Here is a 72,089-nt window from a genome sequence, read left to right as displayed (position 1 = left end):
AAGATGGGAGACTAGAAAATAAAGATACTCATATCTCCCATGATCAAATGGTGGCACAAGCTCAAGATGTTGATGCTCCACAACCTCCCCCTTATGTGGTTGATAGAAGAAATTCACCCATGCTATAAGCACATCCATAAGATCTCATCATAGGGAGTCCTTCAAAGGGCGTAATGACTCGCTCTAAAAAACTTGCTTCATTTATTGAACATCACTCGTTTGTTTCTTGCATTGAGCCTAAAAATGTAGAAGAAGCTCTTCAAGATCTAGATTGGATAAATGCCATGCATGAAGAGTTGAACAATTTTACCCGAAATGAAGTTTGGACACTTGAAGAGCGACCACAAGATGCAAGAGTCATTGGAACAAAGTGGGTGTTCCACAACAAACAAGATGATCAAGGCATCATTGTGAGGAACAAGGCAAGGCTAGTTGCAAAGGGGTTTTCCCAAGTTGAAGAGTTGGATTTTGGAGAGACCTTTGCACCGGTTGCAAGACTTGAAGCCATTCGTATCCTTCTTGCATATGCATCCCATCATGAAATGAAATTATATCAAATGGATATTAAAAGTGCATTTTTAAATGGTTTCATAAATGAACTACTCTATGTTGATCAACCTCCCGGGTTTGAAGACCCTAAATATCCTAATCATGTCTATAGGTTGTCAAAGGCACTATGTGGGATTAAGCAAGCCCCAAGAGCTTGGTATGAGCGCCTTTGGGATTTCCTCATTGAGAAGGGCTTCACCATTGGGAAGGTCGATACCACACTATGCACCAAGAAACTTGATGGAGAGATCTTCATTTGTCAAGTATATGTTGATGATATCATATTTGGCTCATCAAATGAAGAATATTGCAAAGAGTTTGGTGAACTGATGTCAAAGAAGTTTGAGATGTCTATGATTGTTGAGCTTACATTCTTTCTTGGTTTTCAAGTCAAGAAAATGAGAGAGGGGATTTTCATCTCTTAAGAAAAATATACCAAGGACCTTCTCAAGAGGTTCAAAATGGATGAATGTAAGCCAATCAAGACACCAATGCCATCTAATGGACATCTCAACCTAGATGAGGGAGGTAAATCGGTTGATCAAACTCTCTACCGTTCTATGATTGATAGTTTATTATATTTGACCGCATCTAGGCCCAACATCATGTTTAGTGTGTGTATGTGTGCTAGATTTCAAGCTAATCCTAAGGAGTCTCACATGGTTGCCATTAAAAGAATCCTTAGGTACCTTAAGCACACACCAAGCATTGGTCTTTGGTATCTCAAAGGAGCTAGATTCCAACTAGTTGGCTATTCCGATTCGAATTATGCCGGTTGCAAAATTGATAGAAAAAACATATCCGAAGGGTGCCATTTGCTTGGTAGATCACTAGTGTCTTGGACCTCCAAGAAGCAAAATAGTGTGACATTGTCCACCGCCGAGGCAGAGTACATTGCCGCGGGTGCTTGTTGTGCACAAATTCTTTACATGAAGCAAACTCTTCTAGACTATGGTGTAGTTCTAGAAAAGGTACCTCTCTTGTGTGACAATAAGAGCACGGTAAAGCTTGCTAATAACCCTGTTCAACACTCTCACACCAAGCACATAGATATCCATCACCACTTTCTTAGAGATCATGTTGCTAAAAATGATATATCACTAGAAGGTGTAAGGACTGAGGATCAATTGGCGGATATCTTCACTAAACCGCTAGATGAGGCTACATTTTGTCAGTTGAGGAATGAGCTCAATGTGCTTGACTTTAGTAACTTTACTAAAAATTGAGCTTGTGTTGTCCCTTGCATTGCATTGTAATATAAAACATGTTTAATTTTTAGTAATGCATTTAGGGCTTGTTTAACATCGTTAAGATAACCGCCAAAAAGCGTGTGAAGAAGCTTAACCTTAGATCAAACTTGACAAGCAACTAGACTTACTTTCAAGTATTGCATTGCATGTGCATGTGTGTTGCTTTGTCGTTTCTTTTTTGTTATCTTTTGAGCACCCGCTGTGTTTATCTGTAAATAGGGAGAGCATTTGAAGCTCCTATTGGTCATAAAACCCTCTTGTGTGGTCACATGGTGCTCCTCACCCCTTTTGTTGCCTATTTTCTTAAAAAGAATTATAGCCAAAGGCAAATTATTTAGAAAAACTTGAGGGTTTGAGAGAGGTCTCTCATATCAGTCCTAATTGGTGTTTATTTGGGTCTTATTGAAGTTTGGGACTTGATTGGGAGAAAGCGTCACAAAGAAAGGAGGAGTAACTACACTTGAAGAGGGACCGGACGTTGGGACCGGACTCACCCTTTGCAGTGTCCGATCAGTACATCAGGAGGGGATACTATTGCTGAAGAAAGACCAAAAGATGAACAATATTTCAAGCGCGTCAGGCGTGAAGTTGGATCCGTGTTCGGTCAACACAAGGAAGTAAACAAAAAAGAATGAAACTCAGAGCTGCGTTCGGTCATAGTGCCTCGGACGTGGCCGATCGCGCTTTGAGGCGTTTTGGACCTCTCTGTTATCGACCGGACTCTAGAGACGTGACGTCAGGCCTATTTCAAAGGCGCGTCCGCTCAGAACAATGTTCGCGCGACTTGTTTCAAATCTGTCTGACACGTGGGGCCCACTTCGTATCTCGGCAACCCCATCTGCTCACTCTCCTCTGATAGCTGGGTCCACATTTTCTTCCCTTCCTTGTTTGGAATCCAATCGCGTCCTATGCCCGTACGCCTTCGCGTCACGCCTGCACCTCCACCGCCGCGCCTACGTCTGTGTCTCCGCCATCGCGCCTACGTCTACGCCTCCACTGTCACGCCCATGCCTATGCCTCCACTCTTCGTGTTACGACACTGCTCGTCGTGCCCATGCTTGGCTCACTATTGCCACTAGATTTCTTCTCCATACTAGCTTGCCGTCATCACCACTCTCTCTCCAATGCTCCCGCCCCGGCCTTGCTCATCCTCGAGAGTAGCCGCTCTAGCAAATTCTTTGGCCAGCCGTGCCTTTCCCTGGTATGGCTCTTCTCTGCACGCCAAGTGCTCGACATAATGCCTAACTAGCACTGTAGTTTCGCTTGACCCGGTTTGCAAATATTCCTTGCTGTAGTATCCTTGCCGTGACCTCATGGTGCCCCATTGTGCTTAGTGTACTCATCTTTTCACAGGAGTTTTTCTAGGTAGCAAGACGTTCTTCTATCTCTTACCCAATTGCTTGCTCCAATAGGATTACTCGCTTATCTCTTGTCGGGTTCATAAACCCGGGGTCCCTCGGGGACCGGCTTCCACGCCAAGGCTCGGCCTAGAAGAATGGCCTTTTCTTCTTCTGGACTGGCCCAAGAATCTGAACTCAATAGACTGGAGCACTCGCTTCAGGCCTGGCCGCCTTCAGCCCATCTCTCCGACCAGAGCACTAGCTCAGGCTCAGGCCAGCTCCGAACGGCCTCTCCGGTCGGAACGCTAGCATCAAGCCCCGGCCGTCTCCACACGGCCTCCACTCGGAAAGCCTGATCCGAGGACCGCCTTCGACTCCAACCCCGTGTCTCCGACCAGGATTCATAGAAAACCCTGCTCATCACTATTCTCCGCTGGCGCGCCAGAACTGACTGGGGGCCATCTGACCGGGGACGCCCGCTCGGAAAGAACCAGAAGGCATGCGGAGAAAGGCAAGGCATGGCTCACAAGTCAATACCACTGTACCAGGGACCATACCCTGCACGAAGCAGTGCTCTATAGCCACCCTAACACAAAGTATTGTAGGGGCCGCTAGGAACTCCCATATGGTAAGCCCCCTCCGCGTGTCTCTGGACACCGATTGCGGTATGGGCTCCAGGATTTGCCATACCGGGTGAACATAGCACAACTCCTCACATGCCACTAGGCATCCAGAAGTATTTTGCAGGTACCGGCGTCATCCTTCCTGAAGAAGATAGCTCGACCTTCCATACACATCTGACATCCTACAGCGACATCGACAGTATTGGGAGGCTTCAACCATTATCCAGTTTTCATCACCGTAGGCAGCAAGACTTAGAAATATCTGTACTCCCCCCTCTCACCTATAAAGCCATCCCCTTCATCTATAAAAAAGGGGATGCGCTCCCTCCAACCAAAGGAGATTGACTTCTTCAAGCTCAGACTCACTAGATCGACATCAACACTCTCAACAGCAGGACCACCTAGTTCCGACCGCGACCCTTTCGGTTGGAGCCAACCGAACCTCTTGTACACCCCCTCCTTTCTCCTTCTCGTTTGTACCGCCACTATAGACTTTGAGCACCTAGGCTCAGGAATAAAGTCGCCGACCGACCCCGACTAGACGTAGGGCACGTTGCCTGAACCAGTATAAATCCTGTGTCATTGAGTGCTAGGCCACCTCCGATCACAACATACAGCAAAACTACAAATATTTACTAGTTGGTCACTTTCTGCACCGACAATTGGCGCCGTCCGTGGGGAAGACGTTGTACGTTCAACACTCTTTTGGTCATCGGATGGCCCATTTTTCTGCCACCCCCACCGTGGCAGGCTCGGGTGATACGATTCATTTTGGCTCACTGGAGTTCCCCGCGCTCTCGCCCACCAGGATGCGGTTTCCACCCGCCTTCGAGCCATTCCAGGCCTTCCGCTTTGGGAGCCTGGACTTCGTCGCCGATCGGCTCGGTGTACTCCACCTCCGCGAGGAGGCTCACGACCCAGCACCCATCGGAGGAACGTCCTCCATCGACTCTGGGATGCGCGACTTCAACGATGCGGCATCTGTGCTTCATTCCGAGTAAACTCTCTGCTTAAACCCCACTGTAAGTAATATGCATGCTACTCACTCTTTATTTGCTATCTCTCACTAGTCACCTAGAGGAAATGTACCGCTCACACCACAAACGCCATACGATTGGTTCCCCTATGGTCTTGCGTCCTCCGCAGACGCCTACGCTCAGGGGCTCCGAAGGATGCTGGCACCGTCCCCCCTCATGTCCGAGTTCGTGGGAGTAGTGGGCTTTGTTCCTGCCATTCCTCACAAACTTCCGGATGATGATGGCGAGAGCGACGGTTCAAGCATCGGTGACATGGCACCCCGCCACTATATGTCCCAGGAGTGCGCTATGGCAGACGCTCCATGACAACCGCCAGTGGTTGCGGAGTCTATGCAGACTCACACCCCTCTGGACCTGTGTGTGGGAGCCCTCGCGTCTGCGCAAGCACACGCTGAGGAATTACGACAACGACGGCAGAATCAGCCGCTGTCTACACCAGCGCCGTTGGTACAGCACGTTGCGCCCCATGCGCCTGGCCTGGCAGGTGGTGCCCAGGGTCGCGCTCGTCAGGTTTAGCACGACATCGTGAGCGAAGGGAATGATGTCCCACAATTCGCCCGGGCCGGCCAGAATATCGCTGCTACAGCAATGCTTCTCTATGGTGTTCCTGAGCCCGTCGACCCTCAGGAGCGGGCAGTCTACCAGAACCTCCAGGTTCTAGTAGAGGCCGCCGCCGTCAAATAGGCAGAAAGCTCCGCATCATGACTCCGACCCTCGCCCTCTCTCCCCACTAGGGGGACAGGGACGCGCCAGCCAGATCGATCCGTTCGCTCACCGCCGCAGCCGGCAGGCTCAGCTCGGGGAGTGGCAGCTGCGCCACGATCCAACCAGGCGCCTGCTCCACACTAACCACACCAGGACGCTCATAGCGTCACTAGCAACCGTTGTCGAGCCCGACACGGTACGACATCCGCCATATGGCAGCAGGCGACACGGACCCTAGCCGAATCATCGAGGGAAGCGAAGAAATGCGCCCCAGGCGCGATCACCGGCCAGATGACCGGAGCCCCAGCCCTGAGGGCCCAGGGCCATGGGCCTTCAACCAGTGCATCCGGAGAGCATCGTTTCTGCAGCGTTTCCGGCCTCCCACCAACATCACCAAATACACCGGGGAGACAAACCCAGGCATTTGGCTTGAAGACTTCTGGCTCGCCTACCGAGCCAAAGGAGTGGATGAGGACTTTTCATCATCCAATATCTTCCCATTTGCGTAGGGGAGCATGTTCGGGCATGGCTCGAATTCCTTCCACATGATAGTATCCGCGACTGGACTGACCTCAAGAGGGTCTTCGTTGGGAATTTCCAGGGGACGTACGTCCACCCGGGAAACTCCTAGGACCTCAAGAGCTGCCAGCAGGAGCACAGCGAATCCCTGCGGGATTACATCTGTAGGTTTTCCCAATGTTGTAACTCCCTCCCTAATGTCATCGACGCAGACGTCATCAGCACCTTCCTCTTCGGGACAAACTACGAGTCCCTGATCCACAAGCTTGGCTACCTAAAACCCCGCACCACCCGTGATCTACTCGGCATCACCACCAACCATGCCTCTGGTGAGGAGGCAGTCGGAACAGTCTTCAGCAGAGGCCGGGACAAAGGCAAGCCCAAGCGCGCAGATCCAGACGAAGGCCCCTCCACTCAGAGGGGCAAAAAGAACAAGAAGGATCGGTGCTAGATGGACGATACCGCGTTGATCGCCGTAGCTGATCGCGCACCTAGGCAGCCCCAACAAGGACTGTCTCACCACTTCAACAAACTCATGGATGGGCCATGCCCCAATCACGCCTATCCCGTTAAACACCTCTACAAGGAGTGCGAGCTCCTCAAACGTTTCCTCCGACAGGCCGGCGTGCCAAAGGAGGGGGCCGACAAGGAGCCAGCAAATAGGAGGGGCGGCACGGCAGGCAAGGACGGGGATGGTTTCCCTGAACCCAAGGAGTGCATCATGATCTTTGGCGGATCCGATGCCATCTGGTCCAAACGCCAACACAAGGTACGCTACAGGGAGGCATGCGCCACTGAAACGGCCGTCCCCTCTTTTCTTAGCTGGTCGGAATCCCTAATCACCTTTGATTAGAGGGACCATCCCTCCTACGTAGCGAGACAAGGATGCTACCAGCTCGTCGTTGACCCCATTGTCCGCAAGAAGCGCCTCACTAAGGTGCTAATGGACGGGGGGCAGCGGTCTCAACATCCTGTACGTCGACACCCTCGATGCCATGCGCATATCCTGATCAGAGCTCCGCTCGGTGGGCTCCCCCTTCCATGGGGTAATCCTGGGAGCCCAGGCATACCCGCTCGAACAGATCGATCTGCCCGTCAGGTTCGGCAGCCGAGCCAACTTCTGCTCGGAGGTCCTCACCTTTGAAGTGGTAGACTTTCTGAGGTCCTACCACGCCATTTTGGGGCAGCCATGCTATGCAAGATTCATGGCGATCCCCAACTACACCTACCTCAAGCTGAAGATGCCGGGACCAAACGGTATCATCACAGTGAGTAGCACCTTTTCACACGCCTTCGAGTGTGACCGCGAGCACTACGAGCTCGCCACCACGGTCATCAACTCATCCGAGCTCCTGCAGCTCGGGGAGTCGTCAACCCCTATAGCCTAGACTGCAACAAACCAACCTCCTTGACGGCCTTCCGCCCACTCAAGGAAACCAAGGCGGTGGGTGTCAATCCCACCAACCCAACCAAGACAGTTCGGGTCGGGACCCAGCTTTTGGCCAAATAGGAAAGTGAGCTCGTCGACTTCCTGCGCGGCAACCGCGATGTCTTCGCATGGCAGCCGTCTGATATGCCAGGGATACCTCGGGAGGTTGTCGAGCACACACTATGCCTTACCCTAGGCTCTAAACCCACCAAACAATGCCTATGTCACTTCGATGATGAAAGGCGCAGGGCCATAGGCGAGGAAATCGCCAAACTCCTGGCAGCCGGGTTCATTAGGGAGGTCTTCCATTCCGACTGGCTTGCCAATCCCATCCTGGTCAGAAAAAAGACCGGGAAGTGGAGAATGTGCGTCGATTATACTGGACTTAACAAAGCGCGCCCAAAGGATCATTTCCCATTACCGCACATAGACCAGATAATTGACTCCACCTCGGGTTGTGAAATTCTCTCCTTTCTGGATGCCTACTCAGGCTATCACCAGATCATGATGAAAGAGTCCAATCAGCTCGCAACCTCATTCATAACCCCGTATGGCTCGTACTGCTACGTAACCTTGCCTTTCGGCCTGAAGAACGCTGGCGCCACCTACCAAAGGTGCATGCAGCAATGCTTCGCCGACCAAATCGACCCGCTCAACCAGCCCGATTAGGTCGAGCGGCCAAAACCAACAATCGCCGTCTATGTTGATGACATAGTGGTCAAAACGACTCAAGCTTACGACCTAATCGCAAACTTGGCCGCGACGTTCACGAACCTCCGAAGGTTCAACATCAAGCTGAATCCCGAAAAGTGTGTTTTCGGGGTTCCAAAGGGGAAACTGCTGGGATACATTGTATCCGAGCGCGGCATCGAAGCCAACCCTGAAAAGATCATGGCCATCTCCAACATGGGCCCCATACGGAACATCAAGGGCGTGCAGAGACTCACCGGTTGCCTGGCTGCCTTAAGCCGCTTCATCTCCTGGCTCGATGAACGGGGGATGCCGCTCTACAAGCTCCTCAAAAAGACGGACGCCTTCATCTGGACTGAGGAAGCCTAGCAGGCTCTCGAAAGCCTCAAAACGTTCCTAACGTTGGCCCCAATCCTTGTCGCTCCCAAGCGGAGAGAACCCCTCCTCCTCTACGTCGCGGCAAGTAACCATGTGGTGAGCTCCGCCCTGGTCATAGAGAGGGAGGAACTAGGACACCAGCTCAAAGTGCAGCGACCTGTATACTTTGTCGGAGAAGTGCTTACCAACCCCAAGGTCCGGTACCCCTAGGTGCAGAAACTCCTGTATGAAGTCATAGTCGTCACTTCATACCCACTCAGAGACATCATCCACAATCGTGATGCCGCGGGATGAATCTCTAAGTGGGCCCTTGAACTCATGGGCCATGACATCAGGTATACCCCCCGCACCGCGATTAAGTCTCAGGCTCTCGTGGACTTTGTCGCTGAATGGACAGAGGTCCAGCTACCGGCCCAGGATGTCTCCCATGAGTACTAGACAATGTACTTCGACGGGTCCGTAATGGCGCCCGACTCGGGGGCTAGAGTGGTTCTGATCTCCCCAGATGGGAGTAGGCTCTGCTATGCCATCCGCCTCCACTTTTCGGCTTCAAACAACGCCGTAGAATACGAAGCCCTTATCAACGGACTATGCATCGCCATCGAGCTCAGCGCTACGCGACTCTATGTCTGCGACGACTCGGAACTAGTCATTGATCAGGTCATGAAGGAATCCTCCTGCAAAAGTCCCCTCATGACAGCATACTGCCAAGAGGTGCATAAGCTCGAGGACAAATTCTAGGGAATCGAACTGCATCACGTCCCTCGAAGGGACAACGACGCTGCTGATTTCCTCGCAAAACTGGTCGCCAGGCGAGATCCGCCTCCGAGCGGAGTCTTCATCAACGACGCCCATGAGCCGTCCACCTACATCCTAGAAGGTCTGACCCAGACACACCCCGATAGCCAGCTGGTGCTTGGGGGCTCTGACCCTAGTACCTCTATAACGATGTCACCCGCGGACGTCGCTGTATTGGCACTCGATCAAACCAATTGGCGAGCACCGCTACTCGCCTACCTCCTCGAGGAGGTTCTCCCACCTGAAAGAACCGAAGCCCGATGAATCGCTCGACGAGCCAAGACCTTCGTCGTGCTCGGTAACGAACTCTACAAACGAAGTCCGTCAGGAGTACTCATGAAGTGTGTCCTCGCCAGCCGGGGAAAACAGATCCTCCTCGAGGTCCATTTCAGGATCTGCAGGCATCATGCAGCCCCAAGGTCCCTGGTCAGAAAAACCTTTCACCAAGGTTTTTACTGGCCCACCGCACTACGAGATGTAGAGGAGGTCATCCGCATGTGCAAAGGATGCTTGTTCTACGCTCGGCAAACCCATTTGCCAGCACAAGTGCTCCAAACCATCCCAATCACCTGGCCATTCGCGGTCTGGGGCCTCAACATGGTAGGACCTCTCAAGAAAGGTCTAGGTGGTTTTACTCACCTACTCATAGCAGTCGACAAGTTTACCAAATGGATAGAGGCCAAGCCTATCACCAATCTCCTCTCGGAAGAGGCGGTCAAATTCTTCCTTGACATCATCTACCGATTCGGCGTTCCTAACTATATTATCACTGACCATGGGACTAACTTCATCGGGAAGAAGTTCCAAGACTTCAGCAATGGATACGGCATCAGAATCGATTGGGCTTTGGTCGGACATCCATGAACTAACGGTCAAGTCGAACGCGCCAACGGCATGGTCCTCCAAGGACTCAAAACGCGCATCTTCGACCGACTCAACAAACATGCCGAGCGATGGGTTGTAGAGGTCCCAGTGATCCTCTGGAGCCTAAGAATGACCCCAAACCGATCCATGGGATTCACACCTTTCTTCTTGGCCTATGGAGCAGAAGTTGTGTTGCCCTCCGACCTCGACCACGGCGCACCGAGAGTAAAAGCTTTCGACCGTGATCGAGCCTTGGTAGCTCAACAAGACGTAGTCGACCTGCTCGAAGAGTCCCGCGAGACAACCGTCATCCACTCCGCTCGCTATCAATAGACCCTCCGCAGGTACCATGAAAGGAAGATCAGAGGAAGGATTCATGAAGTTGGTGATCTCGTGCTACGAAGGACCCAATCAACAAAGGAAAAACACAAGCTCTCTCCACCCTAGGAAGGACCCTATACGGTAACCGAAGTAATCCGACCGGGCACCTACCGACTAGAGGACAACAACAGCAATGTTCTCAACAACACTTGGAACATTGAACAGCTACATCGTTTTTTCCCTTAGAAACCGGTCTAAACACCTTCAATTAAAGCACATGCTCCTGTAAGAGCGCCCCCACCCGAATGCTTTCAACCCGGGTCGCTCGGGGGCTCCATAAATATACAAATATTGAGTACTACCTCTCTGTTTTGTTTACTGCTGTGTGGAAAATTCCTTCCTACCCTAAAGAGGGGTAGTTCATTCCTTTGTTTTACCTTACATAACTTTGCTTTAGAACATTTCGACTGATTGCACCCCGCCTTTTCCTACGGCTACAACCGGCCGAGCCTCGCGGGCCACGCCCTGGGCTCACAAAGTTGTGACCTACGGAACAAACAGGCAAGTACAAAATAGAAAGAAATTTAAAACAAATTATGCTAAGGAGAAACTAAGGAACGGAAGCGAACAAGCTTCCCCGAACGGAATGACTCCATCACAGAAAACAAAATACCATTATAAACTGTTAAGCACACGAACATTTTATACGGGGGCTTCCCCCACAAATTTAAAACTATCCGCTTCCACTAAACTACTATTATTTTTACATGCTGCTGGGGCGGCCTGGCGACATCCGACGACGGTGCAACCGACGAAGGCTCGAGCTGCTCACTTCCCGATGATGCGGCATCCGGCTCGGCCAAGATTGGGGCAACATTCGCCTCTAATCCGACATCACGCTCCGGGTTTGCAAAAGGATCCATAAGTCCTCCCCCTCGCTCACACTTCCTCTCCTTAGGAATCGCCGCAGCGTACAGGCACTCTCGATGAGAAAGAAGAAGGAAGAGCAAGGAATCTTTGCTAGAAGAGACCACCAGACCTCCCTGAGTCGATCGAGTCACCTAGGAGAGATCAACCGGCCTCCTAAGTCGATCGATTCACTCAGGATAAGCACCTGAGATATAGGTAGGAAGCGAAGGGGCGCCCCATGCGGGCCATGCCGACTCCATCTCGAATGACGAGCATGGGTCTCGGTCAGACATTTTCGACTGAAGCTCTCTAAACCCCATCTCTCAGGTCATCAAGGTAAGCATGTGTTCATTAAATATAAAACTGTTCACACGAGAGCTAACCCACGATTGACAAGCACAAGTCTCGGACGGCCGTTTTCGACTAGAGCTCTTCGAACCCCGTCGCTCCAGTCTTCAAGGTAAAACACCATCAAAGCCCCTCTATTTCATTACAAATCATTCATACATCCATACGTGCATTCATCTCATATGCCTGAACCCCCCGGACGGTTAGGGCATGAACCGCCTGGGGGCTTGGGAACTAAGCATCGCACGTGCAGCGAAATGCACCAAAACGCTACATGTTGCGCCACGAAGCGGTGGCTTGCCTCATTCGACATGAGCAACCAAATAGAGTCAGGGGAGAAAACCATAGATGAGCACCGTGCGGCCTTTTCCCGGTCTGGCAAACTGGGTCATCTCAACCTTCTCGTTCAATCCTGAACCTCTCAAGCCCACAGAATCTCCATCGAGGGGAGGCCATCAGGCCACCCGGGTCGGTCTATGGAATGACCTAGGCATCTACCGAGCTGAAGGTAAAGGAGTAGTGGAATGCCACAAGAGGGCTATGCCGACCCTGTCATGAACGACGAACCCAGATTCCACTCAATCACACCCGTTAGTGAGCTCACTGAGCTAGTCTTCGAGCCCGAGCGATCAGGACAGGCGACGAAACTCAGCCCCTCCGGTTGTGAGGAACTAGATGGGGTAGCGCAAAAACGACTCACAGCCCCCACGAAGGCCCGACAAGGCTCGGGGGTTTAAACGCCATGGGACTGCGACTCTGAATTCGCGTCGACGGGATAGGCGACATCCGGCTATGGCTTGGGACCGTGACTCCTTAACTCACGTCGATGGGATAGGCGACATCCGTCTACGGCTTGGGACCGTGACTCCTTAACTTGTGTCAACGGGATAGGCGACATCCGGCTACGGCTTGGGACCATGACTCCTTAACTCACGTTGACGGGATCGGCGACATCCGGCTACGGCTCCTGGGACCGTGACTCCTTAACTCGCGTAACGGCTTCAGATGGCTTCACTAACTAAAACTAACTCTTTCGATCCATGGCAAGCACCGACGCCTGGGTCTACTCGCGACTCCATCTTACCCGATCCCACGGCGCGCACCGACGCCAAAGATCAAACTCTGTTGCATCCGAAACTAAGTTATTTCTATTCACGGTGCGCACCGACGCCAGGGCTTGTTTCAAAAACTAAAAACTTCCTCGTCCGATCCCCGACGCGCAACGACGCCGGGATCATTAAGTTCTATCTCAATCCAATCCCCGTGCTTAAAAACACCTCGGCTGCACAACGATGCCAGTTAAACAAAATTTCATCTCAAACTAAAAAACATGCATAAATGCCGGCTAAGACAACACCCCCAACCGGTTCAGCCTGAACCACCTGGGGCTCAGGGGCTACACCCGCCGGCAAGACAAAAATCCCCTAGACGATTCTGTCTGAATTGCTTGGGGGCTCGGGGGCTCCTGTCGGGTTCATAAACCCAGGGTCCCTCGGGGACCGGCTTCCATGCCAAGGCTCGGCCCAGAAGAACGGCCTTTTCTTCTTCTGGACCGGCCCAAGAATCTAAACTCAATAGACCAGAGCACTCGCTTCAGGCCCAGGCCGCCTTCGGCCCATCTCTCCGACCGGATGAAAGGTCCTAGTATGGCTAGAGGGGGGGTGAATAGTCTATTTAAAAATCTACAAATCAACTAGAGCAATTTGATTAGTATGACAAAAGGCGTAATGCAAACTTGCTCTAGCTCTACAAGGGTTGCAAGCCACCTATCCAACAATTCTAGTTGCAATGAATACTTTGGCACCCAAACTTGCTATGTAACTACTCACTAAGAGCTCTCAACCTTACTACTCTAAAGAGCTCAACTAGATGAATGTAAATAATAAAGCAAGCTCTCAATTCTAATTACACTAAAGAGCTTGTATCAACTAGTTTGCAAGAATGTAAATAAGTGAGTAGGGTGATTATACCGCCATGTAGGGGATAAACCAATCACAAGATGAATATATAGCCAATCACCGGGAGAATGCCAAAGACAAGAGACAATCGATTTTCTCCCGAGGTTCACGTGCTTGCCAACACGCTACGTCCCCGTTGTGTTGACCAACACTTGGTGATTCAGTGGCTAAGAGGAGTTTTACAAACCTCGTCCACACGATAGGACACCGCAAGAACCGACCCACAAGTGAGGTAACTCAATGACACGAGCAATTTACTAGAGTTACCTTTCGGTACTCCGACGGGGAAGGTACAACTCCCCTCACAATCATCGAAGGTGGCCATGAACAATCACCAACTCGTGTCGATCCTTCACCGCTGCTCCAACCGTCTAGGTGGTGGCAACCACCAAGAGAAACAAGCGAAATCCGCAGCGCAACACGAATACCAAGTGCCTCTAGATGCAATCACTCAAGCAATGCACTTGGATTCTCTCCCAATCTCCCAATGATGATGGATCAATGATGGAGATGAGTGGGAGGGCTTTGGCTAAGCTCACAAGGTTGCTATGTCAATGAAAATGTGCAAGAGTTATCCCTTGAGCCGGCAATGGGGCTATAAATAGAGCCCCCATCAAATAGAGCCGTTATACCCCTTCACTAGGCAAAATGCGCTCTGACCAGACGCTCCGGTCAGACTGACCGGACCCTGGACTTAGCGTCCGGTCCACTGACTTTTGCCATGTGTCACTTTGAGTTAAAACAGAACCATCAGATCACAATGGCTACGTGCTGATCGGACGCTCCGGCTAAACTGATCGGACGCTGGAGCCTCAGCGTCCGGTCGAGTACAGTAAGGGTCCAAATCCATTTTTCTTCGACCGGACGCGTCCGGTCCACCTCGACCGGACACGGCCCAGCGTCTGGTGGTATACCCTAGCTACTGTGCTGCTAGGTCAGCGCGACCGGACGCAGACAGTCAGCGTCCGGTGCATACAGATCCAGTGTCCGATCACTTGATCGACGCTGGCATCTCCTCTATCTTCTTCACCCTTGCTCAAATGTGCTAACCACCAAGTGTATCACCTTGTGCACATGTGTTAGCATATTTTCACAAATGTTTTCAAGGGTGTTAGTACTCCACTAGATCCTAAATGCATATGCAATGAATTAAAGCATCTAGTGGTACTTTGATAACCGCATTTTGATACGAGTTTCACTCCTCTTAATAGTACGGCTATCTATCCTAAATGTGATCACACTCACTAAGTGTCTTGATCACTAAAACAAAATGGCTCCTACATTTTATACCTTTGCCTTGAGCCTTTTGTTTTTCTCTTTCTTCTTTTTCAAGTTTGAGCATTTGATCATCACCATGCCATCACCATTGTCATGATCTTCGTCATTGCCTCATCACTTGGAGTAGTGCTACCTATCTCATAATCACTTTGATAAACTAGGTTAGCACTTAGGGTTTCATCAATTAACCAAAACCAAACTAGAGCTTTTAATCTCCCCCTTTTTGGTAATTGATGACAACCCTTTCACAAAGATATGAATTTAAGTTCATTTGAATCCATGTTGCTTGCCCAAGCATATTTACTATGTGTAAAGGATATGGACAAGTTTCATGAACTCCAAATGGTAGCAATTGCTCCCCCTACATATGTGCTAAGAGTTTGGATTGTAGCTTGCACATATGCTTAGATAGGAAATATAGGAGTCAATTTCTACCAAATGATACTAAGGTATAAGAGATGAACCTTTGAAGTGTGATACCAATCGGAGTGCACCAATATACCATCCTTAGCATCATTAGTAATTAGACATACACAAAAACTAGAATACCCCTTGAGATCAACAATACATGCAAGGGTCTAGTTTCCATAGAATGAACATAAGTTTAGTTACTTTAGCCTATGCATGCTAGTTTTTCATTTCATCATTCAAACCTATAACTAGCATACATCACACAAGCATGAATATTGTAATTAAGAACTTGTACCATGCAAGCAAATATATGAAATGTTCATTCAAATGCATCATACAAGTTTATGAGCTTGCTCCCCCTACTTGTGTGCTCAAAATTTTAATTGATCCATTTCCTTTATCATATCTCTCCCCTATCGCTCATATCTTTGTTTCTCTCCCCCTTTGGCAACAATTAGCACAAAAGGTGAGCTCAAATTATAGATAGGTTGGGGTGAAACCATGTGAAATGAGGATCATTTTCCTAATTTGGTTTAATCTAGATTACTTGCAAAAGATATTTAACTCGGATTGATCCAAGGACAAGCTTCTTCACACCTCCAAATAAGGGTTATCTTGTATCATGTTGAGTTAAACACTTATAGCTCATTTTCTAAATCAAACACTAGGTTTACAAGCCCACAAACATGTCATATGCTACCACTAGATCATTTCAAACATATAAGCAATAGTGGTACCATACAAGCATCAAATTCATTTGATTTTCATGAATGAGCCTAGGACATGATAGGAATGACTAGATGTACTAAACAAGTCCTTAGCAATGGATGGATGACATGCCAATCAACTTTACCTTGCTTTGCTCGAAGGAGAGGCATGTCATATAGTGGGGGTGCATCAACACATATTGGAGAAGTCAAGTATGTTCAATTCATTCCTTAGCTTGCAAAACCTTTTCTCATCAAGTGGCTTGGTGAATATGTTGGCAAGTTGATCTTCGGTGCCCACACTCTCTATGCAAATGTCCCCTTTTTGTTGGTGATCTCTTATGAAGTGATGATGGACATCTATATGCTTTGTTCTTGAGTGTTGAACCGGGTTGTTGGTGAGCTTCACGGCACTTTCATTGTCACATAGCAATGGCACTTGCTTGAACTTGATTCCAAAGTCACTCAAGGTAGCCTTCATCCAAAGTAATTGAGCACAACAACTACCAGCCGAAATGTACTCCGCTTCGGCGGTTGAAAGTGCTACACTATTTTGCTTCTTTGATGACCAAGACACAAGTGATCTTCCCAATAGTTGACATGTGCCCGATGTGCTCTTTCTCTCAACTTTGCATCCCGCATAATCGGAGTCCGAATATCTAATCAACTCAAATCATGCTCCTTTGGGATACCATAATCCAACATGTTGTGTATGCTTCAAGTACCTCAATATTCTCTTTGTTGCCTTCAAATGACTTTCTCTTGGTGAGGCTTGAAATCTAGCACACATGCATACACTAAACATCACATCCGGTCTTGATGCGGTCACATAGAGTAGGCTTCCAATCCTTGACCGATATATCTTTTGATCCACCATGTTGTCACTAGCATCACTATCCAAGCTTCCACTTGTCCCCATTGGTGTACTAATAGCTTTACTCTCATCCATTTCAAACTTCTTGAGCATGTCCTTGATATACTTGCCTTGACTCACAAATATGCCATTCTTCATTTGCTTGATTTGAAGACCAAGGAAGTAACTAAGTTCTCCAATCATAGACATCTCATACTCGCTTGCCATCATCTTGCCAAACTCCTCACAAAATTCTTGATTTATTGATCCAAAGATGATATCATCAACATAGATTTGCATTACAAACAAGTCATTTCCAAGTTTCTTGGTGAAGAGAGTGGTGTCAACCTTTCCCATCTTGAATCCCTTAGAGAGTAGGAAATCCCTCAATCTCTCATACCATGCTCTAGGTGCTTGTTTCAATCCATACAAAGCCTTTCTCAACTTGAACACATGGTTGGGTTTCTTCTCATCTTCAAAACCAGGAGGTTGCTCAACATACACAAGCTCATTGATGTACTAATTGAGAAATGCACTTTTCACATCCATTTGGTACAACTTGATGTTGTGGGCACAAGCATAAGCTAGCAAGATCCTAATTGCTTCCAACCTTGTAACCAGGGTATATGTTTCTCCAAAGTCAAGACCTTCAACTTGAGTGTAACCTTGAGCCACTAATCTTGCTTTGTTCCTTATTACTATCCCATCTTGATCTTACTTGTTCCGAAAGACCCACTTAGTTCCAATCACATTATGACCCTTAGGCCTTTCAACTAAATCCCATACATGGTTTCTTGTGAAGTTGTTTAGCTCTTCATGCATAGCATTGATCCAATCTACATCCCTCAAAGCTTCATCTATCTTCTTAGGTTCAATGGATGACACAAATAAGAAATGCTCACAAAATGAAGCCAATCTTGATCTTGTTTGCACACCTCTTGAAATATCACCAATGATAGTGTCCAATGGATGATCTCTTGCAACATTGGTTGGTTGAAGCACTTGCACTTGATTGCTAGCATTTGATTGATCACTTGGTTGAGATGATGAACTAGCCATTTGATGATCTTTCATATTGCCATCACTAGTGCTTGCTTGGATTTGATCATGAGAACCACTAGCTTGCACATTTGAGTTAGAGAGCACTTGATTCTTGTCATCTTCAATATCAATCACCTCTCTTAGTCTTAACTCATCAATGTCCATGTTCTTCATGGCATTGACTAATTGAGTGCCTCTTACATCATCTAGATTCTCATCTTCCTCTTAGGAACCATTTGTTTCATCAAACTCCACATCATGAACCTCCTCAAGAGTACCACTAGCCAAATTCCAAACTCTATAAGCCTTGCTAGTAGTGGAGTAACCAAGCAAGAAACCTTCATCACATTTCTTTTCAAACTTGCTCAATCTAGTGCCTTTCTTCAATATATAGCATTTACAACCAAAAACCCAGAAGTATGCTATGTTTGGCTTTCTTCCATTTAATAGCTCATAAGGTGTCTTCTCCATCATGGGGTGACAATAGAGTCGGTTGCTATAGTATGCACACCAAATATGCACTTGAAACCAAGATTACACAATTGAGCTACCGACAATAAATTGAAGTTCAAGCTCTCTACTAGTAGCACATTGGAAATGCTCAAATCATTGGATATTGCAATCTTACCAAGCCCTTTGACCTTGCCTTTGCCATTGTCACCAAATGTGATACTATCAATCCCATTGCTCTTGCTTTCATTGATTGAATTGAATATTCTTGAATCACCGATCATGTGTTGTGTGCACCCACTATTAAGCACCCAATGCCTTCCTCCGGCTTTATAATTTACCTACAAAAGAAGATCAAATCTTTTTAGGTACCCAAACTTGCTTGGGTCCTTGTAGGTTAGTCACCAAGGTCTTTGGTACCCAAATGGCCTTCTTCTTTGGGCCCACAATTGGTGTACCAATGAACTTAGCCTTCACACCATTGGCATTCTTATAAACTATGTAACAAGAATCAAATTTGATTGAGGATACATTAGGTAGCTTGTTCTTGTTAGTCTTGCAATTTTGCTCTATATGCCCAACTTGCTTGCATCTATTGCAAAATCGACCATTGCCCTTCACAAAGCTAGCTTTGGGAGTGACAAAGGCCGCCTTGCCTTTCTTGGGGGTATAGCCTAATCCCTTTTTGTTGAGAGAAAACCTTTGGCTACCCAAACACTTTAGCAAGCGGGCATCTTCACCATAGGCATTGCCTAAGGCACGAGTGAGCTCATTCACCTCCTTCTTGAGGGTTTCATTTTCCACCATTAGTGATGTATCATTCATAGGTGGAGTGGTAATGGTTGTGCTACAAGAAGTGTTAGTGGGAGCAACAATAATGGGTTCATGAAAAGATTCATCAATAAGATCACATGTTAGTCCCACATCACATGTTACTATCACTTGCTCCTTCTTGGCTTACTCAATGAGAGAGGAGTGAGCCTTTTCAAGTTTAGAGTGAGCTTTGCCAAGCTTCTCATGGGCATCCATTAGCCCCTCATGAGTGGCATTGAGCTCATCAAAGGATTGCTCAAGAAATTTTACTTTCTTGCGCAATTCTTTGCACTCCTTTCTCTTCATGATTTCAGTGAAGAGTAATGCAACTTAGAACTTTGATGTGAATTTGGACCATGTCATACCATGATTAGACCACTAATAGAGTTGTGGCCTGATAATATTTATTGGTTTGTATGTTTATTGCAAGGTTCCATGTTGTCATTCCTCCACTGCATATGATTTCGTCCGCTGGATCCTCAACCATCATCAACATAGCAGATCATTCTCCGGCAGTGGTATCTGTTATGCCTACAAGGTGATCGAGGACTAGCGCCAGCATTTACAGATTCGCCTTCGTCAAGCGTAAAACTACGGTCAGTTCCTTGTCATTGGTTATTTACTGATCTTGTAAATGGTTAGCGCAAAAAAAAATCAAACGATGACAAACAGCCCAGCCAGCCTCACATCAGTTCTTTAAAATGTTAATTTTTTTCTACAAGAGCAGTTTATTCCTATAATAATGCACGAGTATCATGGTTTCTCTGGTGTTTCCGGCTACTTTGGCCCCGTTCGGCTTGCTGAAACTTGGCTCAATTGGCTGACAAAACACTGTTCTGACTGAATTGTTGTGAGAGAAAAACATTGTTCCGGCTGAAAAAACAAGCTGAATAGTGCGGATTATAAGGTAAGCCGAACAGTGCCTTTTTAGGTCTGACAATAGTTAAACGTCTATTTGATCGAACGGTGCCTTTTTAGGTCTGACAATAGTTAAACGTCTATTTGATTGAGTTATCATAGCTCTAAACTGTTAATGAGATTGTGCTTACATTACTGAATTTTCCTTCTCCAGCTCTAGCTCCTTCTCCATGTACTCTTTCTTTAGCCTCATCTTATTCACCATGTACTCTTTCTTGAGCCTCCTGGCAATCAACAAACTTTTGTACATGTTCGTTTTATTCTCTTCTCTCTTTACTTCTTCTCCATCTCTTTTCCCACTACTACCGGAGGCGAGGGGTTTTCGCCCTTAAGGGAATACGCCCCTACGCACTATACCATTAGATCCACATTGAGATGCGAATCCAACAGCACAGTGCATAAGGGTATATTTGATTTTCCCACTAATATCGTTTTAATGCAACCGCGCGATTGCCAACCAGCTGCCGCGGTAGCACCTATGAGAATCGGCCGACACACCCCACTCATCCCGTCCGCAGTCGTGTGACTGGCCCACTCGTCCCATCGACGTGCCTCGCCCTGGCGCTCGACGGGCTGTGGACTCATTTGCGAGAGCTCTACCACTCTATCACGATTGCACGGAACAAAAACAATGAATGAATCGTGTGGCCAGTTTAGAATGCAGGCTAGATAGCTGCAAGCTCTAGAAATGAGAGATTTTTCTAAACAAAAAGTCTAATATACTCTTGGATGACGAGCCTAGATTTCATGGAGAAAATTCCTTATATGCCATCAAAACTACACTCATCCCGCAAAAAAGAAAAAAACTGCACTCTTTCCTTTATGACATTGAAAACATCGTTTTTAAATATGTCACTACCGGGAAAACATCTACTACCTCCGTATGTGAACAAATCAATTTCTAGAATTGCTGGAAGCCAAAAAAATTTTTACATTTGACCGAACTTATAGGAAAAAGAGTGATAATATTTAGCTTTTGGATGACAAGTGTATTTGGCAGACTATTTATAATGTGTTGCAAATATAAGATATTCTAAACTGTTGGTTCAGATTATTTGGTACGTGGATACGAGGATCCAATATCATTAGATACACCGTAAAAGGTATTTTGGTGTCATAAATAAACATTTATATATGAATTCGGTCTAAAAAATGTTTGATTCAAGCAAACTCTAGAAATAAATTTATTTAGAGAAGGAGAAAAAGTATTACTTGGTATATTATATTATAAAAAGACATATTCTGACCGGTTGCGTTGTATTTTGTCTCCTCTCTTTGCTTCTCCTCCGTCCTTCCTAGCATTTTACTGCAACCGGCTGCCACGGACGGTACCAACCCATGGGAATCGCGTGTGAAGGCGCACTGCTTCCATCCCACGGTCCCACCGCATCAGCGACACCCCACTGGCCCGCAGTCGTGTGACCGGCCAGGGCCACCCGTGACGTCGTCGTCCTGCCTCGTCCTGCAGGCGCTCGACGACCGGCTGTGGCTCGTCTCGTCGCAGGCAATGGGCGCCGCTGCCACTTAACATATGGAGCAATCACCATTGTTATCTGGTTTTAGTTTGCTGGTTTCGTTGATTACCACGGGCGTACGACACGAGAAGGTGAATGTTGACTAATTTATTATAAGAGAAAAATACAATATGACTTATAAACCAAACAAACATGACGAAAGTACTTACTTGCTGGGAAGACGGGAACGGACGACACGAGAATCAAGAAAGAGCTAGCTGTGGCACGGTTGCACGAACATTTACGAACAACGGAACATTGAAGCAAAAACAACGAATTGAATCGTGTCGCGTATAACAAGAAGAACAGAAGCTCACGAACGACGAACACCAATTAAGCAAGGTCCGGTCCGGCCGTCGGTCCTTTTCCTTCTTCCTGTCGCACGCAACGCAACGGAGCAGCCTCGTCGTCGTCCGCCGCGACGCGAGGATGACTCAACTCCCTGTCCTGGGGCCAAACAACATCTCGACTGATTTGTTTGGCCTCCGTCTGATTTGGCTCCGTCGTGTACATGTCAACTGTTCTGTCTTCTGCGGATATGTGCTTCGAGATTTGAAGACTCTACGTGTTTAATCTAGATATAATAACTCGAAAATGGTGTACTGAATTCGTAAGCTGTTTGTACCCTTTTTTTCAATTAAATGTACAAAACAAGATCCCGTCGTTCATATTTTTATTTTTTAAAAGAATTGCTGATGTACGGGTTCCGCATACCATTTATACACTTTTTTTTTTTACCTAATTTTGGCATAGCTGCGATCTAAAATACATATTTTTCCTTCTTCATTCAACCTTGACGTAACCAAACGCCCAAACCTTGGTGTTCACTGCGAACCAAACATAATTTTTGACATGGCTAAATTTTCTCCAAACTCAAGAAAATGCGGCTGTAGCATGCAGAATTGCAGATCAGCAACACCGTATGTGTATAATAATTAAATTAATGTATGTATACTAATTCCTTTTCTTACGAGTGGTGAACACTAATTAATTCCTTGTTATAATTCATGAGCCTGTTCGTTTCGGCTGAATTGACTTATAAGCCATGGCTGAAAGTATTACTGGCTGATTTGGTGGCTGATTTGGTGGGATAAAAAAAAACACCGTTGACTGATAACGAGACCCAACGCCATGGACCCATCCAAAAAAAAAACGAGCTCTCGCCGCCGCCGCTGACTCGCTCTGTCTGTCCGGTTGAGCCAGGCCACACAAAACAGATAAACCAAAAAATACCCAGCCACGGCATCTCCAACATCCTCCTTCTCGGGCTCCGGCCAGGTACGTCGTCGAGCTCCGGCCAGCCGCGATCTCCCTTCTGGGTTTTACTACACGGGAGAATTGGCGGTCCGGTCCGAGGGGGGAGTGGGGGGAACGGGGAGGAGGGTGGAAGATTGGGGTTTCCTCGCTCTTTAATAATAACTTGGGGGCAGATTTGATCTCTGATTTTGCTCTACCCGACCGACCTCAGGTGGAGGAGAAGGATGCTGATGAACTTCAGGGAATGGATCTCGTACCGCCTCGGGTCCTCGCTGCTGTCCGCCAGGCCCTTCGCGCTCTCCGCTGGCGCCGATGACGCCGCCTCCGAGGGTGATGCTCATGGTGCGCTCCCTTCTCCCTGGTGATTGTTGTTTTTGTTTTCAACAACGGCGTTGCCTATGGTTATATAAACTTGGAATCTTCGTTTTCAATGAAAATGCCATCTTGTAGTCTAGTCTGCTGCTGCTGAAAATATCCTTGATGTTGTTAGGCTTAAACCTAGGGTCCCCTCAGTTATACGATAAGGAATCAGATAAATTAACTAGATGGCCTATTGCAAGTCATTCCCATCACACGGGTCTAATTAGCGGACCCGCCAATTATGAGTGCAGGAGAGGCTAGTGTGCTTGCAATCAGACTATGAGAGTTTTCGCCTTTCCAGCATATGTGCTTGGAGTAACCTTTTGGTTACTGCTATTAGGCTTTTAGCATGTTACATGATTTTTCTTTTGAGATAGGGCTTTTATTATTAGGATTTTAGCATGTTATAGGAATAATTAGGGCTAACAGACTAAGCCTTATCATTTTCACCATTGGAACGCATTGATGTTTCAGCTTCGATTGTTGTTTATGTTACTGCAACCCCATGATGTGCTCTTAACACGCACCCCCCCCCCCCCCCCCCCCCCCCCCAAAAAAAAAAATGTTGCTTCTTATTTTCTGCAAGCTACATCCTGACGTCCTTTACTGTCCTCAAAGACCCTCTTGCTACTAATCGTTTTCAATTTCATCACATGTGGGCATATTTCAAATTCAATGATACATTTTTTTATCCTCCTGTTCATAATGTTTTAAATGTACCTTGCTCACTGAATGCTATCGTTCAGGTTCAACACACAATGGCTTTGTAGATACTGTTACTGCCAGTACATTTTCTTCTAATGATACGCTGGCGTCAGAGGTCACAGCCAACTCTAATACTGGTGCAATTTATTCTGGTACTGTTCAACAAGATGATGATAACAAGTCAGATCCACTCATGAAAGTCGAGGCGCTTCAAATCAAGTTTCTGCGGTTAGTATACAGGACTGGAGTGTCTCCCAGTGCTGATGTAGTTGCACAGGTTCTGTACAGGTTGCAGCTTGCAAATTTGATTAAAGCGAGTGAATCAGATGCCAGGAGAACAAACCTTGCTATCAACAAAGCCAGGGTTATAGCAGCACAGCAAGAAGCACCGGGTGGGCCTGATCTGGACGTTTCGTTGCGAATCCTTCTTCTGGGAAAGACTGGTGTGGGAAAGAGTGCCACGATAAATTCAATTTTCGATGAGAGGAAGGTGGCTACTGATGCTCTGGTTCCGGCTACTCATAGGATAAAGAAGATTGAAGGAACAATCAAAGGAATAAGAGTCACAGTTATCGACACACCTGGTCTGATGCCTCATTACCATGGCCAAAGGAGGAACAGGAAGATTCTGAATTCTGTCAAGCGCTTCATTAAGCGATCCCCACCTGATATCGTGTTATACTTTGAGCGGTTGGACCATATTAACAGCAGATACAGTGATTACCCACTGCTGAAGCTTATGACTGACATATTGGGCTCTTCGATGTGGTTCAACACTGTCCTTGTAATGACTCACTCTTCCTCATCTCCTCCTGAAGGACCAGATGGTTACCCTTTGGAATATGACACTTACACGCGTTACTGCAAGAATGTGGTACAGCGTCATATCCAGGCTGCAGTTTCCAACACACAGTTGGATAATCCTTTTGTGCTGATAGACAATCATCCAATGTGCAGACGAAACACCAAGGGTGAAAGGGTCTTACCAAATGGACAGGTATGGGTATCAGAACTGCTGCTGCTGTGTGGGGCAACCAAGTTGCTGACAGAAGCAAATTCCTTGCTTAAGTTTCAAGATAGCTTCCTACTGTCACAAGCAAACACCAGGCTGCCTTCGCTGCCTCATCTTCTTTCTTCACTCCTTAAGCCTCATTCTTCATCAAGTTCAGATGCCATTTACAGTGAATTGACAGAAATGTCAGATGAGGAGGATGAATATGATCAACTACCACCCTTCCGCATTCTAAAGAAATCTGAATATGAAAATTTGACAAATGAACAGAAGTCTGCATATCTTGATGAACTGGACTACCGTGAGACTTTGTACCTAAAGAAACAGTGGAAGGAGGGAATCAGAAGAAAAAGGCTTACTGAAGCTCAGAATGACGAAGTTGGTGATGATTATGAAGAGAGTGCATCCCCAGAGATTGTGCACATGTCAGATATGGACATTCCACTAAGTTTTGACTCTGATTATCCTGTGCATCGTTACCGTCACATTATAACTGATGATCAGTTGTTTAGACCAGTTTTGGATCCCCAAGGATGGGACCATGATATTGGGTTCGATGCCATCAATTTTGAAGCATCTCAAGAGTTGAAAAAGAATGTCTCTGGAGCAATTACAGGACAGATGAGAAAGGACAAGGAAGACATGTATATCCATTCAGAATGTTCAGTAAGTTACAATGCTCAGAGAGGCTGCTCCTTGATGGGGGGTATGGATATGCAAACGGCAAGCAGAGATTTGGTCTGTACCGTTCACGGGGATGCCAAGTTCCGCAATCTGCCTTGGAACACTACTGGAGGTGGCATTTCTGTTACTAAGTTTGGCAACAAGTACTTTGCTGGTGCCAAGTTAGAAGACTCTGTTACCATTGGGAAACGGGTTAAACTGGTAGCCAACGCCGGTAGAATGGCTGGCTGTGGACAAGTGGCACATGGAGGTGGTGTGGAGATAACAGCAAGGGGGAAAGATTACCCTGTGAGGGAAGAGAGTGTCACGGCAGCAGTCTCCGCTTTGTCGTTTGAAAAGGAAACTGTAATTGGGGCCAACCTTCAGTCAGACTTCCGAGTGGGCCGTGGATCAAAAATATCAGTCAGCGCTAACCTAAATAGTAGAAATATAGGCAAGCTCAGCATCAGGACTAGCACGTCAGACCACACTGAGATAGCTCTGATAGCAGTTGTGTCATTGATCCAGTTCATTCTTAGGAGAAGATCGGCTGCAGCTGATAAAGGTGAGCAAGAGAGTGATGAAACCTATTTGGATGACTAAATAACAAGTAGAAGGAAAAGACAATGATTGCATGCTTTAGATGTTCTTCATCATCAGGATTTGCTGCAATTATGTTAATCTAAGGCGGTCGTCAAATCTAGGGTTCCAACTTGTACAGACTCCTTGTATATGAGTTATTATGAGTATAATGTATGAAGGCAGCATTTTCCATGAAGAGAGCTCCTCCTGCCTATAGGCGATTTTCTAGGTTTTAAGGATGTAATCAGATGCAGTTTTGAGTTTTGACATCACATAAAGTTGATTTACTTTATTACTTGCATTGGAATGTTTATTTATACCTAGTTTCTGTTTCCCAATTTTAAAAGATCTCACTGATAAGATATTTCACTGATCAGAGACAAATATACAACCTTTATCTGTAAGGAGGAAACTGAAAGATCACATGGTTTTTGTTTTCAAATTGGTTGATTTTTGGTTTGCTTACAAGATGTGAAAACTAGAGCACGCGTATGAGGAAAACAACCTGATTGAACAACAGAAGCTTATTTACTTCGATGACTTGTGGCGTCTCGAAGTGCACTTTTCTTGCAAACCAAAATCCTTTGAAAACATTTTGACAAACAATTTAGCAATCTTATAACTGGGCTTGCCGAGGCGAACATTTGGCAGTACCAAACTTTCAGTGTGACTCAGCCGACCACATCGGCCTTTCAAGTCTCAAACTATTGCGAGTACATTAAGATAGTTTAATTCCCACTGGTAAATCGACAGCTCCATGAAAAATCCATACAAAAGGAATGCATAGAACACAAATATTTCAGTGCGCAAAGAAAAAAAAAACATATAAACGACCATCCTCGGATGCAGGTCAATTCTACAACTAGCTGAATCAGACACTTTGACGATCGGAGCAAACATAATCAGTAATCATCAGGGGCATAAGGTAAAGTAAACCATCACCTGCATTCAAACCAAAGCGCAGGGCCATAGAGGAAATATAACTAGATATAACACTCCAGCTGTAGTTTGACCCATATGCCATCACAGGCAAAACGCTTAGTGTTCAGATGCTCGAACCACACACTACGACTGAGATACTACTACGGCGACCATATAACTCGGTGCTGGTCATGTCTCTATACTACTCGGTGCTGCCACCACAGGGACACCATGGTTTAGCAACATCCACAGAATGCCTAAGCATTCTTCTATGGATAAGCAGGAGCATCTACGAGGCTGCTCCTCCAAGCTGATGAGGACCTGAGGTAGCCGCTGAAGCCCCTTTACGAGCTGGAGGCCTCAAAGGTATCTGGCTTATGCTTCTCCATCAGGCCCGTTAGGGCTGCGAGCTCCTTCTCCAGCTCCAGCTCCTTCGTGTCACAACTGGATTCAGGTTCTTTACCGAGTGCATGAGGCACTTGGCAAAGGCCAAATTGCACTCAACAAAGCTTTTGTCGAGTGTGGCACTTGGCAAAGAACACACGGCAAAAAATTGATCGGCAAAACCCTCTTTGCCGAGTGTCTTTTATCGGACACTCGACAAAGACTTTGCTGAGAGCCCCGGGGGCACTCGGCAAAGAAAACCGACCGTCACGGCACCGGCCCCGTTGACGGTCGCTTTGCCAAGTGCCAACCCTACAGGCACTCGGCAAAGATTTTTTATTTTTTTTTAAAAAAAATTCTTTGCCAGCCCTTAGCAAAGATTTTTTTTTTCTAAAAATTCTTTGCCGAGTGCCCTCTGGCTGGCGCTCGGCAAAGTTTGATTTTTTTTTTAAAAAAAAATCTTTGTCGAGTGCCCTCTGGCCGGCACTCGGCAAAGTTTGAATTTTTTTTAAAAAAAAATCTTTGCCGAGTGCCATGATTATGACACTCGGCAAAGCTGGAAAAATGGTTTCCAAGCGCCCATTTTCCAGCTTTGCCGAGTGCTGTGACCATGGCACTCGGCAACGGGGTCCTTTGCCGAGTGCAACACTCGGCAAAGTGTCCCAAAACGGCAAATTTTAATTTTTTTACATTCCATCATGACAAATAAATTCATACAAACATATATCACATATATATCTCATCCATCCACACATCCATCCGCACATATCACATCCATCACAATATATATCACATATATAATAATAAGTGCTCAAGTCCATCCAAATAAATCCACAAGTCCATCAAAGTCTACAAGTGCATCACAAGTATATCACAAGTCCATCACCAAGTGAACAACAAATGAAAAAAAATACAACGTGCACTCATCTCGGCCACTGCGACTATGGTGAAGGCCTAGCTCCATCATTCAGAGGTGCATGGGATGGATTATTCGAACCACCGTCAGATGAAGACTGCACAAAGGAGAAAAGATTGCATGTGAGACAAGATTATTTGGATAGCTAATCTAGGAAGGTAGAGGCCATACAAGCGAAAGTAAAAAACTTCCATACTCACAGGAGTAGCTGCAGCTGCAAGACGCGGAGGCGGAGGTGAAACCAGCAGCCCAGCTGGCAGAGAGAAGCCCACACGTTGCCCAAGCCCTTGTAGGAACTCTGTAATGTCCGTCAGCCTCTGCGCCTGGGCCTGCCGCTCATCCCGCTCGGCCTCCAGCTGGGCCGCCATCCTCTGCTGCCCGGCCTCCAGCTCCTGATGTTGCCTCATTTCTTGTTCCAGCCGGGCCTGCAATATTTCACTCCAATGTTTCAGTAATGCAAAGCTAATTAAGGTGTGTAAAGATCAATATATGACGAGTAAAATAGGAATAACCTCGAGTGCGTCGACCCGGTGCTGTGCAGCGGTCAGCCATGTACGAATGGCCGGGCTCTCGCTTATGCTCCGTGTTCGGATCTGGGAGAGAGAGGGAGTAGAGGCCGTGTCGATGACGCCGTCGCCAAGCCAGAACCGTCCATGCTTCTTACCTTGCCCCGCCCTCATGACGGCCTCTCCATCGAAGTCCTGGGTGCTCGGATCATGGTCTGACCCATGGAGCGACCTCACCACCTCAGTGTACTCACTGATGTGGGAGTGGACGCTCGTGTTCGTGTATGCCTCGGGCGGGTCCTCCAGGTTGAAGGAGACGTCGGGCATCGCCTTGTCCTTGTGGGCCATACACCATGCCTAGAAGTCCGAGCAAGCATGGCCACTATGTGACGCCGACTGCGAGAAAGATAGCACGATGATTAGAAATCAGGCAGAACTGAGCGTCACAATAGATAAATGAATTCGCGTACCCATGCTTGTTTGTATCCGGCGAGGCTACGGCTACCTTGATGATGTGCTGGACCTTGCATCTACAAACGGCGGTCCCGGGTATCCCTGTGCATCTTGAGGTACTCCTCCGTGAACCACCTTTCCACCATCATCGCCCAACACTCGGGATACGCTTGGCACCACCAGGGAATCATCTACACGTCATCAAGTATTGGACATATAAGAAGATCAAATTCAACCAACTTAATCTCAAAACGAATCAATATTGATGTTCTTCATTTACCTCAAGGTACTGCTCCCGGGTCAGCTGCATCTCTCTTGCGTCTTTCTTGGTTTTCCTCTCTCCAAGCTTTGACCCGTAGTAGGTTATGATGGCCTGGATACGCACCTCGTGATGCATGTCGGTGATGAGTTTTTTACAGGCTTTGGTAGTCACCTGCTCCGCCCTGGCCTCAAATCCCTCCTCGCATCTGTAATAAGTCTGCATACAAAAGTGATGTATCCATTCATTATTTCAAGAAAAGTCCAATGAATGCGACGTATTGAGCAATGTTGTGCGAGGGAAACTTACCCAAAACTCTACCTTCACCCATGCCGCCTTGTTGGGGTACTCCGCATCGAGGGCGATGGCGTAGTGGTCAAACGAGTAGGCCGGCTCCGTCTTCGATGCTTACGTGACAATGCCGGGGAAGTGTTGCCTACACAGAAGACCTAGGATGTCGTTGACTAGCCGTGTGCTACCACCCAACACAACCACCTAGTTCCTGCACAAGTGATTAAGAAAAATTATTAGTTTTTTTTCATCATATCATATGAAGTAGTGGTGATAACATATAATGTTACTTACTTTTGCCCTTCGGGGTGAATCACTGGGCGTTGGTGAGGAAGCGGAACCTGTGGGAGGCTCGCGGGACCTCGCAAGTAGACACTCGAAGAGGAGTCGGAGGAAGCAGAATTCGTGCCTGCCGTCTCCCCCTCCTCCTCCTCCTCCTCGTCCGTCTACCGAACCAACTCCTCGTCCGACTCATCCACGGGCGCCACCTCCTCCTCCAGCTCCTCCTCACGCGGCGTGGGAGGAGATGGGCCCCTCCTATGGCTAGCAGTCCTCCTCCTCCTCCGCCGCCCCTCCGGCTCCTCCTGTAGCCGGCGTGGTCTTTGGTAAATCGAGTTCACAGACCTATGACGGCCGCCCGCCATCTTTGTTCAATCATCTGCAATAAAAAAGAAAAACAAGACGTAATTAGAAATATGTGCAAAAATGAACAAAACATAATTACAAAAAACATAGTAATACATGTATTAGAAATATATGCAAAAATGAATAAAACATAATTACAAAAAACATCGTATTACATGTATTAGAAATAATCTTCATGATTGAGATTAGCTGGATCATAGGTCTCGTCATCACTATCAACATTGTCCAACTCATCAACACTATCCGAAGGAGGAATGTTGTCTTTATTGTCATTGCCTAAACATAATCGCTCAAGCATTTGTATGTCCTTCAGATTTCACACCTCGTCTCCAGCCGTTGGATCCTCGGTAGGAACGGAAGGTACCGTAGGATTTTCACGGGGATCGTAAGTTGCCTCTTCTGGCCATCATCAGAGTCTACCTCTAGGTACCTGGAGGATTTACACTTTGGATAGAACTTTGCATGCTCGTGTTCTTTCCTAAATAGGACGCATCCCTTCGGACAAGCATGTATCTGCTCATACAACATCTTAAGTGCACGAAGGAGTTTCTGTGACTCGTACATGCTCTTTGGCAGAATGTGGCCCTCCGGAAGCAGGGTGCCAATCACGGCCAACATCTTATCGAAGCCTTCTCGACTCAAGTTTAACTTGGACTTCAACCCCATTAAGCGTCCAATGGTATCCAGTTGAGACACCGTTGACCGATCGTGAAGGGGTTTCTATGCCGAATCCATCATGTCGTAGAACACCTATGCGGCTGCCTCCATCTCCTCCTTCTCATGTCCCTCATCGAACTGTCCTTAGTGAAAGTCATCTAACATGTCTGCTACCCCGGCATCAGCATCAAAAGCCTCCACCCATGGTCTCACCACCTCCTCTCTCATACAATGGGCTTCACCATGGTGGACCCACCGGGTGTAGTTCGGCGTAAATCTATTCTTTACAAGATGTTTACCCATTTCCACCTTGTTTACCCTTCTCCTATTTCCACATTTGTTGCAATGACATAAAACTAGGCAATGTCCTTTAGCAGCCTTGCCAAATGCACTGTTCAAGAAAGCATCAGTCTTGTTCATCCATTCTGTGGTGTAATCACTCTGACTTCTCCAGCCTGTGTACATCCACTAATGGTCATCCATCCTCTAACATATGTATCAGTGAGTAATGTAACCATCAATTGCATCTACATGGTGTTCCTAATGTCTAATAGGTGAGGATAGGTCCTAATCCCACCCGTGGATGCGTAGATGAGGTTAGTTTCCATGCTCTACTCCTATCCGAGATAGAATTTCGATAGCACCTCCCCGCTGTTCTCTAGATACACGTCCTGCCAAAGAAGAGTGTGTATCCAGAGAACAATAGGGAGGTGATGCCAAAACTCTATCTCGGACCGGAGTAGACCATGAAAACTAACCCATCTACGCATCCATGGGCTGTCCAAAAAACGTGGACAATCCAAAACAGATACGGTCATAGATATGCAAAGATCTGCATACCTCCAACCGTATCTCTTTCGAACGGGAGATGCCTAACTGGGTTACGCGATCTACGACCATGATATAGAAAGAGGGGTTATACCTAGGGTGGTGGTGGAGTCAGGCTAGCGGGGCCGTGGTGGGTCGGTGCAGTAGCGAGGCGACGCGGTGCAGGCAGACTGGCACGGCGATAGGAACTCCGACTCGGCTCCGACGGGCTCTTCTCTATAAAAATGGAACAAAAAACTATCATTTAAAAAAAATTCGGCAGAACCTCCCCTGCACGGCGAGGTTTCCAAAACCTGCAAAAAACAACGGCACGATGGCCGACAAGCACATATGTCTCAAGAGTAGCCATGTAGTTTGGATATCAATCCATGCAGAAGAATATATCCAAGTAGTACCACTACTTCTACTACTACTTCCACTATTGCTACTACTACTACCACTACTTCTAATACTACTACTACCACTAGACTACTACTACAACTATCACTACCACGACAACAACAAGAGAGAGGACATACCTGACGGGCGCCGGGGGTAGGGGCGGGCGACGTCGGGGTCAAGGTCGCCGGAGTTAGGAACGGGGTCGGGCACTGGTGGCGTCGGGGCGGGCGGTCCACGGTGCATGGCCAGGGGTAGGGCCGGCACCTACTCCTCCTCCTCCTCCTCCTCCTCCCCCCCTCCTCCCCCTCCTCCTCCTCCCCTCCTCCACTCGCTGGCGTTGGCGGGCCGGCATGGGTGAGCTGGCCACGCTAGGACACACGCGGGGGTGGGGGCAGGGGCTGGCGGGGGCGGGGGCAGGCGCCGGCGCGGGGAAGGGCGGCGGCGGCGGTGGCCCGGTGGCTCATGGGCGCACGGGTGGCCTAGCGTTGCGGTGGCGTGGGCGAGCGGGCGGCGTGGGTGGTGGCGGCGTGGGCGCGCGGGCGACGGGCGGTGTGAGCGCGCGGGTTGTGCGGGCACAGGCGGTGGCGGCGCCGTCGCGGGCGGCCTGGCGTCGTGGTGGCGCGGGCGGCGCGGGCGCGCGGGCGCGCGGGCGGCGTGGGCGGTGGTGGAGCGGGCGGACGGGGGGCGTGGGCGTGGGCGCGGGCACGAGCTATGGCGCGTGCGTGTTTGCGTGTGTGCGGGGTGTGTGGGCCGACCTAGCCGGTAGGGTTAAATCCCCCCTTTGCCGAGTGCCCCCGATCTAGCACTCGGCAAAATGTTTTTTTTTATTTTTTTAACCGCCTCTTTGCCGAGTGTCACCTGGCCTAGCACTCGACGAAGAAGGTTTTTTTTTAAAAAAATTCTTTGCCAAGTGTCCCAGATCTGGCACTCGGCAAAGTTTTTTTTTTGGAAAATACTTTGCCGAGTGCCTCTGACATGGCGCTCGACAAAGATTCAATATTTTTTTTGAAATGTCTTTGCCGAGTGCCCACTGATTCAGCACTCGGCAGAGATAGGAATTAAAATTTTTTCTTGAAATACCTTTGCTGAGTGCCCCTGTGAAGGCACTCGACAAAGAGGAAATTTCTAAAAAAAATCAAAATCCTCTTTGCCGAGCGCCTTATTCTTGGCACTCGGCAAAGCCCCCCTTTGTCGAGTGCCACGCCCGGCGCTCGGCAAAGTTTTTTTTTTGTTTTTGGCCTCCAAATTTTTTGTGCAGCCCTTTTAAAGTACCAGGAACTCCTCGTTAGAATTTGGGGATTTTTGTAGCTTTTTGATATATTTAGTTACTTTATTTTGTTTCCTTGAATTTTTTCGAAAAATATAAATTTGAACTGCATGTGGTACGAATAATAGAATTTAATGATTCAAAAAATGATAGTCATGTTACTGAATGTAGTGTGAGGCCGTTTCCAGGAACGGACCTTGCGTGCGAAGTGTTTTAAAATTCTATAAAAAGCAAACGAAGTCCAAAAATCATGAAACTTATTGAGAGGTCGTGATATTGTATGTGGAGGCTATGATAAAAATTTCAAAAATTTCATGCACGTTGTCACATACGATGCTTAGACATCTCTACAAAGCAAACGAAGTCCAAAAATCATGAAACTTGTTAAGAGGTCGTGATATGGTATGTGGAGGCTATGATAAAAATTTTAGAAGATTTCGTGCACGTTGTCACGTACGATGCTTACAAACCAGGACAACGTGCACGAAATCTTCTAAAATTTTTATCATAGCCTCCACATACCATATCACGACCTCTCAACAAGTTTCATGATTTTTGGACTTCGTTTGCTTTTTATAGAATTTAAAAACACTTCGCACGCAAGTTCACGGTCATGTTTTGTGAACAAGATGTCCGGAATTTTGGGTCTGTTCCTGGATACAGCCTCACACTACACTCAGTAACATGACTATCATTTTTTGAATCATTAAATTCCATTATTCGTACCACGTGCAATTCAAATTTATATTTTTCAAAAAAATTCAAGTAAACAAAATAAAGTAACTAAATATATCAAAAAGCCACAAAAAATCCCCAAATTCTAACGAGGAGTTCCTGGTACTTTAAAAGGGCTGCACAAAAAATTTGGAGGCTAAAAACAAAAAAAAACTTTACCGAGCGCCGAGGCATGACACTCGGCAAAGGGGGTCTTTGCCGAGTGCTAAGAATAAGGCGCTCGGCAAAGAGAATTTTTGATTTTTTTTTTTTGGAAATTTCCTCTTTGCCGAGTGCCTTCACAGGGGCACTGGCAAAGATATTTCAAAAAAAATATTGAATCTTTGCCGAGCGTCGTGTCAGGGGCACTCGGCAAAGTATTTTCAAAAAAAATCTTTGCCGAGTGCCTAACAGTAGATAGTCGGCAAAGAAGGACATGGCCAAACACCGTTACACGGGGCAGCCTATGCCGAGTGCCGCGCTTTTGCCGACTGTCTGCTGAGTGCCCGACACTCGGCAAAGAACTCTTTGCCGAGTGTAATTCTTTGCCGAGTGCCCAATTTTTGACACTCGGCAAAGCAGTTTGCACTCGACAAAGGCCCTGTTTCTAGTAGTGTGTACTCTTTCTTGAGCCTCATCTTATTCTCGTTGTGGACTTTGATCAACTCATCCCGCTAGCTTCAAACTTTGCCACATCCTTGACATGGCAATCAATGAACTTCTGTACATGTTCCTTCTTGCACAAGACATGGATGGAGTGAGAATAGGAACAGCAACTAACATGCACAATGAAATTATGATGTCTAGATGCCTTTAAGGGCATATGCTCCTACGCACTGTGCCGTTGGATTCGCATTGAGGATGTGTGCACTAGAGATGTGTGCACTAGAGGAGGTCCTCCAGTGCACACATCCTCAATGCGAATCCAACGGCACAGAGCGTAGGGGCATATGTCCTTATAAGGGCAAAAAAAACCACCTTCACTACTACAGCGACCATATAACTCGGTGCTGGTCATGTCTCCATATCACAAGCTCTGCCACCACAGGGACACCATGGTTTAGCAACATCCACAGAGATTGCTCCTCCAAGCTGAGGACCTAAGGTAAGCGCTTAGCCGCTCAAGCCTCTTTACGCTCTGAAGGCCTCAAAGGTATCTAGCTTATGCTTTTTATAGGTTTTCTAGGTTTTAAGTATGTAATCAAAAGCGATTTTGAGTTTTGACATCACATAAAGTTTATTTACTTTACTACTTGCATAGGAATGTTTATTTATTTACCTAGCTTCTGTTTCCCAATTTTAAAGATCTCACTGATAAGAGAATTCACTGCTAAAGACAAAGGTACAACCTTTATCTGTATAACAAGGAAATTGTAACATCACATGGCTTTTGTTGACATATAATTTAGTTGATGCTTTGTTTGCTTGCAAGATGCGAAAACCATGAAGAGCACGCGTTTGAGGGGGAAAAGGCATTTGATTCTTTGAAGACCACCTGATCGAACCACATAAGCTTATTTACTTTTTTTTAGGGAATGCCATGTGGCGCAATTTATTGATTTGCAAACATGGTTACAACATTTACCAAACTCTCTAAAATGAAACTAGGGGGTTCATCGACCCAAATACAAGAGAGTTTCAAAGAAATAGCTTCCCTAGTACATGCGCCACCTGGTTTGATTCCCGGTCACAATGTTCAATAGAGATGGACTGGAACTCCTGCCAAAGATGATTACATTCGTTGTATATAGGTGCCCCAGCTGCCGCCAAAAAAAACCCTTGTTGCATTGTTTCAACCACTTCCAAACAATCTGATTGGATTATAATTCCGTTGCACCCAATGTGCTATACCAATAGCAAACCATCTTTTACTGCCATTACCTCAGCCGATGGAGCATCAACCACATGCTCAAAATAAGAGTGTGAAGCTGCTATGAATGAGCCACTAGAATCTCTGATTACAGAATCGGTGCTTCCACTTCCATTCACTGGTCTGAAACTTACATCAACATTGATCAGTAGCTGTGCCCGATGTGTTAGGATCAATGTGTATACCTCTGTGTGTAACCATAGATCTGGTTAGCCTCCTTGACGTTTCTCTTTGCGGCACAGCAACGTAGACGCCGGTGCCGTGGTGTAGTAGGAGTCGTCCAGCGTGGTGGAGAGAAGTCTAGTGGCGCCGACGGAGAACCTGCAGGCGCGACGATGGTGGTGGCGGGGCACATCCCATCGCTGGCAGCACGGTCTTTAGATCGGTTTAGGGTTACTGTAGGTGGGTGTGGCGGCTCACGGCGAACCTCATCAAACGAGCCCCGATCCCCACCTTCTCTATTTGTATGTGTTGTGTGACAGGGGCTCACCAACCAGTTAGGGTTGGGCTCCCCCGATTAGGGAGCAGAGGCAAGGGCCCAATAGGTCGTTGGGCCTATTGGTGGAGATCAACTAACATTCTCCCCCTTGATCTCATTCCATCTTTCAATTTCATATCATTTACTTTTGTTCATTCCATTACAGATTAGCTCATAGAGCATGTCTCATCGTCATGGTCCATTGCCGATAGACTTAACAACTACAACTCACTACTCTGTTCTGAAATAGATACTTATCTTTGGGCCTTTTTTTGTCCAGGAATTTTAGGCTTTCCCTTAAACCCATGCTAGCTACATGTTCTCTGAACACCATGTTCTCTGAACATGTTGGGTGATAAGCCTTTTGTAAGCGGATCCGCGAGCATCCTTTCTGTACTTATATGCTCAAGACTTATGACTTGATCCTGGACTTTATCTTTCACAACATAATACTCTATGTCAACGTGATTGGCAGCACCACTTGACTTATGTTGTGAGCATACTATACTGCCAGATTATAATCACAGTATGACTTTAAGTGGTCTATAGATGTCGTCAACCACCTTCAAACTAGGTATAAACTTCTTTAGTAAGTTCGCCTGCCCGTTGCCTCATAACACGCTATAAACTGTCATACATTGTGGACGATGTAGTGACAGTTTGCTTTGAGCTTTTCCATGAAATAGCTCCCCTTTGCGAGATGATAGAAAATCCACGTCTGGATATGCATTCATTCTCACATAATCAGAATCTGAATATCCCACCATGTGGAGTGAATCAGATCTTCCATATGTCATCATGAGGCCTTTCGTTCCTTGCAAATAATGCAAGACTTTCTTTACTAATTTTAGTGTTCTATTCCAGAATTGCTCTGGAATCTGCCAAGTAAAACCCGGTAACAAATGCCAAGTCAGGGCGCGTACATACTTGAGCATGTTGCAAGCTTCCGACAGCTGAAGCATATGGAACCACTTTCACTTTATCAATTGAGCTCATATTGGTTCCTGGGGCATTGAAAATCCCCATATCTGTCGCCCTTGACTATAGGAGCAGGTGAGGGACTACATTTGTGCATACTGAATTTCTTTAAGATCTTTTCTATGTATGCCTTTTGTGACAGTCATTATACCCTTTTTCTTCTATCTCGGTGAATCTCGATCCCTAGAACAAACGAGGCTTCGTCAAGATCTTTCATATCAAGTTTTGAGGACAAAACTTCTTTGTCTCCTGTAGTAGACTGACATCACTACTAGCAAGTAAGATATCATCCACATACAGGACAAGGAAGATAAACTTCCCATTCTTAAACTTTGCATAGACACAATTGTCCTCTACATTCTCTTTTAAAACCCAAAATTCTTTATTGACTGATCAAACTTCAAGTACCACTGTCTTGAAGCTTGCTTTAATCCATAAATGGATTTCTTTAGGCGGCATCCCATTCGTTCTTTTCCTTCCATGACAAAACCTTTTGGTTGTGCTATGTAAACATTTTCCTCCAAGTCTCCGTTGAGAAATGTCGTCTTTACATCCATCTGATGTAATTCTAAATCGTAATGTGCCACTAATGCCATTATGATTCTGAAGGAAACTTTACATGAGACTGGAGAAAAGGTCTCATTGTAATCAATTCTTTCTCTTTGCATAAAGCCTTTTGCCACAAGTCTCGCTTTATATCTCTCTATATTCCCTTGAGAGTCAAGTTTTGTTCTGTAGACCCATTTACAGCCTACTGTTTTGGCTCCTTTAGGAATTATTTCCAAATCCTAAACTTTATTGGCATTCATCGATTTCATTTCATCTTCCATGGCCTCAAGCCACTTTGATGAATGGTCACTTCTCATGGCTTCTTCAAATGAGGTGGGATCATCCTCCATGTCAAATTTCTTAGTGTTATACACTTCATAATCAGCAGAAATAGCTGATTTTCTAACTCTTTGAGACCTTCTAGGGGCCTCCACATTTGGCACATCTACTGTTTGAGGCTGTTGTTGCTCCCCCTTATATGTGGCAATAGGTTCTATAGAATCCTGAAGAGCAGGTTCCTCATCGTCATTCATTGTTGCCCTAGATGGGATAACAACAGGTGCTGGCACCACAGTATCTAGCACTGTCGGTGCAGCTACAGCAGGTAGTGAGAAAAATGGCTCATGAATCATTAGAGTGGGCGCATACACCCGCTTCACTTTAAGGACAATTTCTCGAGCTACCATGCTCCCCCTCATCTTTTCATCCTCTAGGAAAACAGCGTGTCTCGTTTCCACAAACTTTGTATGTCTCTCTGGATAGTAGAAACGAAAAACTTTTGACTTTCTATGTAGCCAAACAAATGGCAACTTACTATTTTGGGATATAACTTCCCAATGTTTGGGTTAAATACTTTAGCCTTAGCAGGGCTCCCCCACACATACGCAAGTGGTTTAGTGAGAGCACTCTTTTTGTCCACAACTCATACGGTGTTTTGGGCACCGACTTACTTGGTACTCTTTTAAGAATATGAATGGGGTTTTTAACACCTCCATCCATAGGCTCAACTGTAAGGTGGAGTAACTTATCATACTACCCACCATATCCATCAGGGTACGATTGATTCTTTTAGCTACTCTATTCTGTTGAGGTTCATCCGGTATAGAATACTGGGCTACTATGTCATTCTTTTAGGATATGCCGACCGTAGTACTCCCCCACGGTCAGACCTGACTATCTTAATCTTTAATATCTTAAATTTATCTAATGCTTCTGTTCTTTCTTTGATTAGATAAATATAGCCATAATGGGAGTAATCATCTATGAATGTTATGAACGAATCATTACCATCCACACTCTTTACAGGAAACTAACCACAGATGTCTGTGTGAATAATCTATAGAATTCCTACGCTTCGTTTGTCATCTTTTCTTAATTCTTTTTACATACTTTCCTTTTATGCATTCTCTACATTGTTCTAAAACTGAGAGCTCTAATGGAGGAAGAATATCATTCTTAACTTGTCTTTCCATTTTCCCCCTCGAAATATGGCCTGAACGATAGTGCCATAATTTTGACAACGCATCGTGAGCTCTCTTATGCCACCATTTCCAGAGTAACACTCTGTCACCAGCTGCTTTATCAGCTAAGTAGCATATGTCTTTCAAGTGTCAGTGAACTGACTCTTTATTCTATCGAGGTACTCGGTGACCGTGTCACATTCTAGGATTGAGCCCACAATTGCAGGTTCAACCATGTTCTTTATCATAGCTAAACATTTCTTGTTGGCAGTGACCCACTTTCTATGCTCAAAAGCCATAGGATATCTTTTGGGATTCAAAATCCCTTTCTTTAGTTGCCCAAGTGGCATCATTCTCTTTTTGTCTCTCTCACCGGTGCCACAATCTCAGTGGAACATGGTGAGGTGACTACCCAGTCCACCTTAGACAAGATGAAAACTAGGTCAAAACTTTTCTTAACATAAAAATAACACCATTTGCATGCCTTGATTCCAACGTTGGTCAAAATAAAAACATACAATTATTCTTATACACTAATTCTACATCACCGTTGGGTAGAAATAGAATTAATGCATAAATCTTTAACTTTCACAACTGTTCTTACACACTAATTCTACATCACCGTTGGGCAGAAGTAGAATTAATGCATAAATCAATAAAATTAACATCTGTTCTTATACACTAATTCTACATCACCATTGGGCAGAAGTAGAATTAATGCATAAATCATTAACATTACGATATTGTTATTAACAACGTTGGTCAGAAAACAACAACATCATAATCATATCTAAACTCTTTTTCTCTAATTAAATACCATATTGATTCAAAATAACTAGAGAATCAACATTTTCTTTAGCAGCGGAAAAATCTCTTTTTCTCCAATTAAATACCATGTTGGTACAAATTAACCGGAGAATAAACAATTTCTCTAGCTATGGAAAAACTTCTCCTTTTCTTGAATTTTACCCACAGGGAAAAATTGTATTTTCTATTTCCTTTAATCCATTAATCAATTTCCAGGAAATAAACATTTACTGGAAAAACTTTTCTTTTCTCCAGTTAAATATCATGTCGGTTCAAAATCACTGGAGAATATACTTTTTCTTTAGCAGCGGAAAATGTATGCTCAATTTCTTGAATTTTACCCACAAGGAAAAATTACTTTTTCTATTTTCCTTTTGAGTCATTTATTCATTTTCCAGAAAATAAAATCTTTACTGGAAAATGAAAAAACAAAACTGATTCAAATTCTCACTTTTCTTTGATCTTGGGCTCAATCTGCCTCTGTCGGCCCAAAACCGGCAAAAGCCAGCTTAGCCCAGCTCACCGCGCCCGCGCAGGCCGCATCCAGGCCGCAACCTAGGCCTGGGCCGGCAAAGTGGCGCTGCCGCGCGCTCCCGCCTATGCTGCGAGTCGGCCCATGCATCTGGCGCCGTTGGATCTGATTGGACGGCTGTCTGCGTGTTTCGCTCGGTATAAAAACCCGCCGACGCCGCGTTCCTCAAAAACCCTAGGTCATTCTTTCCGTCTGCTTCTCTCTCTTCTTCGCCGCTCTCTCCTCTCTCTACCTCACACAGCAGCGAGGCGAGCGCAACCGAGCAAGCAGCGAGCGAGCGAGCATCCATGTGAAAGCTCTAGTTTGGTTTTGGTGAATTGATGAAACCCTAAGTGCTAACCTAGTTTATCAAGTGATCATGAGATAGGTAGCACACTTCAAGTAAAGAAGCTAATGAAGATCATAACATGACAATGGTGATGGCATGGCAATGATCAAGGGCTTAAACTTGAAAAGAAGAAAGAGAAAAACAAAAAGCTCAAGGCAAAGGTATAAGCCATAGGAGCTATTTTGTTTTGGTGATCAAGACACTTAGAGAGTGTGATCACACTTAGGTTTGATAGCCGTACTATTAAGAGGGGTGAAACTCATATCGGAATGCGGTTATCAAAGTGCCACTAGATACTCTAACTCATTGCATATGCATTTAGGATCTAGTGGAGTGCTAACACCCTTGAAAATATTTGTGAAAATATGCTAACACATGTGCACAAGGTGATACACTTGGTGGTTGGCACATTGGAGCAAGGGTGAAGAAGTTAGAAGTGAAAACAGAGGAGATGCCAGTGTCGGTCAAGTGACCGGACGCTGACTGCCTACGTCCGGTCACGCTGACTGGCGGTACAGTGGCTATGGTTTACCACCAGATGCTAGACTGTGTCCGGTCGAGGTGGACCGGACGCGTCTGGTCCAGGATAACCGATTTTTGACCCTTACTGTACTCGACCAGACGCTGAGGCTCCAGCGTTCGGTTAGTTTTGCCAGAGCGTCTGGTCAGGTTCGTAGCCATTGAAATCTGACGAACAACGTTTGAAGCTGATGACGCGTGGCGTCCATCAGTGGATCGGACGCTGTGTCTAGGGTCCGGTCAATTGGACCGGAGCGTCCGGTCAGAGCGCAGTGTGCCTAGTGAATGGGTACAACGGCTCTATTTCGTGGGAGTGTCTATTTAAGCCCCATGGCCGGCTGTGGCTCATATCTTTGGCCATTTTCATTGACATAGCAACCTTGTGAGCCTAGCCAAAGTCCTCCCACTCATCTCCATCATTGATTCATCATCATAGTGAGATTGGGAGAGAATCCAAGTGCATTGCTTGAGTGATTGCATCTAGAGGCACTTGGTGTTCGTGTTTCGCTACGGATTTCGCTTGTTACTCTTGGTGGTTGCTGCCACCTAGACAGCTTGGAGCAGCGAGGATCATTGAGTGGAGGATGGTGATTGTCTCCGGCTCCGATCGTGGTGATTGTGAGGGGTTCTTGATCTTTCCCTGGCGGAGAGCCAAAAGGTACTCTAGTGGATTGCTCGTGGCTTGTGTGATCCTCATCTTGTGTTAGTTGTGCGGCACCCTATTGAGGGTTTGGCGTGTGAAGCCAATTAGCGCGTGAACCTCCAAGTGAGTGAATCGCCACAACAAGGACTAGATTGCCGGCAAGCAAGTGAACCTCGGTAAAAATCATTGTGTTCATCCTTTGATTCTGAGGTGTTTGGTCTTCATTATTATTCATCCTTGTGATTGATTGGTTCACTCCTCTACATGGCGGTATAACTATCTTGATCACTCTCTTTACATTATCGCAAACTAGTTGACAAGCTCTTTAGTATAGCTAGTTGTGAGAGCTTGCTTGCTTGGTTGGTGTGGCTTTTTGTTAGACTTTGAGAGCACACTAACATAGGGTAGTGTCATTGTTGTTGTGTGAATCGACACTATCTAAACTAGAATTGTGGTAGGTGGCTTGCATTTTGAGTAGGCTAGCGCAACACCTGCTTTGCCTCATAATTGTCTAACCTTTTGTTAAGTGCCTCTAGCCATTAGGACCTTTCAAGTGGTATCAGAGCCGAGGTCACCGTGATTTGAGGCTTAACAACATTCGGTGTAGAAATGGCTCAAATCAACAACACCAAGAAGCCACCCCAATTTGATGGCTCAAATTATCCCTATTGGAAGGCTAAGATGACAACATATATCAAGTCAATCAATAGGAAGATATGGAAGGTGGTAGAAACAAAAATTGAAATTGAAGATGAAGAAACTCCCACCGCCGCCGAAGAATTGCTACTCCAAAACAATGACATTGCTCTTAGTGCCATCCATGATGCTTTGGATGAAAGAACATTTGAGCAAATCAAGAACATTGAAAGAGCTCATGAGGCATGGAAGAAATTGGAAGAATCATTTGAGGGCACCAAGGAAATCAAAGGTGCAAAGGCATACATTCTCAAGGATAAATTTGCTAGTTTCAAGATGAAGGAAGATGAAAGTGTGCCGGACATGTTCCATCGGATGGAAGTGATTGTAAATGATCTCAAGGCACTTGGTGAGAAGATAGAGGACAAGGAGTTCTCCAATAAGTTCTTGAGATGTTTGCCCGCAAGATTTGGCATGTTGGTCACCTTACTAGTGAGTAACGGTTTGAACACAATGACACCAAACCAAATCTTGGGAGATATCATGACCGATGATGCTTATAGAGATGATGATAAGAAGGAAGAAAAGAGGGAGAAGAAAGATGACAAGAAAGATGACAAGAAGAAGAGTGTGGCATTCAAAGCCACATCATCCAAGGGCAAAGCAAAGCAAGAAACATCAAGTGAAGAAGATGAATCTTGGGATGATGATGATGATGAAAGGATGGCTCTATTTGTTAAGAGATTTGGCAAGTTCATGGTGAAGAAGGGTTACCGTGCTAGAAGAAAGAAGTCTTCATTCAAGAACAAAGAAGAGTCAAGAAGGTGCTTCAAGTGTGGAAGCAAAGATCATCTTGTTGCTCAATGCCCTTACAATAGTGATAATGATGATGACAACAAGAAGAACAAGAAGAAGGACAAGAAGGAAAAGAAAGAGAAGAAGGACAAGATGGCCTTTAAGAAGAAGGGTGGTTCATATGTAGTCACTTGGGATAGTGATGCTTCCTCAAGTGATGATGATGATAATAGTGATGATCACAAGACCACCAAGAAGAAGGTTCTTGCAAGCATTGCCATTAATGAGAAGCCTTCTCTCTTCGAATCTTCATCATGCTTCATGGCTAAGGCCACTAAGGTATAATCTTGTGATGATGAAGAACATATTGATGATAATGAACATGAAAATAAAAATGATAGTGATAGTGATGATGATGAACCTACTAAGGATGAATTATTTGACATGCTAGAAGATGCTAGAGAACACTTTGATATCAAGAGAAGGGAATGCAAAAGCGTGCGTAAGGAACTAAAAGCCCTTAAGCAAGCCTTTGATGAGCTCAATGCATCTCATGGGAGGCTAGAGGAAGCCAATGAGAAGCTTGGCAAAGCTCACAAAAAGCTTGAAAAGGCTCATTCCTCTTTGCTTAATGAGCAAAATAAAAAGAAGCATGTTAAAACTTGCAATGTAGGTTTAACTTGTGAAATAATTGATGAATCACTATCTATGCCTATCATTGTTGCTCCTTCTAACCCTTCTTATAGCACTTCCACTTCTACCTCATCTAGTAGTGATGGTCTCACTTGTGATGCCTTACTAGTGGTTGAGAATGAGAACCTCAAGAAGGAGGTCACTAAGCTCACTCACAACCTAGCTAAGGCTTATGGTGGTGAGGATCGCTTGCTTATGTGCTTGGGTAGCCAAAGAGCTTCTCTTTACAAAGAGGGATTGGGCTATACCCCCAAGAAAGGCAAAGCGGCCTTTGCTCCTCACAAGACTAGTTTTGTGAAGAACAATGGTCGGTTTTGCACTAGTTGCAAGCAAGTGGGTCACAAAGAGCAAGAACGCAAAAATAAGAACAAAAATGCTAATGTATCCTTTATTAAGCTTGATTCATGCTATATGCTTACTAAGGGTACAAATGGTGTAAAGGCTAAGTTCATTGGTAAACCATGGATGGGCTCAAAGAAGAAAGCCATTTGGGTACCAAAGAGCCTAGTGACTAACCTTCAAGGACCCAAGCAAGTTTGGGTACCTAAAAAGAATTGATCTTCTTTTGTAGGTCAATTACAAAGCCGGGGGAAAGCACTGGGTTCTTGATAGTGGGTGTACTCAACACATGACCGGTGATGCAAGAATGTTCAACTCAATCAACACCAATGGCAATGATGGTTATGATAGTATCACATTTGGTGATAATGGCAAAGGCAAGGTCAAAGGGCTTGGTAAGATTGCAATATCCAATGACATGAGCATATCCAATGTGTTGCTAGTAGAGAGCTTGAACTTCAATTTGCTATCCGTAGCTCAATTGTGTGATCTTGGATTCAAATGCATATTTGGAATAGATGATGTAGAGATCATAAGTGTAGATGGATCTAACTTGATCTTCAAAGGCTTTAGATATGAGAATCTATACTTGGTTGATTTCAATGCTAGTGAAGCTAGATTGTCTACATGCTTGTTCACTAAGTCTAGCATGGGTTGGTTATGGCATAGAAGGCTTGGTCATGTTGGAATGAAACAATTGAATAGATTGGTTAAGCATGACTTAGTTAAAGGCTTGAAAGATGTTGTATTTGAAAAGGATAAGCTTTGTAGCTCTTGTCAAGCTGGCAAACAAGTTGGAAACACCCATCCTAAGAAAAGCATGATGAGCACTAGTAAAGCATTTGAGTTATTGCATATGGACTTGTTTGGGCCAACACGATACACTAGTATCGGTGGAAATAAATATGGCTTTGTGATAGTGAATGATTACACTAGATACACATGGGTATTCTTTCTAGTGGACAAAAGTGATGTATTTGCAACATTCAAATCATTTGTCAAAGGCATTCACAATGAGTTTGAAACAACCATCAAGAGAGTTAGAAGTGACAATGGTAGTGAGTTTAAGAACACTAGAATTGATGAGCTATGTGATGAATTTGGAATTAGACATCAATTCTCGGCCAAGTATACTCCTCAATCAAATAGCCTTGTTGAGAGGAAAAATAGAACACTCATTGATATGGCAAGGTCTATGCTTAGTGAGTACAATGTGAGTCAATCCTTTTGGGCCGAAGCTATCAACATGGCTTGCTATTGTAGCAACCGCCTCTATTGTCACCGATTCAAAGAGAAGACACCATATGAGCTCTTGAATGGTAAAAATCCCAACATTGCATATTTTTGGGTCTTTGGTTGCAAATGCTATATCTTGAAGAAAGGTACAAGATTGGGCAAGTTTGACAAGAAATGTGATGAAGGATTCCTACTTGGCTATTCCACTACAAGCAAAGCATATAGAGTTTGGAATTTGGATAGTGGTATTCTTGAGGAGGTTCATGATGTTGAATTTGATGAAACCAAGGGTTCACAAGTAGAGGATGAAAACTTGGAAGATGTTAGAGACATTCAACTTTTAAATGCCATGAAGAATATGAATGTTGGTGAATTGAGGCCTAGGCAAGTGAATGATGACGAAGATGATCAAGTGTAAGTGCTCTCTAACTCATATGTGCAAGATGATACACATCAAGCTAGTGCAAGTGACTCTCATGACAATGAACAAGGTCAAGTGGCTAGTACATCATCTCAACCCAATGATCTAGCAAGTGCAAGCAATCAAGTTCCATTGCTCCAACCAACAAGTATTGCAAGAGATCATCCTTTGGATACAATCATTGGTGATATTTCAAGAGGTGTACAAACAAGATCAAGATTGGCATCATTTTGTGAACACTTCTCATTTGTGTCATCCATTGAACCAAAGAAGATAGATGAAGCTTTGAAAGATGTTGATTGGGTCAATGCTATGCATGAAGAGCTAAACAACTTCACAAGAAATCAAGTATGGGAAATGGTAGAAAGACCAAAGGGACACAATGTGATTGGAACCAAATGGGTCTTTAGAAACAAGCAAGATCAAGATGGGATAGTAGTAAGGAACAAAGCAAGATTGGTAGCACAAGGATATACACAAGTTGAAGGTCTTGACTTTGGAGAAATATATGCCCCGGTTGCTAGATTGGAAGCTATAAGAATCTTGCTAGCCTATGCTTGTGCTCACAACATCAAGCTCTATCAAATGGATGTTAAGAGTGTATTTCTCAATGGCTACATCAATAAAGAAGTATATGTAGAGCAACCTCCCGGTTTTGAAGATGATAAAAAGCCCAACCATGTATACAAGTTGAAGAAGGCATTGTATGGCTTGAAGCAAGCACCTAGAGCATGGTATGAGAGATTGAGGGACTTCCTCCTCTCTAAAGGGTTCACCATGGACAAGGTTGACACCACTCTCTTCATCAAGAAGATTGGAAAAGATCTATTCGTATTGCAAATCTATGTAGATGACATCATATTTGGATCAACAAATCAAGAATTTTGTGATGAGTTTGGAAAGATGATGGCTAATGAGTTTGAAATGTCCATGATTGGAGAATTGAGTTACTTCCTTGGTCTTCAAATCAAGCAATTGAAGAATGGTACATTTGTGAGTCAAGGCAAGTACATCAAGGACATGGTCAAGAAGTTTGGCATGATTGATAGCAAAGTCATTAGCACACCAATGGGAACCAATGGCAACTTAGATAGTGATACAAGTGAAAATATGGTAGATCAAAAGTTGTATCGATCTATGATTGAAAGCCTACTCTATGTGACCGCATCAAGGCCAGATGTTATGTTTAGTGTATGCATGTGTGCAAGATTTCAAGCCTCACCAAGAGAAAGTCATTTGAAGGCTACAAAGAGAATATTGAGGTACTTGAAGCATACACCAAATGTTGGTTTGTGGTATCCCAAAGGAGCAAAGTTTGAGCTAGTTGGTTACTCTGACTCGGATTATGCGGGATGCAAGGTTGAAAGGAAGAGCACATCGGGCACATGTCAATTGTTGGGAAGATCACTTGTTTCATGATCATCAAAGAAGCAAAATAGTGTTGCATTATTAACCACCGAAGCTGAATATATATCCACCAGTAGTTGTTGTGCACAAATACTTTGGATGAAGGCCACTTTGAGTGACTTTGGAATCAAGTTCAAGAAAGTGCCATTGCTATATGACAATGAGAGTGCAATCAAGTTGACAAACAATCCGGTTCAACATGCAAGAACAAAGCACATTGATGTCCGCCACCATTTCATAAGAGATCACCAACAAAAAGGGGACATTTGCATTAAGAGTGTAGGCACCGAAGATCAACTTGCCGATATATTCACCAAGCCATTGGATGAGAAAAGGTTTTGCAAGCTAAGGAATGAGTTGAACATATTGGATTTCTCAAATATGTGTTGATGCATCCCCACTCATATGACATGCCTCTCCTTCGAGCAATCCAAGGTAAAAGTTGATTGGCATGACATAAATCCTTGTTAAGGACATGTTTAGTGCATCTAGTCATATTTTCAATCTTATTAGGGCCTCTCAAGTGGTTCTATCTTATTAGGCTCATTCATGAAAATCAAATGATTTTTTATGTCTATATGGTATCACTATTGATTCTATGTTTGACTTGATCTAGTGATAGCATATGACATGTTTATGGGCTTGTAAACCTAGTGTTTAATCTAGAAAATGAACTATAAGTGTTTAACTCAACATGGTACAAGATAACCCTTATTTGAAGGTGTGAAGAAGCTTGTCCTTGGATCAAACCGAGTTAAATATCTTTAGCAAATAATCTAGATTGTACCAAATTTGGGAAAATGATCCTCACCCCCATTGATTGACATTGATAATCTCGACCCTACAAGTAATACTATCTACATTTAGAACCTTTGTGGTCATTGATGGCAAAGGGGGAGAGAAACAAAGATAAGAAGGAGAGAAACAAACATGTGACATAGGGGGAGAGATATACCAAAGGAAAGGGATCAACTAAAATTTTTGAGCACACAAGCAAGCTCATGAACTTGTATGGTGCATTTGAATGTGCATTTCATATGTTTGCTTGCATGGCACAAGTATTAAATTTACACATCCATGCTTGTGTGATGAATGTTAGTTGTAAGATTGAATGATGAAGTGAAATCACTAGATAACTCTCATTTCCAAGTAAGTCTTTACAAGTGGTATATTTCAAAAATATGTTTCCAAGTGATATTGAGCTAACCATGGTGCTAAGGATGGTATATTGGTGCACTCCGATTGGTATCACGCTTCAAAGGTCCATCTTTTAATACCTTAGCATCATATGGTAGACATTGACTCCTACATTTCTTATCTAAGCATATGTGCAAGCTACAATCCAAATTCTTAGCACATATGTAGGGGGAGCAATTGCTATCATTTAGGGTTCATGAAACTTGTCCATATCCTTTTACACATGATAAATATGCTTAGGCAAGCAACATGGATTCAATTGAATTTCAATTCATATCTTTGTATAAGGGTTGTCATCAATTACCAAAAAGGGGGAGATTGAAAGCTCTAGTTTGGTTTTGGTGAATTGATGAAACCCTAAGTGCTAACCTAGTTTATCAAGTGATCATGAGATAGGTAGCACACTTCAAGTAGAGAAGCTAATGAAGATCATAACATGACAATGGTGATGGCATGGCAATGATCAAGGGCTTAAACTTGAAAAGAAGAAAGAGAAAAACAAAAAGCTCAAGGCAAAGGTATAAGCCATAGGAGCTATTTTGTTTTGGTGATCAGGACACTTAGAGAGTGTGATCACACTTAGGTTTGATAGTCGTACTATTAAGAGGGGTGAAACTCGTATCGGAATGCGGTTATCAAAGTGCCACTAGATGCTCTAACTCATTGCATATGCATTTAGGATCTAGTGGAGTGCTAACACCCTTGAAAATATTTGTGAAAATATGCTAACACATGTGCACAAGGTGATACACTTGGTGGTTGGCACATTGGAGCAAGGGTGAAGAAGTTAGAAGTGAAAACATAGGAGATGCCAGCATCGATCAAGTGACCGGACGCTGGATCCAAAAGCATCGGACGCTGACTACCTACGTCCGGTCACGCTGACTGGTGGTACAGTGGCTAGGGTTTACCACCGGACGCTGGACTGTGTCCGGTCGAGGTGGACCGGATGCGTCCGGTCTAGGATAACCGGTTTTTGACCCTTACTGTACTCGGCCGGACGCTGAGGCTCCAGCGTCCAGTCAGTTTTGCCGGAGCGTCCGGTCAGGTTCGTAGCCATTGAAATCTGACGAACAACGTTTGAAGCTGATGACACGTGGCATCCATCAGTGGACCAGACGCTGTGTCCAGGGTCCAGTCAAATGGACCGGAGCGTCTGGTCAGAGCGCAGTGTGCCCAGTGAAGGGGTACAACGGCTCTATTTCGTGGGGGCATCTATTTAAGCCCCATGGTCGACTGTGGCTCATATCTTTGGCCATTTTCATTGACATAGCAACCTTGTGAGCCTAGCCAAAGTCCTCCCACTCATCTCCATCATTGATTCATCATCATAGTGAGATTGGGAGAGAATCCAAGTGCATTGCTTGAGTGATTGCATCTAGAGGCACTTGGTGTTCGTGTTTCGCTGCGGATTTCGCTTGTTACTCTTGGTGGTTGCTGCCACCTAGATAGCTTGGAGCAGCGAGGATCGTTGAGCAGAGGGTGGTGATTGTCTTTGGCTCCGATCGTGGTGATTGTGAGGGGTTCTTGACCTTTCCCTGGTGGAGAGCCAAAAGGTACTCTAGTGGATTACTCGTGGCTTGTGTGATCCTCATCTTGTGTTGGTTGTGCGGCACCCTATTGAGGGTTTGGCGTGTGAAGCCAATTAGCGCATGAACCTCCAAGTGAGTGAATTGCCACAACGAGGACTAACTTGCCGGCAAGCAAGTGAACCTCGATAAAAATCATTGTGTTCATCCTTTGATTCCGAGGTGATTGGTCTTCATTGTTATTCATCCTTGTGATTGATTGGTTCACTCCTCTACACGGCGGTATAACTATCTTGATCACTCTCTTTACATTATCGCAAACTAGTTGACAAGCTCTTTAGTATAGCTAGTTGTGAGAGCTTGCTTGGTTGGTTGGTGTGGCTCTTTAGTTAGACTTTGAGAGCACACTAACATAGGGTAGTGTCATTGCTATTATGTGAATCGACACTATCTAAACTAGAATTGTGGTAGGTGGCTTGCATTTTGAGTAGGCTAGCGCAACACTTGCTTTGCCTCATAATTGTCTAACCTTTTGTTAAGTGTTGTTGTAGAAATTTTATTAGGCTATTCACCCCCCCTCTAGCCATTAGGACCTTTCACCATGGCGCCGCCACCGGCCCCTTCACCGGCGTGCGCGCTCCCCATCGGGTGAGCGCGCCGCCATCGAGCAGCCTGGTTGTGGCCCCCTTTAGGCCTCGCTCTTCTTCTCCTGCGTCGGCGAAGGGCCGGCTCAGCTCTTCTTCTCCCTCGCCGGCGAAGGGACATCCCGACGCACGGCGAGGTAGATCCATTCTTTTCCTTTTTCCCCATTCTTCTCCGATTTGGGTCTTGTTCCTCTTTTCTGAACTGGTTAGTGTTTGGATCTTCCCCTTCGGATTTAGGGTTCGGCATCCGACCTTCCCCTTTTCCCCTTCTGTGATTTGGATTGTTCTTCTTCCTTTTCTTTTCGAGTTCATCCAAATGGGAAACTAGGGTTAGGGTTAGGGTTAGGGTTCCGACCCTTCTTTTTCTCTTCTTCCCCAATCGGATCTAGATCTTGTTTGCTTTGCTTTGTTTGACCGATTGGGGTTAGGGTTCGTGTGCCGACCCCTTTTCTTTGTTCTTTTCTTTTCGTTTGAATTTCCTTTCTTTTCTTTTCTCTTGTTTACCCAAAAAGGGGATCTAGGGTTAGGGTTCGGCCAAATCCGAACCCACTCTTCTTCTTTCCTTAGATCTGAACTGGATCTGTTCGTTTCTTTACTTTTGCCATGCGCCGTCGAACGGTGTGGCTTCTTTCCCCCACGCACGGTGGCGGTGATGACCGGTAGACAGTGATGTCCGCCACCCCGGTCACTCTTTTCTTTGCTTTTACCTGGTTAGGGTTACACACTGGTAACCTGCTCTGATACCAATGTTAGGATCGATGTGTGTACCTCTGTGTGTAACCATAGATCCGATTAGCCTCCTTGACGTTTCTCTTTGCGGCACAGCAACGTAGACGCCAGTGCCATGGTGTAGTAGGAGTCATCTAGTGCGGTGGAGAGAAGTCCAGTGGCACCGACGGAGAACCTACAGGCACGACGGTGGTGGTGGCAGGGCACATCCCGTCGCTGGCAGCACGGTCTTTAGATCGGTTTAGGATTACTATGGTGGGTGTGGTGGCTCACGGCGAACCTCGTCAAACGAGCTCGATCCCCACCTTCTCTATTTGTATGTGCTGTGCGACAGGGGCCCACCAACCAGTTAGGGTTGGGCTCCCCCGATCAGAGAGCAGAGGCAAGGGCCCAATAGGCCGTTGGGCCTATTGGTGGAGATCAACTAACACGATGAAGACACACATACATACACACATGTAACTCGTGTTGTTACCGTGCGTGGTACGCGCACATTGCAAACATTGATCAGTAGCTTACCTTCTGGAGGTTCCTTCCACACTTCTTTCCGAATAGGTGACTTCTTCATAGCTCTCTTATAATTCGTCGTCAAGGTGGCAATAGATAAGGCCGAACGTGTTGGATGTTGGATAGTTTCTCCATGGACAAACTTCCTCCACTCCCACCAGATGAACCACCCACCTGTTAAAATGAGTTTGGCCAGCCCAACTTGATTTAGCTTCTCTACAGGTTTTGATCTATTGATCAACTCAGCCACCAAGATCGATCCTGATCTATCTACTTCCAAAATCCTTTCTATCTCCTGCCAAACACCTAGCTTCAACCAAATATCTTTTGCTCTATTACAAGTAAACAAGAGGTGTTTAGTATCTCCACATCCCCCATGACATGCTGGACAACTACTTGAATTCTCAATGTGGCGATTTGTAAAAATTCCCCGGCATGGTATGAGTCCGTGCAACACCCTCCAACCAAAGATCTTAATTTTGCCGGGAACTGCCAATTGCCATAAGTGTGACCATACTTCATCTCCCACTCCACTAGCATGTTTGCCGAGCCTATTTGCACCAAATTTATGCATCCGCTGCTGATTAAATCAGCAGTGGTTGGTGCAAATAGGCTCGACGAACATGCGCCTATGTTGTCTCAACATAGCAGGTCCCAAGCCCTGGTAAATGAGGAGGGTTGTGATAGGTGTGGCGAGCCAACATTAAATCTAGTCATTCTAAAGGAGATGAAATTCGAAAGAAAACCGTTGGGGCGTAACCCTCTTAGCGACGTGCCATATCGGAACCCGAGTATGGTGTTAAATGGGCAAAGGCTGGGTCGGCACCCCCTTGGTGACGCGCTGTGTCACGATCTGGGCATGGTGTTATGTGAGCAAGGATCAGTCGTCGCTTCCTTAGTGGCGCGCTACATCGACGCCCGGGTGTAGTGAAAAATGAGCAAGAGTCTTCACATCTGAGTCGACAGGTGCGAAGGGTAAGGAAGCTAGTCGAACCAACTAGGATCCGTTTAGGTAGTTGGAATGTAGGGTCGCTTATAGGTAAGTTAAGAGAATTAGTTGATACCACGACTAGGAGGCGTGTAAATATATTATGCGTTCAAGAGACTAAATGAAAGGGTTAGAAGGCGAAGGAGGTGGACAATACATGTTTCAAGCTTTGGTACACAGGGACAGTCGCGAATAAAAATGGAGTAGGAGTTTTGATTGCCTCAAGAATGGTGTGGTGGGAGTGAGAAGGCAAGGAGATAGGATTATCTTAATCAAACTTGTCGTTGGTGATATGGTCTTGAACGTAATTAGTGCGTATGCCCTCCAAGTAGGCCTCGACGAGAGTGTTAAGAGACAGTTCTGGGAAGACTTAGATGGCCTGATTAGAGCTGTACCTAGTAGTGAGAAGCTTTTTATAGGAGGAGATCTTAATAGACATGTAGGTACTACAAGCGCAGGTTTCGAGGCAGTCCATGAAGGTTTTGGGTATGGTAGTAGGAATCAGGAGGGGGAGGAAGTTCTGGACTTTGCGGTAGCTTTTGACCTGATGATAGCCAACACTTTCTTTAGAAAGAGAGAATCTCATCTAATGACCTTCAATAGCGGACAACACTCTAGTCAGATTGACTTTGTCCTTGTAAGAAGAAAGGACAAACGAGCATACTTGGGTTGCAAGGTGATACCAGGGGAGTGTGTTGTTTCTCAACATAAGCTTTTGGTGGCAGACTTTCATTTTTAGGTGCGTGCCCATAGGGATAAATAAGCTAAGATTGAAAGAACAAAGTTGTGGAAACTGAAAGGGGAGACGTCAGAGGTATTTAGGGAAAGGATTATCAAAGAGGGCTCTTGGAAGAAAGAAGAGGACATAAACAACATGTGGGAGAAGATGGCAACCAACATTCAAAAGGTTGCCTCAGAGGTGTGTGGAGTAACCAATGGAAGTGGAGGCGAGGCTAAAGATACTTGGTAGTGGAACGAGTAAGTCCAAAGGGCTATTAAGGAGAAGAAAGAATGCTATAAACGCTTGTACCATGACAGGAGTGTGGACAACATAGAGAAGTATAAGGTGACAAAGAAGACTACAAAGCGAGCTGTAAGTGTGGCAAAGGGTAGAGCATACGAGGATCTTTACCAACATTTGAGTACGAAGGAAGGAGAGAAGGACATTTATAGGATGGCTAGGATTCGTGAGAGAAAGACAAGGGACTTCAACCGAGTTAAGTGCATTAAGGATGAAAGGGAGCATCTCTTGGTGAAGGAGGATGAGATCCGACATCGATGGCAAGAGTATTTTGATAAATTGTTCAATGGTGAGAATACGGACACAACCTTTTAGTTGGATGACTCTTTTGATGACACCAATATGCGTTTTGTGCAAAGAATCCAAGAATCTGAGGTTAGAGAGGCGTTGAAAATGATGAAAGGAGGTACAGCGATGGGACCGGATGGTATCCCAATCGGGGTGTGGAGATGCCTCAGGGGCATAGCTATAGTATGGCTAACCAAGTTGTTCAACCATATTTTTCAATCAAACAAGATGCCTGACGAGTGGAGAAGAAGTATATTGGTACTGATCTACAAGAATAAAGGGGATATTCAAAGTTGTACTAATTACCGGGGAATTAAGTTGATGAGCCATACTATGAAGCTATGGGACAGAGTTATCGAGCATCACTTGAGAGCAATAACGCGGGTCTCTATGAACCAAATTGGTTTCATGCTCGGAAGGTCAACCATGGAAGCCATTTTCTTAATAAGACAAGTTATGGAGCGGTATAAGGAGAAGAAGAAGGACCTACATATGGTTTTTATTGACTTGGAGAAGGCTTATGATAAAATACCAAGGAATGCTATGTGGTGGGCTTTGGACAAACATAAAGTCCCAATGAAGTACGTCGGGCTCATTAAGGACATGTACAACAATGTTGTGACTAGTGTTCGAACAAGTGATGGAGACACGGATGACTTTTTGATTAGGATATGACTACATCAAGGGTCAACTTTGAGCCCTTATCTGTTTGCCTTAGTGATATAATAGGTTACAAGGGACATACAAGAGGACATCCCTTGGTGTATGCTTTTCGTGGACGAAGTAGTGCTAGTTGATGAAAGCCGGATAGGAGTGAATCAGAAACTGAAGTTATGGCGGAAGACTTTGGAGTCCAAAGGTTTTAGACTAAGTAGAACTAAAACTGAGTATATGAGATGTGACTTCGGCACTACTACTCGGGAGGAGGAAGATATTAGTTTGGAAGGTCAAGTAGTGCCTAGGAAGGATACATTTCGATATTTAGGATCAATGCTACATAGAGACGGGGATATTGATGAAGATGTTAGCCATAGAATCAAAGCAGTGTGGATGAAGTGGCGCCAAGCATCTGGTGTCTTATGTGACAAAAGGGTACCACAGAAGCTAAAAAGGCAAGTTTTATAGGACGGCGATTAGACCTGCTATGTTGTATAGTGCAGAATGTTGGCCTACGAAAAGATGACATGTTCAACAGATAAGTGTCGCGGAAATACGTATGTTGCGTTGGATTTATGGTCATACAAGAAGGGATCAAGTTTGGAACGATGATATACATGATAGATTAGGGGTAGCACCAATTGAAGAAAAACTTGTCCAACACCGGTTGAGATGGTTTAGACATGTCCAACGGAGACCTCCAAAGGCACCAGTGCGTAGTGGACTCCTAAGCCAGGATAGTAACGTGAAGAGAGGCAGAGAAAGACCGAAGTTAACTTGAATAGAGGCAATAAAAGAAGACTTGAAAGAATGAAATATACCTAAAGACTTAGCTTTAGATCAGAGTGCTTGGAAAACAGCTATTTACGTGCCTAAACCTTGATTGCTTCTACTGGGTTTAACTCTAGCCTATCTCAACTTGTTTGGGACTTAAAAAATTTGTCGTTGTTGTTGTTGTATTACTTGTGTCGTCATGTATTCAAACTTTTCATGCAAAAAATAAATCCAGTGAAAACTTTTTTAAAACAATTTGGCACTCTTATAACTGGGCCTTGCCGAGGCGAACATTTTGGCAGCATGGTTTCCAAACTTTCAATGTGACTCAGCCGATGCTTTCCGACCACATCGGCCAGCCTTTCAAACTATGGAATACGAGATAGTTGTATGCAATTAAAAAAAATCATAAAATCTATTCTAATCTTAGAAAATTTGTTTTGTCTCGTAAAGTTACCAAACCAGTTTCAAATTTCTTTTTCTAATAAAGCCACTCTCTCTCTCTCGTGGTGCTTATATTAAAAAAATTGTTTGTATATTCTACGGACTCTTTTTTATGTTTATTTGCTACTAGAAGATGCTCTTGTTACCTATTATAATTAGTCTATATTAGCCAACCAAAATACACATAGAAGGCTAAAAGGCACGAATAATACTCTCGCTAGCAAAGGTTTCAGGTTAGACTAGCTTATTTTGGTCGTGCTTTTCCTCGTTTTGTACATCTTCTCAAGGCCTACATAGGATCAAGTACGATGGGGTCACATCTTTACGTGACATGTGTGTTGTATACTTGTATCAAAGTCAGCTGAACATTGCACGGTCCAGGTCATCGAAGACTAATTATAGTAGATACGAAAGCATCTACTAGCAAATAAAAGGCAAAATGAGTCTATAAAAGACAAATACTTAGCCACGGATTAGAGAGGTGAGCGCACGCGACGCACGTGTGGTGGTGCTACAGTAGCTGCCGCATTGCTAGTCGTATGAGGGAAAAAAATAAAGACCTTTGATTCTTTGAAGTCCATGTGTTGGTGTAGTGATTGTCACCTGACCGAACCACAGAAGCTTATTTACTTTGATAACTTGTGTCGTCTCGAATTCAAACTTTTCTTGCCAAAAAAAATCCAGTGAAAACTTTTTGAACAATAATTTGGTCTTATAAACAGGCTTCCCGAGGCAAACATTTGGCAGCTTGGTTACCAAACTTTCAGTGTGACTCGGCCGACGCTTTTATCGACAGCTACATGAAAAATCCATGCAAAAGGAATGTGCAAAACACAAATAACTCACTGCGCAAAGAAAAAAAAATCATAGAAGTATAGAACCGACCAGGAATGCATAATACACAGATAACTCAGTGCACAAGAAAAAAACATACTCGTAGAACCGACCATCCTCGGATGCAGGTCAATCCTACAACTAGCTGAATCAGACACTTTGACGATCAGAGCAAACAATTTCAGTAAACATCCGGGGCATAAGAAAGGCAAAACCATCACCCACATTCAAACCAAAGCGCAGGGCCATATAGGATATATAAACTAGATATAACACTCCAGTTGTAGTTTGACCCATATGCCATCACAGGCAAAACGCACAGTGTTCAGATGTTCGAACCACACACTACGACCAAATAACACGGTGCTGGTCATGTCTCCATATCACGCGCGCTGAGACCACAGGGACACCATGTTTAGCAACATCTACAGAATGTCTAGGCATTCTTTTATGGACAAGCAGGAGCATGTACGAGATTGCTCAGGACCTAAGGTAGCAGCTGAAGCCTCTTTACGAGCTGGAGGCCTCAAAGGTATCTGGCTTATGCTTCTCCATCAGGCCCGTCAGGGCTGCGTCGAGCTCCTTCTCCAGCTCCAGCTCCTTCTCCATGTACTCTTTCTTGAGCTTCATCTTCTTCTCCTCGTGGACTTTGATCAGCTCATCCCGCTCAGCTTCAAACTCTGCCACATCCTTGACCTGGCAATCAATGAACTTCTGTACATGATCCTTCCTGCACAAGACGGATGGATTGAGAATGGGAAACAGCAACTGACATGCGGTTTGAAATTACAATTTCTGCTTGAGATGATTGAAGCAGGAAACAAAAGCAACCCTGAGTTCTTGACAACACATGCATTGAGATGGAGCATTTACATTATTTTCAGGCATGGTAATATCCAACTGTGAATTAGTGACACACCTTAGCTTACGATCTTTGGTAGTTCCAGTATCTACATCAAAGCGTCTAGCCTTTGAGCGCTCCTCCTGCAGCAACTTCTCAAACAGCTTTTCTTTATCCTCTGTGGCCTTGTGAATATCCTCAATTTGACTATGAAAAAATTCCTCCTGGTACTTCATCTGCAAAGCATGGAAACAAGGTCAACAACAGGTGGTGAAATCAAAAGATGACAGCACCAATCTTATCACAGAAGTATTGAAGTGCAAAACATAAGTGTGACCCTCACAGCAACAACAAACTCTTTATTATTTGTTACTAAAGCCATTGGCACAGACTTGGATGAAAAAAAAATTGTTGATTGTCGCATGTTCATTGGTAGAAAATATAACCACTTGGGTAACCTTATTACCTCTTGCTCATACTCCAAGTGCTTCTCTTTTGCTTTACTCCTGACAAATATATTCTCTTCTATAGTCTCACGTAGCTTCTGGCTAACAACACCCAATGATTCTTCTACTGCTTTAGAGCGCTGCTCTGTCTTAACCATTTTGTTCTTCATGTAATTCAGTTGTTGGTTGTCTTCACTCATCTGTTTCATTTGCATCACCACCATCTTATTGTAAGACTCCATCTCATACTTCAGACGGCTTTTACCTGAAATTATAGTGAAGATAAAAATATAGTTAGCAATTCTGCAGTTAAGTTAGTAAAACGCTCAATGTCCTGTTCGGTAGATGCAACATAACTAGAACAGCCTGATGTATGTATTTCAAAAACACTCCACTACTTATTGAACTTGGAGGCTTCATATTTCAATAAACAGGTTACACATTCCAATTCTTTGATTTATCTGTTGTACTGTTTGAAAAGTCATACTACCTGCGGTCACAATTTCTTCACCATTCATAATAAGCAATGGTTTCAGTCAAGAGTGGGTGATGATTTCACAAACAAGACAACAATGGCACACAAAGAAGCATTTTGCTTCGATGATTCCTAAGTTATCAGTAAGCGATCTAATGGCCATATGATTTAGTTCAAAAGGCCACATTCCAAAAGTTCATAGAGAAATCCTCCCTTCCCTGCAGGCCCTCGAAGAAGGGAGCTGCACTAAACCGAATGTCCAGAATTGATTGACCTATAAAAAGAAGGAAGTCTGACTTGAGTATCATTCTTCCTAAAAATAAGCGCCATTTTAAGTTGTGCTTCACTGTGGATTAAGTTAGTTGGTGGAAGTGTTGCGAAATATTAGCAAGATTTTGCTGTTATTGCTCTCCAAACAAGAAGCTTTAATCTATTGCTGCATCCAGATTTACAAATATGAAACTGCTATTGAAAAGGAACAAATCCAAACAGAGCATATAGTGATGCACTTTAAAAGTTAAATGAAATAAAACTGAGGTTCTGTTCCAGCCACCATAAAAACCCTGCTTAGCCTTCATAGATTAAACAGGGTGTAAAAGAAAAGGAAAACAACAGAGGACCAATTATCAGTGGGTGAACAAAATGATTACTAGAAGTACCAAGCATAAGCATAGTCATGCACTTTTCAAATTTAAATGAAATAAGCATAAGCAAGTGCTATTGAAAAGCACTACAATTCTAGACAGGGCATAGAGTGATGCACTTCTAAAAATTAAATTGATATAAAACTAACATTGTGCTTCAGCCACCATAGAAACAATTATAAGCAGGATGTAAAAGGAAAGGAAAGACCACAGAGGACCAAGCGCAAATTAAAGTACTAGAATACCGTTTAAACATGCATTACCAGTGGGCGAACAAAATGATTACTAAAAGTAACAACCATATAACATGTCAATGAAGTGGAAGGATAGAAATATCGAACTTCATGTGTCGTTATGATTAGTGTAACAAAAATATATATATTTTAGAAGAACACAAATATATTTCACGTGTACAAGTTTTCATCAGACTTGACAGACTTCATTATTCAATGCATAACGAATTCAGGGATAAGTCCACTAAATCATGTTGTTTATACCACATAAAAAAAGCATACACACAGAATAGAAAGCATTAATTTTGTAAGAAACAGTACCATGGCAATGCTTGTTGAACGCCTCCATATCCTCTTTGCTTGCTAAGAAACCAAATAGCTGCCTTTTACCACCAGGTACGAATCGAACCTTGCAGAGCTGCCATGCATTCCTGTCTGTACCTTGATTAACAAAGTGCCTATGCAGACGTTCAGCTTCCATGTAGCCCACAGCTGAGCTTTCAAATATTAACACGCTCATACCACGGTGCCCAGAGGGACCATAGGCATGGCGTGCTTTGGTTGCCGCATATTCTCCAAAATAATCAAGGAGCTCTTGGTTCCCCATGCCCTTCCACTAGATCAGGTCAAAGAATAAACAGAAATCAGAATACAATAGAACTTAATTGTATAGCCCTTGAAGAGCTATACAGGACTTCTTCTATAAGATCTAAGAAAGAAGCATTTATGATCCACACTCAGCTCAAAAAATTCTGGGGACACAATGTATTGAATGCAATTAGCTATTAAAATAATACAGAGGATCAATGTGGTCAATTTAGAATGCACAAGACAAGAATATAACATCTAGGTAAATAAATATAACACATTATTCGTAGTAACTGATCCACTTTGTACAGTCAGATCAAATACTCTAAGAAGATGCACAAGTGTCAAGTTATGCTTAAAAGGGATAGAGGGAACCCAAATGCAAAATGCATCACAGGATTACTACCAAGTTACCTAGTCAATATAAAAAAAATCATAACCACCAGTAGACAAGTGACATGGACATAAATAAAAAGTTATATAAAAAAATCAGTCACCTTATCATCGTCATCTTTTTCCAAGAAGGTGTTCATAACAATAACCATTGGTGGCCACACTATCTCCCGATCAGTGCTTTCTCGCAGTCCTTTCCATTTCCCAAATTGTTCACCCGCTGGTACCACTGAAGTTCCCATGCGAGAGAGCTCCACTTCCAGCAATGCAGCAAATTCTCTGTGAAGCCTAACCCTTTTAGAACCCTTTGTTCTAGCATGAGTCATTAAAGGTTGCAGCCCTTTGTACCAGTCAATTGCCCCAGGTCCATTTTTGCATGCTGGGCAATGCCATTCCCTAGCCAGTTCATTTATCTGTTCAACACTCAATGTATTCAATTTTTCAAAGAATTCTTTGAACCACTTGTTTGTTTTTCGAGTCTCAAAACTTTTCTCACTTGCATCAGAATCATAGTCATCACTGATATCATCACTCAAATCATCATCATCATCTGATGTATTGTTGCCATCAACATTCTCCACCTCAGGGTCAGAACCAGATAGAGGAGCATCATCCTTCTCGACTTCAGAACCAGATGGGCGAGGCCTGGATTGCCACTGCCAACCATTTGCCAGAGGTGGAGTCAGAACAGGCCGCAATGTTTGTGGTGGCGGTCTAGGATTGCCTCTGTTAGCAGCACCACGATCTTCCAGAAGGGTGCGAGGAACCATTGCCACCCCATGCTGGCCTTGCTGTGTTAGGTGTCGCATTTGTGGAACTCCCCGGTGCCCACTGTCTCCCACCTACTTGCCCTGGTTTCTTCGACTTCTTCCCCATGGTTTTCCAGCCACCATCTGTATGCAGGGTGGGATTATGCAGAGTCAGATAAATTAATCTCAACAAGTATCTGTCAGTAATGGCAAAGAACATCATACTCCACTACGAAACATAATGATGCTAATTAATCAGTGAGGAAAGTTGCAGGAAATAGGTTATAAAATACTTAAAGAAATAAAAATACATTTACCTATTCAACATAGTAATTTCATAACTATCAAAGTTCTATCAGTAGCTAATATACTGACCAAAAGCTAGATGCAGATCTAATTGTCCAGAGATACATGCAAGTCATTATAGGACCAATACACATTAAGACAACAATTGGTGGCCACTGATTCTAATTTCACTAGGCTCAAAGTATGCATAACAATCACAAAAATGCATACACAATCAATCCTGCAGTAGGGATAACATGTTGCCATCACATAAGTAAATCACATACATCAAGCCTTTCACTTGTTAAAATGAACATAGCCAGATTACCAGATTGACATTGTCAAACCAATCCGCAGTAACATAATTTTCCCAGGAATCATTAAGTTATTCGGTGTGTTATCAGGCTCCATGAAAGAATGAAACAAAGTGGAACACAAGGTAAAAAGACAAGCAGCAACAATGAAAAAACAAAAATAATTGACTACCAGCAACCATGCAAGTAACCTTACCAGGAGACAACTGAATGAGTATCAGACTTGACTAAGAACAACGAAAAAACCTTTATAAAATTCACAACATAACTTGAACCCCCTATTCAAAACGTAATCCAAACTCACGGATAGAAATTGGAATGATTGTAAAAATGTCACAAACCAACCACACAATGAAAACAAAGAGTATATACCGGTTACACAAGGACAGTGAACTAAAAGAGCTGTCAAAATATCATGCAATTACTAAGACAATAAAATCACCTACCATTTTTTTAATAAAAAAAACACAACTACCACGGCTGAGAACATTAATCCCTTATTTATTTTAGGATAATATATGAAATTGTAGAAATGCTTTGTTGTTGTTGTATAATATGAAATTGTACAAATGCAAGGGTTTATTAACTCATAGATCACTGATTTTAATTTTAATATTACAATAGTTTCTAACAAATAAGCAACAATTATTAACTCATAGATCACCGATTTCTTAATCGTAAAAGGACCTAAAAAAAGAGCGCAGGCCTGACAAAATCTGCTTTGCACGGAACACACGATCCCCATGTAAATGGCTAAATCCTTCCCACCATCACAAAAAAATGGCTCAATCCCACCAAAAAGAAACGCAATAAAATTCAAGAGCAATCCATTATAAAAAAAAAATTCAAGAGCAATCCGCCAACCCCCAATTCCATCCAAGGAGATGAAACAAAATCAAACGATAAAAAAAAGCTACACAAGCAGCACCATGGATCCGCGCAAAGCGCGGATGAACCACGGGAACGCCCAAACAAACCCACCGATTCCGCTTTTCGCACCCAGGCGAAGCAGCATTCGCCCCTTGTCCCCGAAAACCCGTCACTCCGAAACAAACCGCCCAAAATCGAGCGACACACGCGACCAACCCGCACGCATGAGACCAATCACATCCTCGAAACAAAGTTCCCCGCAAATCCTACCTAAACCCTACCCGACCCCCTCAAACGATCCGGCATTGCGCGATCCGTCCACCCACGAACCACAGGGAGGAAGAGGGGGAGAGGCGGGAGGTTCTCACCGGGTCCAGGAGGCCCGCCGTCGCGATGATCGCCGGAGCCCGACATCGATCGCGCGCTCCTCTCTTTCCCTCTCCGCTACCGCGCTACGGCGTGTGGCCTGGGGGGTTTGTGAACCGCAGGGAGGCTAAGAGAATCTCATGCCGAAGACGAAGATCAGCTCGATCCGCCTCTCCCCAGACGACACATCTCACTGACGGCGTGGGCCAGTATAGTGGGTCCCGAGATGCAGTTGGTAGGGCAGCCTCCGGCAAAGGTGACGAAGGATGAGGTCCACGTGGCCACCTTCGCAAGACGATGCATTCTCATGCGCTGGGCTGAAACTGGCTGAAAAACACTGTTCTGGCTGAATTGTTGTAAGAGAAAAACACTGTTCCGGCTGAAAAAACAAGCCGAACACGCCGAATATGGGGTTAGCCGAACGGGGCCAATGAGTGGCACTGCCAGTGGGGTCCGCCGTTTGCCTCCTCTCTAACTGCCGGTAATGATGAAAACGGTAGAACTCGATCGAAAAACTCCTCAACCGTTTTCTACTTTTACATTTGAAATACGAAAGCGAAAGCGAAAGCGAAAGCGGACAAGCCGGACACGAAAACGAACACGAACTTATGGAATATCTAAAATTTTGGAAACGAACCAATTCGAGCGGAATTATGTCGAACACGGTCGGTATGCGAAAATTCAATACGAAATACCGACCCACAATGCATAGCATTAAACAAGTGCACGAACCAAATACATAACAAGTTCACAACTAACAAGTGCATGATCTAGTTCAAGTGCATAGCATTAAACAAGTGCACGACCAAATACATAACAAGTCTAGAACAAGCAATTAACAGAATATGAACGTCTACAGTTCATCAGCATCATCCATGATGTCAGAATCACTTTTCATGTCTTTTTCTTCCTCATTGTCCTCCTCAGCGTCCTCTTCCCCCTCCTTGTTATTGTCCTACAAGTTTTCAAAATTTATTTACAATACAAATGATTAAAAGAATAGATCTCCCTTGGGCTAGTTTCTAGCCCAGCCCCCTTCCTTCCGTCTGGGCTAAAGCCCACGCCGACCACCTCCCACTCAGTTCCCTCATGCTCTCACTTACACGCGGGCCCTGCCCATCAGCCCCATCCCCTTCCTCTACCTCTCGTGTCTCTCGTCACGCACACACGCCGCCGCTGCTCGGCTTTTGTGAGCGCGCGCACCGCGCCTCAGCTTCCCGCCCGCGCAAAACAAAATCGCCCTGAGCACGGAACACGATGCCAGAACCTCTCTTTCATCCTCGCCACAACTACGGACAAATTTGACCGGCCTCGGGTTCCGTTCTGCCTCCGCATACGACAAGCACCACCTCCGCAGCACCGCCGCCACCTCTGTTCATCGCGGCTGTCGCCATTGGCGCGGCCAGCCACCACCACAGCTCCTCCACCATACCGGCACCACCTCCGCAGCTCCTTCGCCTCGCTACGACTGCACGGTGAGCACTCGTCTAAAAGTTGTACCTTTGCGTGCTGGACCAAATTCGGTTCGAACCGAATTTAGAATACGGAAGACTCCGAATAAAATGTAGAAAAGTAGAAATCGGTCGAACAAAGCCTAAACCGAATTCGATCCGATTTCGAATTTAGTATTCCGTATTTCGAATTCAAATTTAGCATTCCGTATTTTGTCCGAAAATACGAATTCGCTCGAGTCAAATGTAGAAAACGATGTGGTTCGGTTCAGGATACTTCCTTTCCGTTTTCATCCTTAACTGCCGGTTCCTCGTGAACATGGGGTCAACAAGTCAACTGCGGGAGCACCGAGCAAATAGGGAGAGGCTCGCATGTCAGCGTGGTTAAAGTTAGCTCGGCTATTTTTTATTTTTATTTGGATTATTCATGGTTTGGATTGGGTTTGATATTATTTTAGAGAAATGATAGTTTATTGCTTAAGAAACTATGCATAATTTATAAGATGATACCTCACTGTTGGGGCCAAGACTATGTAAGATGGCCTACATGTTATGCATGCAGAGAGTCTGGGGCAAAATTGTAAAGATACAGGGAAAAGAAACGTTTTGAATAATTGCTCAATTTTTAGTTATGAATTCTTGATATTGTGTCAGATTGTTGAGTCACAAAGTATGCATATAAAGTAATTCAAATGAATCACTAGGTAAGATGCTAAAAATTCAGTAAAAAGTGACTTTGCTAGAAACTAGAACAAACTAACATCAAGACTGGGTGCTTGTCTTTTGTGTTGCTATATGTTTTGTATTGGATTGGATCAACATACTCGTTTTATCCCCTCTTTTTCTATTTTTAGTACTATGTGGACAATATTTACTTGAAGAAAGTACCTCATAGTAAAAACGTTGTGGCCATTGCTCCTTGACTTTGTCTCTGACTTATCAAATGTAGATTTGATTTACAACCCGTTTACACCAAAATTTGAGAAGAAGAATGCGGAAATTCGAAGCTTCCAAGATTATGTCAATCAAGGAATCGATTGAATAAGGATCGATATCTGTTGATTCAGATACGACACTGGAATCGGCTCTCTGCGAATGACGTCAGTAGATAACGACAATGAGCTACGGTTGGCGTCGGGGAATACATATCGGACTCTATAAAAAGGGAAAGATTAGGGTCCAAGTTATCTTAAGTTATGAATGTTTTCTTTTATACCAAAGATTGTAAGGAGTCGTACTTGAGTAGGATTCATGCTTAGGCTCCGAGTATAAATATTAGACCCCGGCTATTGTAAGAGGACATCAATCAATCAACACAAATTACTTTTTTGGCTCTGTGCCAACCCTTAGGAGTAAGAGTAACGTAGATCTCGACGAGTTCTTAAACAAGCAGGGCTGCATCGGTCCGGCCAACCTCCGGCTTGTCTGTAAATACCGCCATGGCTTATACTTTGGTTTGTAAGGCTGCATCGGTTAAGTTCGACCTCCACTGTGAGCTCTAGTATAAGCTAGTTATCGATCTTTATCTAGTTCAAGTACGACTGCATTGGTTAAGTTCGACCTCCACTGCTCGAATTAGATTAAGGTCAAGTTATCGGCTCTACCTAAGGGTGGCGTCCTTCGGGTAGATTTATTAAGTTACCGATCTTGCTGATGTTTTTACTGTCAATAGTTTTTCAGCAACATCAACCTGTCCGATCAAGATCGAACTAAATCGGCCTCATATCCTTTTAGTCCGTCGTTTACTTTGTGACAATACGATATTTCTTACTTTGCGCGATGGGTTACGTTTTATTAGCTGTTCTACCTCGATCTTGATCGTGCATAGTATGCGGTTAAGGCACGTATGATCTTGAAGAGGTTTGCTGGCTAGTTAAATCTGGTCTATAGTTTGCTATTATGGCTGCAACGATCCGGTCGATCCCCACTGATAGCACTTTAGATTGGAGGATGCTAGTTGGTAGATTTATTCCTGATCAGGCGTGACCTTAGCTGTTTGCTATGCCTGCATTGGCTAAATAGCCGATTGCCTGCACTTTAATGCTCATAGCATGTCTTAATGATCATGTTAAATATGGGTAGATCCGTTTTTTTAAGATTTAATCTGTTATCTTTATTATGGCTGCCATCGATCCGGTCGAACCCCACTGTTAAAGATGATAGGTTAGGTTTGAGGAGTTGATAGGTCTGCTCGTATTGAATAGTCGATTGTTCACATGTTGTGACCCTTTTTCTACCAGAATCGGCTCTTTTTGCCGATTCGTCTGCGCCTTCATAGATATAGCTTGTCTTTTAGAAACCTGTCAAGGTATGGATGGTTTTGTGAATTCTTTGGCTTTAGTTTGTTGTTATCATCATAGCTGCATCGATCCGGTCGAACCTCACTGTTGATGATAGCGGATTAGATTCGGAGCGTTTGTAGAACTATTCGTATTAGATAGTCAATTTGTTTGCATGTTATATCATTTCTCGTCAGACTCATCGGCTCAATGCTTCATACTGGTTATATTTTGTCTAGCTGATGATTTTACTTACATCTATGTGCACCATATTCATCATCATAAAAATAATCACAACCTGCGAGTGTTACAGTCCTTAATAGCCGATTTTCTTCTCATGTCGGCTATTCGATCGATTTTTCCCGTCTGGCTATTGGCCCACTGGATCACCGGTGTTGCCAACCACTCACCAGGGCTGCCGACCACGACTAACGTTGTCCGACCACACACTATGACTATGGGGAGGACAACGATAGTTCGTGGTCGGTATCACTAGTGCATGCTCGGCAATATTAGTGAGTGGTCGGACATCTCCGTGCTGAAGATCCAGTGGGCTAACACTGGCTGCTCTCGAAGTGGCACACTTAGAACTGTCTGGGCAAGACCGACATGTTTCACCTTAAACTACTAATAAACTTTCTCTCCTTGTCAATTGCAGATCAAATTGACTGGCACTCCCTCAGGAGGAATTCGTACGGTCGACTGGTCCTACATTGAAGCCAAGCGGATCTCTAGCCTTGCTCCGTCAAGCAGATCATTTCGGCTTGCTATGTGCCCGGCGCATCGACACATTTTTGCGCCGACACAACCCCTTTGTGAGAGCTGCAACGTGGCTTAAATGGTTTCTTCTCATCATTCTTTGTGAACAAAAGTGGATTCATGAACCAGCTCTTTTTCTCCTTTTATAATTTTCTTTTATTATTCCAATTAACATTTCCATATAAAGTGGTTTTATGTGATATAGCTAATGATATTAGTTAAGATTGTTATCAGTTGTACTTGTACGTCTGCTGTAGCTACTTTACTTTTATTTTTTTACTAGGATTATACCCGGTGTCACATGGAATGCGGATATCGTAAGGGCGTTCCGCGTCCCTAGAACTTTCGTTCCAGAACGCGGATCAGGGACGACATGGTACATATGATAGATCGTGCCAGGGACGACGTTCCAAGACAACCTGATCATCGAGGGGAAGGAAGAAAGAACGTAGAGAAACTAGCTTACGACTTCAATGGCTTCAAGCCCTGAACGTCGGCTTCCAGCGGCCATGGCCAACCGATGACGTGGCAGTGGCTGCGGGCACCCGTAGTGGTGGGTCTACTCACCGAGGAGAGAGAGGACCACGTAGAGACGCAAAACCGACTCATTAAAAAATTGACTCTATACTATTTTAATGGTGGTCGGACCCATAATCGACTCATCCTTCTCTTTCCATCAATCGACTGCTTCTTTCCCCTTTCTCCTTCTGATGGCGCAGCCAATTCCAACGGCGCAACCTTCATCCATCGGCGGTCGTCTCCACCAGTAAGGGTTCGAGCGGGCACGACCATCTCCACCGGAGGGCGCGACCGTCGTGGCTGGCGATGGCCCGTGCGGCGCAGTTCACGGCGCGGCTCATGGCCGGGCGATGTCCCCTATGTGACAGAACCACCCAATTTATACAAGGTCAAGTACGGCTGTCCCCGCTAACACGTTGACACGTGTATACTTTCACTTAAATAAACCCGATAGTCCGCCGAGTGTCACGAAGGACCTCGGTAAATCAACATCGCAATCAAGATCGCGTGATTAAGCAAATACACATCACATACACAGAGTTGCATCGGAAATAATATTACAAATGGGTTCACAAATAATAGTATAAGTTTGGGTTTCAAAACCGATTAGTGAAAACAACATAGCTTTCAAATAATTACATTAATATAAGTTACAAATACATTGCTAGCATAAGTGACATCCTATGATAAAAGCATATAGATGAGAAGTAAATATAGAGTCATCGAGCCCACCGGTGGTTAGCCACCATATTTAGCAGACCGAGAACTTCACCTGCAACATGGTGGGATAAACCCTGAGTACTCGAATGTACTTAGCTAGACTTACCCGTCATAAACCAGAAATAAAGTGACACCAAAGAGTATGCAAGGCTTTATAGGTGGAGCTAGCTTGACAACATTTTGCATAAAAGCCAAGAGTTGAGCTATACATTTTTACAATTCAGTAACCAAGTTAATTATAACTATGCATCTCTAGATTAGCAACTAACATGTGCCAAACATGTGAGATATCATTTAGTAATAGGCAATAGTAACCATAGCTGGTATAATGTTGTAACATCATCATCATCATTATAACCATCAAGTTCAATTAAGTTATTCTACATTGCCTCTGCTCAGTCAAGTTCTCACTGTCCAGGAGAGACAACGATTCAAATCAATTCCTACCCAGCTGGGAAATTATTCCTAACACAAACCCAATCAACCTGATCAGTGGTTGCCTCGGGTCACCTTTGGTACAACTCAGGAACAAATTCATGGTTCTGAGCAGCGCCGCACTCTCAGGGAATCCACCCTGCCAGGTGGTCAATCTCACCTTTAGACTTACGCCAATGGCTCCCCATACATCCTTACTACCGCCAGAGTGCGCACTTTCACTTCCCGGTTTTTCGGTCTGAGTTGAGCTACTCAGCTTTGCGGTCGGAACGAGTTATCCGGCCAACTAAGTGATAGGCATGCGTTCAACATGACATGAGGACATACAGCGAATCGGTCCTTAAATGACACAGACGAGGATAGATCCACACCTAAGACCTCCATGTATTGTTGCTTCTCTATCGACATCCCGTCCGGTCTTTATTTATTATTAACACATGGTTATTTCTACGATAGCAAATATAGCCAACCGTGCTTTGGTATCCACCTATATCTCGCAGGTGATAGGAAATCACCCAACTTCTACCGGTCTAAGCATTGCTAAGCATACATTCGATCCTAGACCTACATAGGGTTCAAGGTATATTTTTGGACAAGATAGTTCTATGCATCAAGTGGTTCCAATCAACTCTTATAACCTAATGCATCAAACATAAAAAACTCAAGTGATATTTATAAAAACATAGGAGGCTTAGAATGCTCCGGGGCTTGCCTGGGATCCAACACTAGGTCAGTGTTTGTTAGATGACACTTGCTAGGCGAGTATCTCCTATCTCGGCACTTGCTTAGTCCTTCCATCTTCAGAATAGGTCCACCATACACCGTCTTCGGGTTTGGCTCCAATATCACGTCCTTCACGTGGTTCATCTAGCATACCTAGATGAGATGCAAGATACAAGTGCATAAATATGAACAATGGTAATATGAGATGCATCACATAATAGCATTCAAGGCAAACATAAGATCATACAAGACATAGGCACCTAGAGTTATTTAACTAAACATCACACACATTATTATAGAGGGATAGCAAGCATATTAGGCAAGGCACACAAGTGGACTTAAGTTCAGATATTGCACACATGCATCGATCAAGAACTAACCAACATGTTTAGCCAAAACAAGAGCAAGCTAAAGCATCACCTAGCACTTGTATAGAAATCTAGACAGCAGCAATGCAGTCACATATTTTAACCATAACTAGAGATCCAGATATCCAAAGAAGGTGATACTAGGCTTTCTGAAAAGCTAATAAAATTGCCTACAACATTGTTATTATCACCAAAAGCTTATTCCAAAACTAACTAGGTCAAACATGCCAATGTTTTAGATCTGCACAGAACTAGGACAGAAAAGTAGTAGTAATTTAAAAAATGCATAACTGGAGTTATAGACATCAAACAAGCATGAAACATAACTTTATAGAAAGCTTATTAAATTATCTAAAACATATTTATTGTCATCACAAGGTGATTCCACAATTAACAAGGTCAATCAAGCACAATTAAGCACCTCTGTCCAGACTTGGACAGATTCTGCTATGCAACTTCACAAGCTTATAACTAGAGATTTCGAGCACCAAAAGGAGTGATCGTTAATAATTTGGAAATCTCATGAAAAGAACTACACTTCTTCTATTATATCCAAGACATTACTCAAAGCTTAGTTGGGTCAAACAATACAATCATTCAGATCTGTATAGAGAGCATGCAAAACCTGACAGGGAAATTATAAAATCATAGATCCTAAATTATCAGGCCTATGGTCATGAAAATATAATACAAGATAGATTATGAAGTTATATACATCTTTGGTATTCACTACAACCACATCAAACATCATTTACATCACGAAAATAACTGCACAAGAAAAATTGCACATGCAGCCCAAACAGCAGTGGTACAAAAAACTGATA

The 72,089-nt window shown here is 44.6% G+C and overlaps 2 protein-coding genes and 1 pseudogene across 2 annotated transcripts; 2 read left to right on the top strand and 1 right to left on the bottom strand.

The window, feature by feature from the left end:
* The first annotated feature begins 22,849 nt into the window (after window positions 1-22,849).
* Window positions 22,850-26,579, top strand: LOC136508167 (translocase of chloroplast 90, chloroplastic-like). Its single transcript, XM_066502796.1, has 3 exons — window positions 22,850-22,981; window positions 23,172-23,302; window positions 24,067-26,579. Exons 2-3 carry the CDS (start codon window positions 23,185-23,187, stop codon window positions 26,301-26,303), a joined length of 2,355 nt encoding a protein of 784 aa, XP_066358893.1. The 5' UTR covers window positions 22,850-22,981; window positions 23,172-23,184; the 3' UTR covers window positions 26,304-26,579.
* Window positions 26,580-32,873: 6,294 nt separating this feature from the next.
* Window positions 32,874-57,745, top strand: LOC136507392 (glycine-rich cell wall structural protein 1-like). Its single transcript, XM_066502129.1, has 2 exons — window positions 32,874-33,255; window positions 57,696-57,745. The coding sequence occupies exons 1-2, from the start codon at window positions 32,874-32,876 to the stop codon at window positions 57,743-57,745; spliced, it is 432 nt and encodes a 143-aa protein (XP_066358226.1).
* Window positions 57,746-58,038: 293 nt separating this feature from the next.
* Window positions 58,039-64,149, bottom strand: LOC136507940 (protein SUPPRESSOR OF GENE SILENCING 3 homolog; annotated as a pseudogene).
* Between the last annotated feature and the right edge of the window lie 7,940 nt (window positions 64,150-72,089).

Source organism: Miscanthus floridulus, chromosome 15 (genome assembly GCF_019320115.1).
Source record: "Miscanthus floridulus cultivar M001 chromosome 15, ASM1932011v1, whole genome shotgun sequence".
NCBI lineage: Eukaryota > Viridiplantae > Streptophyta > Magnoliopsida > Poales > Poaceae > Miscanthus > Miscanthus floridulus.
This window is presented reverse-complemented; position numbering and strand designations above follow the sequence as displayed.

Bases quoted from the DNA above. Each gene is read 5' to 3' on its own strand.
- LOC136508167 (XM_066502796.1), top strand. From the start codon at position 23,185: ATGCTGATGAACTTCAGGGAATGGATCTCGTACCGCCTCGGGTCCTCG. The intron at 23,303-24,066 runs GTGCGCTCCCTT...GCTATCGTTCAG, and splicing joins CTCCGAGGGTGATGCTCATG to GTTCAACACACAATGGCTTT.
- LOC136507392 (XM_066502129.1), top strand. From the start codon at position 32,874: ATGGGTGAGCTGGCCACGCTAGGACACACGCGGGGGTGGGGGCAGGGG. The intron at 33,256-57,695 runs GTGTGCGGGGTG...TCTTATAAACAG, and splicing joins TGGCGCGTGCGTGTTTGCGT to GCTTCCCGAGGCAAACATTT.